General features: G+C 43.6%; 1 protein-coding gene and 1 long non-coding RNA gene across 2 annotated transcripts; one reads left to right on the top strand and one right to left on the bottom strand.

The window, feature by feature from the left end:
* Positions 1-24,391: 24,391 nt before the first annotated feature.
* LOC109319713 lies at positions 24,392-29,477 on the top strand. The gene is made up of 2 exons (XR_002103602.1): positions 24,392-27,875; positions 29,148-29,477. It is a non-coding gene; the product is annotated as an uncharacterized LOC109319713 (long non-coding RNA).
* Positions 29,478-39,672: 10,195 nt separating this feature from the next.
* ATF3 (activating transcription factor 3) lies at positions 39,673-48,565 on the bottom strand. Its single transcript, XM_019549450.1, has 3 exons — positions 47,417-48,565; positions 46,168-46,275; positions 39,673-42,262 (listed from the first exon to the last, which is right to left on the bottom strand). The coding sequence occupies exons 1-3, from the start codon at positions 47,654-47,656 to the stop codon at positions 42,065-42,067; spliced, it is 546 nt and encodes a 181-aa protein (XP_019404995.1). The 5' UTR covers positions 47,657-48,565; the 3' UTR covers positions 39,673-42,064.
* Positions 48,566-51,960: the final 3,395 nt, after the last annotated feature.

The raw sequence follows: 51,960 nt of genomic DNA, 5'->3' as shown, positions 1-51,960 counted from the left end.
AGGACAATGGAGGTCTCCAGTTATCTTGGACATCCTTGCCACTGGGTTTAGGGCTCCCTCCTGTCAAGCTCATGTGGTTGTTGTTTGCGCACTGGCTTCCCCACATTAAAAGATGTCATGCAAAGGTCTCTACCAGGGATGTTAACATCTCCCACAAACTAAGTCCTGCGGTGACAGATGAGTGGTGGTGGCGACAGGAACAGTGATTTCTGGGAGTCCCTAGTCACAAATGTCCACATAGATGGCAGTCTTGTGATGGTTGTTTTGCACTTACTGAGACAGATGTACAATTCAACAGCTGTGGCTGTGACTGAGCAGTCCTCTTTAGGCTCCCCTCTGGTCACCCTGAATGGAGAAGGGGCTAGAGCAGGTGCCCTAAATATAGGCTGTCTCAACCCACCCTGGCTAGATTGCTGCATCCAGTGGGATCACTCTACTTGTGGCCAAAACCAATAAAATAAAGTCATGAAGTTCATAGAATGTCCACACTCTCATGGACTCCCTGAACAGTGAGCATCCTGAAAGAAGGACTGCCATAGTTGCTAGAGAACGTGCAAGATATAACATTATATTGCTGCCCTAAGTGAGACCTGTCGGGCAGATGAAGGCCAGCTAAAAGAAGAGTTTTGTCCAAGACACAACAGACTTTCTACAAAAACTTAAAAACATAGACCACCTTCCCAGCAACACCCTCCTAGCCACCATGGATTTTACCAGCTTCTATACCAACATCCCACACCAGGTTGGCATCCAAACCTGCCTTACATACCTACAAGAGCAAGTTGACAACTCAGAATACAGACCTAAAGATATTACTAATCTCATACACTTCATCCTCACACACAACAACTTCACTTTCAAGAACCAAGACTTCCTCCAGACCATGGGCACAGCTATGGGCACCAAAATGGCCCCACAGTATGCCAACCTTTTTATGAGCCACCTGGAAAAATAATTCCTCAAGGACTGTACCATCAAACCCTTGCTATACTTAAGATATATTGATGACATCATCTTTTGGACTGAAAACCTGCAATCTCTGATCTAGAATACAGAGCACAATATACAAGAACCCACTGACCAACATACATATCCACACAGAACCAGCAATCACCCTAAACACATCAAGAAAGCTGTAATATACAGCCAATCCCTCCAATACCACTGAATTTGCACTGAGGAAAACACCCATAATTGTCACCTCACAAATCTCAAAAATAGCTTTCACTCAACAAAGCACTCTGGACACTCTTCCAGAGCGATAGATCACACTTTTGAAAGAGCCACCCAGATACCATGTGAAGAATTGCTGCAGTACAGAAGGAAACCCCCAATTAATCGCACATCACTGGTTATGATGTATTGCTCCTCCCTGGAACCTATATGGAAAATCCTCAAACAGTTGCAACCCATACTAGAAGATCCTATTTTGAAACAGATCTTCTAGAATTACCCATCCTAGCCTTCAAATAAGCACTGAACCTCACCAACCTCATCACCAGAAATAAACTTCCTAGGGCTCAAAACACACCAAATGGATCCAGACCGTCCCATGACAAGAAATTTAAAACCTACCAACGTAGGCTGGGGGGACAACTTACACAAAGCCAAAGTCATCAGTTAAAGAAGTTGATATGGGAATTCTCAGATGTATTCAGTGAAAACTTAGGTAAGGCACGGGAGTGGAACATAAGATAATAACTCCTGAGAGAAGCATAGTAAGGGAAAAGTGGAGGCAGAGCCCCTTTCATAAGTGTCAGCCCATTAAGGAGGAGTTGCAAAGAATGTTGCAACAAAGAGTTATTATTGCCTCATGGAACCTGTGGCAGAGCTAGCTAGCAAAAGTACCAAAGGCTGATGGAACCATCCAGCTGTGTACAGACTTTAGAAAACTCAATTTAATAACTCTTTTTAATGCTGCCCCTGTGCTCCAAGTAGAGGATTTGTTAGAGCATATAGGAAAGGGCAAATTCATCTCCACATTAGACTTAGCTAAAGGATATTGGCAAGTACCCCTAAGAGCTGAATATCAAGTGAAGGCAGCTGTTGAGACCCCTTGGGGGCTGTACTTATTTAAGAGCAAGCCATTTGGGTTGAATGGAGTGGCATCCACATTTCAAAGACAGATGGACTGGATGTTAGCTCGGGGCTGCCAGCATCAGTAAAATCTTCTTCTGCCCTGTGTCACGGTGAACATTCTCCCATCAGGGAAAGTGTGTACACAACTCTGTAATGAATAAGAACCGGAATATTTACCAACAAAGTTGTGGCAGGAGAGTTTTTGTATCAACAGGAAAGGGTTAAGGATGATATAAGACCCTTTACTCATTATAGCAAAAGAAAAGACGTCATCTCAGAAAGGGCACAAGCCCAATAGGACCTACCGTGGACAGCAACTCTTACCAAAGCTGTCCAGTCTGAGAAATTGGCAGAACACTATTAATGGGCTGCTTTCTGACAGCATTCAATTAACAACTAAAGTGTTGTTCTCTGGGGTTGTCATTTCATGGCTTAGTGTAGGGCAGATAGATTTCCTTTTTAATATTCCCTTTTTGCGTGGGTAACAACAGCAGTTGTATATATTCGTGTCTCTGATATGAAAGGAGATCTTCTTAGATTACAAACCAAGGACTGTAGTTATCCTTTCAACCCTGGAATTGCATGTGTGTGTCACTTGAGTACTAATTCATATATTGTTTTTCTCGAATTTCTGGAACACCCAATGAGAGTGATAAGAGTCCCACACACCCAGAAAGGACAAATATCGTATTCAATATCTGACATGAAGAACAGAAGCAGGAATTTATCTCAGTGATTCCCAAACATGATGCTGCACTCTGGGGTTCCTCAAGATCCTTTAAGGGGTGTCCCAGGGTTCCATGCAATGTTAGCACTGTTTGATGTGCAAATATGATTCATAAAATAAACCCAAAGATTTCAGATAGGAATCCATGGAATTAATAACATTCTGACCTGTTGTGGTCTTTCAGAACTCTTTGTAACAGAAAAACTGTTCTAATATTTTTTCCACAGTCAAAAAAAAAGTGAAAACTTAAATGTGAGCATTTTCTGAGAGGTCTCTCAAGTCTAACAATGTTGAGAACCACTGAGATATCTTGAATTATTATCTGTCTTGCATGGATGAATGAACTCTCACAATCAACTTCAGCCTCAAGCAGATTGTAAAACTAGGAAAGCAAAGAAGAAAAGAGGCAAAGAATGGAAATCTAATTATTTTCCTATGTGATTTTACAATGACAGTGAAGACAAACTAGTAAAGTGGTTAGAGGCAAATTATGATCTGAAGGCAAAATAATGCTGCCTGCTGAACACAGTGGAATTGCAATGATGTAGCTGACAGCCACATTACACGCATTCACACAGTAAGGAGGGAATCAGTGTAGGTTCTGAAAAATTATAAGATTTATGGCCAGAACGTGAACCCTTGAAAAAGGCCAGCAAACTCTTAGACTAGTTGTCTCATTGCCTTTAAACTAAAATCTCATAGAAACTGGTATGGATTCTTTTTTTACACTCTGGTCCTTTTAATAGCATTCAGATAATGGAATGTAAGGGGGTTTAAAGTGGATTTAAATTATATTTAATTACATTTGCAACCATTGTGTAAGTATTACATTTTACAGAATTATTGATGTAAAGTAGGTGTCCATCAAAGTGAGGAAGGAGTCCACAGCCTCGGTAACTATATAAAAAAACAAAACAAAACAAAACAAAACAAAAAACAGTAAAAAAAAATACTTGTGACCTGGTGCAAAAATAAGCAACTCCAGCCTGCCATTAAGGAAGCAGAAGTGTCTTAATCTATGATTAGGCACATGGAATACGTGCACAGAATTTAACACTAGCTTTTCATTTTCCCTTTTCTTCCCCTGCTTACTAGATTTTTCCCCTTAACTTTCTATTTCACTCTTTCAACATTTGTATGTATTTTATTTCTTGCTGAAATTGTGTCATTACAAGCTTTTTGTTTTAAATTTGAGATAAATGCTGGAGTGAAATCCTGGTGTGTGTGTTGTCCCCCACCCCCCAATCAATGAGAATTTTGCAATTGGCCAAGTTTTCAACTCTACTGCCAACATCACATCATGGGAAAAAAAGTGGTACAGCTCAACTGCCATGAACTCCTGCTGACTCTCAGCTCTAGCTGTATCAGAAACTTAACACCATGTTAAAAATTCAGGGGATTGGGTGTATTGTTAGTACACAAGACTATCTGCATGACTTTTAAGCATATTAATAGCAATCACCTAGGTCTTCTGAGTGAAAACTTTACAGATTGCTTCCTTTTCACTTTGATTAATTTGTTGACATGCAACAGTTGTTTGCATAAACCAGTGCACTAGACAACCTTGACATTTGATCTCTGGGTACATAGATGAGTTTACTTTATAACACAGATCAGTAATAACAGAACAGTTGATGGTAATAGCTGTTTGTTGAAAAGTTGCAACCATTCATTTCCTAAAAATTACACTTTCAAACAGATTAAGAAGATAACATGATCTCTCAGAATGATGCATTTTATATATCTAATTTCTTTGGAACTCTGCTGATTTAGATTCAGTGTCCTGCAAACACTTCAACTGACTGCATTTCTGGCTAAGGTAGCTCCTAGAAAATTCAGTCTCATTTTAATGTGAGACCCCCATGCATTCTGAGGCTGGACTGTATCATCTTTCAGGAGTTCAAATGAGGTACAACTGGATTTTTATCCATATGAAGTTGCTAGTTCTTGTTTCTGTCTTAAAGCAAGGCTGTCTAACTGGTAGCCTGCAAGCCACATGTGACTTCTGAAGGGTTAAATTGTGGCCCTTGGGCTCCTGGACAGCAGCTGTTCCCCACATTGCTCTGGCTGCAACAGCAACTGGAGGCTCTGGGATCCCCTTTTGTCCTCCAGCTTTCAATGCCTGCCTCTGCTTCAGGAGATGAGGCAGTAGAGCACTAGCACAGATAGGAGAGCAGAGTGTGAAGCTGGGGCCACGTGGGTACACAGTGTAGCAGTGGGAGGACATGCAATGCAGCAGGGGTGGGGAACATGGGCGCAAGGTGCAGCAGTGTCAGAAACCTCTCTCGACTGCCCTGGTGACGCCCAGAGGCGAACACCGTGATAGTCCTCCATCAGGCCACTGTTTGGGACCAAAGGTGGAGCATTAGGAAAGGAGCACCTCCTCTCCCTCTGGCCCCTGATTGGCTGGGACTCCCAGATGGGGATTGATTCCTCTGTCCTATTTAAGACTTGTACAGGAAGCAAGAAGTTGCTTGAACAACAAGGTTGTTGCTGTCTCCAGACCCCTCTGCTGGTCTCTGCACTCCTATCTCCAACCCCTGGCTTGATATACTGTTACCAGGTAGCCCAGACTCTGGGCTATTGCCTTGGCCTTGCACGTTGCTTTTCCTCATTCAGACTTCAGGTATTGACCCAGCTTGCCTCCTCATCTCTGCCTTTGATTGTCAATTCAGCTCTGTCTTTGACTCTAATCTCCTGGCTTTGGCCTAGCCATTACCCTGATCTCTGATCCCAGCCTTGTGCTAATCACTAAGCAGATACCCGTGCCTTGAGTCATGATGAGTACAGAGGGGAACAGAGCAGGAGGAGAGCCTACATGAGCACACAGTGCAGTGGTGGTGCCAGACAAGTGTTGCAGAGCTGGTATGCTAGTTGGAGCTAGTGTATAGGGCCAGTCCACGGGGCTGGTCCATAGGTATGATCTAGCACACAGGGCCACCTCATCTGGCCCATAGAGCTCCCCACGGGGCAGGAAATTTTGCAGTAGGACTAGCAACAGCAGCATTAATAGCCATAGCTCTGGCATTTCAATCAATGCTGCCACCCTACACAACCTCCTCCCCACACCCCACTGCCACGTTTCCACAGCTCCACAGGCCAGATGATGGGCTCTGTGGGCCAGAACTTGGTCACCCCTGTATTAATATATTAATCACAGATTCTTAGTAGCTTTGCACACTAGCCACAAAAAACACTGAAAATTGTTATGAGTAGTAATTCTTACATTGTTGCTATAGGTTTCTCTTCAAATATTTATGGTACTACTGTTACACTGTTCCAAATGAAAATGTCAAATCATTGTAGTAACATACTGAGGTAAGTTTTACAATGCCTTGTATTGTTTCCCCTATTTTACACATGGGAAACAGTGGGAAACAGAGGCAAAGAATTTAAGCAGCTGGCCAAGGACAGTGTATGTCAGAACCCAGATCCTGCCCTCTAGCTTTATGGTGCAACTTCAAAGATTACCTTTCTCCTTCTGCTTTTTGAGATGAACAATACCTTAAACATTTCCACATTAGCTGCCTGTTCATACATGTGCTGCCTTGAAGTGTCAGGTTTAGTGATAATGGCAGTGATAGTGATGATGTAGTTTTAACTGACTGAGTAAATCTTGTGTGCTCTGATACAGTAATGCAAATGTCAGTGCTTCTGCATGATGAGGTTTTTGGGTTTTCCTTTGAAGTTAGACTGTGATTTCTTGGGGTATCAAAATAGGGTAGTATCCTTTTAAATCAGTGGTTTTCAACATGATTATTTCTAAGTGGTCCATTAAAGATGACTATGATCAAGTAAAAGTATGTGAATAGCCACAAGTACAATTAAAAGTGGTCTGCACCTCCATTCAAAATTTCCAAAGGACCACACCTCCACATTCAACAATTTTTAGGGGTCTGCAAATAAAAAAGGTTGAAAACCACTGCCCTCTAGTGCCATTCTGTATGTTTTATGTTTCAGAGGTTACTTGAAATCAGCCTGAGCAGCTGTTCCTGTATAATAGGGGTTTGCAAGTTTTCTTATATTTAGTAATATGGTTATGTGGAACCCAGAATGTGCCCTTGTGGTTTCTTGAAATTGTTTTTGTTCTTTGAAGAGCAGGATAATATGCAATAGGAGATAAGGAACATATTATACAGCATCAGATGGCTTCTTGTTCTAGAGGAAGACCATTGTAAAAAACACTTAACATTTTGCCCTGAACTTTACTGACTTTTCCTCTGCTGAGTACACTGTATCTTTCCATTCTTCCTTTGCCTTAGGTAAGTGCTTTAAATCTAAATAGTCTGGTAAATACTTACATTCTGGAGACCTGCCTTTCAAATTATTAGCCAAGATTTTGGTACAACAACAACAACAAAAAGACCATCCCAAGGAATCCTTCCAAAATGTACACTGCACACTCTCCCTGGTAAGACATGACTTTGGGACTTTAATCAATAGCTGCTAATTATTTACTGATCAGACAAGATCCACCCAAATTAGAGTTTATGCACTTCAACCTGAGGTCTCCATGCCTTGATGCAAAGAGCTCCCTTACATACATTAATGGAAGTAAACGAGACGTGTTGGATATAGATTGGGGCAGGCAATTATTTTGGGCAGAGGGCCACTTACTGAGTTTCAGCAAGCCATCGAGGGCCTCACGACAGGCAGCCCAGGACAGATAAATATTAATTTTCTAAATTTTTTAGGGGCCCCACGGGCCAGATAGAATGGCCTGCTGGGCCGCATTTTGCCCACCCCTGCTATAGATGGTGAAAGGCACTTATAGCAATAAAATAATCAAAGCTGTCAAATTAAGGTACACAAAGAAAATCACTCTTCCAACACACAGGGTAACTTATGCAATATTACACCCAGCAAATTCCTCAGGTTTCCACTGTAAGAGGAAATTTTGTAGGGTTAAAATCTCAAAGGCTAAATTATTTAAGAGTGGAAAACCCAGATTTTTAAAGTTATTTTGGCATTGCTTTGTTCTGCATTGCAAGGCCCAAATGATTTAGGCAGCAAAATCCCAGTTTCAAAAGTGACAGGTACCTAGGAGCCTAAGTCTCATTGATAATCAATGGGAAAGCATGAGTAAATTAAACTGTTACAATACCAGAAAATTACAGGTGAGGGTGATCTTATAGCACAGGTTAACTTAATACTAAAAAAACCCCAAGGAGTAAATCTTTTTTTCTTTCTTCCCCCTCCCCAGCATAAAAGCAATTTGGAGGTCTATCTCCCATTTCTGTTGTTTTAATCTTTTAAAATTAGCTAGTACTTTAAAATTATTCAGTTGTAACTTTTTGGTACTATAAAGTGATTTTGCTAATTGTTTGGGTTGATCAAGAACTGCTCACCCACAGGTCAAGATATGCAATATCCTATATTTAGCTCATAAGACTATGCATTGCTCATTACCCTTACAACTGAACAGACTCAATGTTCAAACAAGTCCATCTATAACCACTATGGGTGTTTATACGTATGTTTTGGGAGTGTGTGTCGGGGGTGGGGAGGGTGCCACTCTAATTAGAGAGCCACTCTAATTAAAGCATCTGGAGTGTCACATGCAACAGTGTCCTCACACTCAAAAAATGGCAGTGGGGGCACTTTAACTAAAGCTCATAATTATCACACTCCAGCAGACTCAATTAATTACAACGCGTCGGAGTAGCCTTGCTGCGTGTGTACGGGCACCCTATAATCCTTCATCCTACTTTTACAGTTCCTGGCAACATCCTTCTTTTATTATTGAAAGCCATGAGAAAGTCCCAGGTAATATGTTTTATTAGTCATGAGATACAATCAATAAAGCATCATTAGGGGCTATCCATCCAGTTAATACACATAAAAAAATCATTTTCAAGATTTTGGCTTGCTGGGAAAAAGGGGAATCCCTGCTTTCAAATCTTGTAAAGCTGCAGATGATTCTAAAATAGGAAGTTACACTGAAAGCTAAATTCTGTTCTGACACTCTTTGCATGCATATTAAAATCAAAGGGATTGCATGTAGCGTGTGTCAGGGCAGAATTTGATCAGAGAAAATGCTGAAGCAAATTCAGTACCCAGTTACACTCAAAACCAACTGAAGTCACTGGATTGCTTATCTAATAAATAATTAAATAATTGTGACTAAAGGCAGAAATTAACCCTAAGGTCTAGGCTCAGTACAAGGCTTGTCTAAATCAGTATTTAGGTGGAAATGAGATAACTAAATCCAAAACTCTAATTCCAAAAAAAGCCTTACTTTGTTGTCACCTAATCCTGGAGATATCTAAACTCACTTGACACCTCCCTGGGTATGTCTACACATGCACCATGGTTTGGTTACACTGTGCAGTAACCAAAAAATACTGTGCAGTATTGGTGACTGTTTAGACACGTGCACCCGTACTGCAGAGTAACTATGGTGACTTACGCTTACTTGGGAGTAAATTTGCTATTTGCATGATACTGCCTTACTGCACAGTAATCCTATTTGTGTGCACTGACTTGTGAGTAACTTTACTCCCAAGTCAGAACATACACACTCTCCCTGTGCTGTAATGCCTACACATGTAGACGCTTGTCTAAAAACTGCTAACTGCGCAGTAAATGCACATGTAGACACACCCCATGTGTAACTCCAGAGCAGGGGTCAGTAACCTGTGGTCTGCAAACTAGATCTAGCACATAAGGGATTGTATCTGGCCCATGGAACTGGGATGTCAGTGGCAATTCACTAGCAGACAGATTCAGTGGCATACTCCAGCAAAGGAAGTTAATCAGTGGCATTTGGAGGGGGGCACAGAATGCACAGCGCAGAATAGCACAAGGCAGGATGTGGTGATGGAAGGAATTGGCATTGGCTGAGTTGTAGGCAGGAGCTCACGTTAGACAAGGGGTGGGCAATTATTAGGGCCAGAGAGCCACTTAGGGAGTTTTGGTGAGCCGTTGTAGGTTGGCTCAGCAGCCTGCCCGCCACCCCTGCTGTGCCTCCCTGCCATGCTGGATCACCACCTTCCTCTCCCTCCCTCACTGCAACAGCTCACCAAAACTCCCTAAGTGGCTCTGCCCTGCATTCAGCCAGGCAGATGGGATGGGGCCACGGGCAGGTGGGGAGCAGCATCTGGGAGTGGAATGGGCAGGCAAGGACAAGGACAGTGCTGGAGCCAAGGCAGGATCAGTGGGTGGTGACAGTGTGAGGCTGGGGCCCAGGGCCTGAGGCAGAGCAGCGATCTGCTCCCTGCTTGCCCCTGTGACAGACACTGATTCTGCAGGCAGGGGCATGCAGGGAGCAGATTATGGCTCTGCCTCAGGCCCATGCCCTGTGCTGTCATTGTCCAGTGATCCTGCGATCTTCATGGAGACTGGCCTGGGACTCACGCCAGCCGGGCATGCTTGGCTGGGAAGAGGGAATGGGGCTGCAGGCAGGTGAAGAGTGGCATCTGGGAGTGGAATGGCTGAACAGAGCTAGGGTGGAGACTGAGTCCAGGATCGTGGGGCTGTGACAACACGAGGCCAGGGCCTGGGCCTGGGGTAGAGCCATGATCTGCATACCCCTGCCTGTAGAACTAGCACCCATCACAGGGACATGCAGACAGTGGATTGTGGCTCTGTCCTGTGACCCAGCCCTGCACTGTCACCATCCCATGATCCTGATCCCAGCTCTGGCTCCACTAACCCTTCCCACTTTCATACACTGCTCACTGCCCACCCACAGCTCTATCCTATCCACCTGGCTGCACATGAATGACTGGTACCTCCCACAACTGGGGAAGCACCATGATGGCAAGCGGGGACCTCTTGCAACCGCCGCCCATGCTGTTGGCAGTAGCAAGTGGGGACCTCCCGCAGCTGCTGCTGGTAGTGTTGGTGGTGGGGCAGAGGTGGTGAGTGGCGGGTGGCAAGTGGGGACCACCTGCAGCTGCACTGGCAGCAAGGCAGGGTGGTGACCACCCACAGAAGCTAGCAGTGGCCAATCTCAGAGCGGGGCACGTGCCGCTCTTGTGCTTGCCCTACACGTTGCCTACATGGCCATGTGTCCTGCCTGCATGGGTCCCAGGCCAGTCTGCATGGAGATCCCACCTGTAGTAGTAAGGGTTAACTCCCTTACTAAAGACCGATGTCATCCACAGGAAGGGCTCAGTTGACCATTTTGGGTCAGGGGTTAGTTGTTACAATAAAGGTTGAATTAAGCCACAGAGTCTTCCTGGTTCATCCTAAGATCCAGAATAACACATGGTGTCAGCAGTGGCAAATCCTGCCACCAACAGGAAATCGAACAGGTAATTCCCAACTGATGGATCTGACTCTAGCAGCAGCTGAAACAGCGCAAAGCAGAGCCGGATGCCTCTACTTGCAGCAGAGCCCAGTACAGTGCTGAGGCTGGCTACAGAGACCATGCAGGCACTCAAAGCTGTACCACCAGAACAGTTTGATTTCCAATCCCCTGGAAGGTGGCCTTGATGGATCAGGCATTTTAGTCGCTTCAGGGAAGCGTTGGGCCTGGACAGACAGTCGGAAGCTTACCAAGTGAGTACTCTTATCTACTCTTTGGGAGATTAAGCGGATTAAATTCTGCTGGCACTACTTCTTACAGATGCAGAAAAAAAACAATATGCTGCAGCAATAGAAGCATTAACTGATTATTCTATGGGCAAAAGAAATGTGATTTATGAACAAGCTGGATTCACCGTCCATAAACAGGCCTTCAGAACCCGTGGACAGATTCATCACATCTTTGTATACAATGGCCGAATCCTGCCAATATGGAAAACATGTGGAGCTAATTAGGGGCTGCTTAGTTGTGGGGCTTCATGATACAGAGCTCTCACAAAGATTACAGTTCGACCCTGATTTAATGCTCCAAAGGCTATCACACATGTTCGCCACTCAGAGCTAGTTAAACAGCAACAAAGAAAAATCAAGAGCGATTCTCAGTCCTGTCAGGCATTAGATAATATGTATGCAATGCATACCGTAAAGAAACTACAAACAAATACAAATAGAACTGACAGGCACAACGGACACAGGGAGTGGTCCCACCAGCACCCACAGTGGCAAACAAGTGGGAAAGGAGGCCAATGCCACGGGGGTGGACAAACTCCAGGACATAGTCATGCTCAGTGTCCTGCTACAGAATAGATACGTCAGTGATGTAAAAAGAAAGGTCACCATGCTTCAGTTTGTTGCTTCACCACTGGAGTCTGTAAAGTCACAGAACAGGATGCAGAGGATTGCACAGTACTTTTAGATGGAGTTACAGCGTCTTCATCAGATCCAGGAGTCTGGATGACAGAAATTGAGTTCAATGGATAGTCAATGCCATTTAAAATAGATACAGGAGCAGCAGTCTCAGCTATCCCTGATTACTATAGCTCACACAGGGATGAGGTTCTCCTTACCCCTACTAAACAGCTATGGGGACCAGGTAACACTACCCTCAAAGTACTGGGATCTTTTAATGCAAATTGTCACAGATATTGGATGGTCTAGAAGGGTGTTCTTTGCCATGATGATGATTTTTGGCACAATATGATGCAAGAGTAGATGCACACTCAGAAAACGCTAAGAAGCTGGAGTTACACTTAATGAAAAGTGTACCTTTGGTACTTTGCAGCTGATATTTGTGGGACATTGGATTACACCACACAAAATCCAGCCAGATCCATCAAAGGTTGCAGCCATCAAGATGTTCCCGAATTATGCAGACTTTTAGGCATGGGCACTTATTTGTGCCTTTCTGTGCCAAATTTGGGAACAATAACAAAGCCTTTAAGAGACCTCTTAAGTGACAAGAACATATGACTCAGGGGACTGCTATAGCAGTTGGCCTTCAATGAGATCAGTTCATCCCTGATACTGGCTCAATATAATCCAACATGAGAAAAACTCATACTGCAGGAGGCACTTCATTATATGGGCTTGGAGGAGTGTTACAACAATGTCAGAAAGCGGTCCCCTGGGCCCCTATTGCTCTTGTGTCAAGAGTGCTTGCTCCACCTGAAACTCAATATGTACAAATAGAAAAGAAGCATTAGCAGTTACATGGACATGTGAGCAATTCAGAAATTTCCTTGTGGGCCTGACTTTTACTTTACAAACTGATCTCAAGCTACTTGTGTTTCTGTTAGGAGACAAACCTCTTGATAAACTTATACAAAGAATCCAGAGATTTTGCCTCAGAATGCTGAAATTCACCAACAGCATAGTACGTATCCCAGGAAAAGAGTTACAAACAACTCTTTCTAGGGCACCATTACAGGCTCCACTGTCTCCAGAAGAACTCCACCCAGAGCAAGATAGTGCTGTTTACATGTCTATTATTGCAGATGGGATACCCCTATCTGCTTCACTACGAATAAGAATTCAGGAAGTTCAAGAAGGTGATTCCTCTTGCCAAAATATAAAGAAATACTGCTTGGAAGGATGGCCTCAAGTAAAATTCAAGGACTGTGAACTAGCATAGTACCAACAAGAGAGACTCAGTTTTCATGTTGTCAGATCTTTAATCACGTTCTGCAACACAGTACCAATACCTTCAGCACTACACCAGGAAATCCTAGAAAAGATTCAGGAAGCTCACCAGGGCATTACAAAATGTCAAGCCTGGGCTTGCCAGATAGTTTGGTGGCCCTGCATCTGTGATGATATACAGAACTAGATGGCTAGTTGCAAGGTTGCATGGACACCGACCAGTCCATGTCTCACAACTGTTTTACCAGATCATGCCTCACAACTGATTTACTAGATCATTCATTGGAGATGTTGAGAGCTGATTTATTCACCTGGAAGGGTTCTGTTTACCTCATGGCTATCAATTGTTACTTCCATTACTTGGAGATGGTACGATTACAGAGCACCACAGCAGAGAGAGTTATAATACCATTGAAGAGTATATTTGCACAGCATGGCATACCTTCAGTTTTAAGAGCTGATAATGGCCCACAATTTTCTGGAGTCGTGTTTAAGCAGTTTGCAGTCCAGTATGACTTTCAGCATGTCACCAGCAGTCCACATTTCCCCCATAGTAATGGAGAAGCAAAACATGCTGTGTAGACTGTGAAGAATTTTCTCCAGATTGGACATCTGTATAAGGTGCCCTTGATCTATCATTCAACACCACTGGAGCATGGGTGGAGTCCAGCTGAGTTGCTTATGAGTTGTCAACTCTGTACAACCCTCCCAAGTATGGTCAATGACTTGGTTCCAAAACTTGTTGATCCTCAGGAATTTTGTGAGAAAGACTAACAGATAAAGGACTGTCAGAGACAGAACTATGACACCAGGCATGCTTCAAGACATGTACCTGCTCTTCCCCCTAGCAGGAAGTTTGGATTCCAGATCCAGGGGTCCAAGGCACTGTCCAAGCTAGGGCGTATACCCCTCGTTCATACTGGGTGGAGACACCTAGTGGTCTTCTCCATAGGAATTGAGAACATCTCTGCCAAATTCCACCTGTTTACCACACTAGGTCTGGATGTGCCTCAGTTCCACCAAAGAGATTAGACATGTGAATTAGTTGGGGTTAGACAAATAGACTTATCAATGTTTCTGCTTTGTTTAGGTTTCTTTTGTAACTGTGTATCAAGTTTTCCCTTGAGAAAGGGGGATGTAGTAGTAAGGGTTAACTCCCTTACTAAAGAGTGATGTCATCCAGAGGCAGGGGTCAGCTGATCATTCTGGGTCACAGGTTAGCTGTCACAATAAAGATTTAATGAAGACAAAGAGTCTTCCTGCTTCTTCCTAAGATCCAAAATAACACACCACCCACCTATTCCATCCAGTGCCCTCAGCAGTGGGTGTGGGGTAGATGGGCCAGGATGCCCAGCCAGCGGGGCTGGGTTCAGTGATGGCGACTAGCAGCGGCAGCTGGAAGGAACTGCTACCACTGGGGCTGCCAGGAAGCAAGTCTGGCCATTGCACCGCCCTAACTCTGCTGCACACCCAGGGGAAGCAGGACCAACTGCATGTGCCATGGCTCAGGCTGCCCTTTGCTCCTGGGTAGGGTGGGACTGAGGGACCTGCTGCGAGCTGGACGAAATCACTTAGGGGGCCAGATCTAGCCCACAGCCTGCATTTTGCTCACCCCTGCTTTAAACTGATTGCCATTAATTCAGCCCACTATTGCTCAAAGGTTGCCAACCCCTGCTGTAGTGTTCTTAGGGTGCTTAGCATTCAACTTCTACACATGCACAGAACAGCCCTGATGTGGGCAGCATTCATCTTCCACCTCAGCCTGTCTGGGATTAAAAACCACAGCTCTTCTTTGCCTGAGTCTCTTGTGGGGCTTGATCCAGTAGTCATTCTTTGGGCTTACTCAGCACATACTCTCAAAAGGCAGTTGTGGCCTTTTGCTTTAGAACACAACTGAAAGATGAAGTAATGGTAAGGCTCTTGGTCCCAGCTGTGGGGGCCACTCATAGCTGAGACCAAGAGAGCCCCGCAACTGACAGGGACCTCAGTCCCGGCTGCGTGAGGTGCAATAGCCCTGGTACTTGCAGGGTCTCTTGGTCCCTGCTGCCAGTATGGAGCCAAACCAAGAGCCCTGTGTGGCCTGGGGCTTTCACGCACCCCCGGCTAGGCCTGTGCGAGTGGGCAGAGACCTGATCTGGCTTCAGATCTGGCCACTTTGGATGGCCGCAATCCGATCTGGAGCTCAGGACCAGGTTTCCGCCTCGATCTGGCTTCGGAGCCACCTCAGAGATCTGGCTATAGGGTATAATGGGGAATCAATGACATATCTATAACTTTGTTGGTTTTTGTCCGATTTGGATGAAACTTGCAGGAATGGTAGCCTCTGCTAAGAGCATGAAACCTGCCAAGTTTCAAGAAGATTGGTGCAGGGGTTTGGGGGGAACTGTACCCCAAATTCTTGAAAGCCAAACTCATGTCAGCTGTGTGTTACAACGCAAGGGGGTGAAAACTGCAGGGCTGGTAGCTCTTACTGAGGCCACAGAGCCTGTCACGTTTCAAGGAGATCGGTGCTGGGGTTTGGGGGGAACTGCCCCTCAAGCTGTGGACAAGCAAAACTTGTGCCATGGGTGACACTGCGTGTGCTAAGGCACAGTGGGGTGACAGCTGCAGGGGTGGTGGCCCCTGCTGTGACACCTGCCAGCTGCCGAGATTGGTGCACGGGGAGTCTGGGGCCCTGGGCCCCTAGCTGCTGACAGGCAAAACTGGTGCCAAGACTGTGTCTGTCCTGGGGCCCTTGATTGTCTGTATTGAGTCTTTTCTCTCCTTAGCCTGGTTGTGTAGGTGCTAATTGCTGCTCGTTAAGTCCTTATGTAGTAGCTAGGGCCTGTGTATTGCACTGGTCCCTGAGGTAATCATGATTGATTGATTGGTAACACAGCAGCTTGGCAGCCAGGCCTGCAGCAGTGTCTCCCCTCCACCCCGACAGACACAGTCAGTCCCACAAGCACCCATGGCACCAGTTTTGCTTGTCCACAGCTTGAGGGCAGTTCCCTCCAAACCCCGCCACCCATCTTCTTGAAACTTGGCAGGCTTTGTGGTCTCAGCATAGGATACCACTCCTGCAGTTTTTACCCCGCTACGTTGTAATGCCTAGACATGACATGAGTTTTGCTTTCAAGAATTTGGGGTACTGTTCCTCCCAAGCCCCTGCACTGATCTTGAAACTTGGCAGGCTTCATTCCCTCTGCAGTCTACCACCCCTGAAAATTTAATCTAAATTGGATAAAAAAACCAACAAAGTTATAGGTATTTTATTGTTTGCCCATTATACCCTATGGCCGGATCTCGGAGGCGGCTCTGAAGCGCTATGGGAGGCCTAACAAGGCCGGCGCTTTGACCCGGATGTGCTGCTTCCCACCCCAAAGGGTCCGAAGCTTCTCCAGGTCCGACGCCTCACACAGCCGTACTGCTGGCCCCCTCCAGACTTGGGAAGCACAGCAGCTGCAGTCCCCTGGGGCTCAGGGTTTTCACAGTGCACAAGGTGTATCCTTGTAACTGGGAGCCTTGTCAGGTGATGGGGATTCTGGTCACAGTGGAGACCTTGCAAATTAAAGCTCGATAGCAACCAACTATAAAGTTAGTACATGTTTTCAGGGTTTGACTTTATAGCTGGTTGTAGCTTTTTATCATGTGATGGCTGCTTTGCACGTGTAACTGGTCTTAAGGTAATCACGCAATTAGGTAATTGTGCAATACTGTAATACGTAGAGGGGGCCATAGGTTCAATGCCTGCATCAGCCTAATGGGATTTAAAACCTTGTCTTTTACATGCCTGTAGCATGACCCAGCTGCCAGCCCATAGGCTTTTTAAGGGGAAGAAGGGAATATGCTGTACTCCTCCTGCTCAAGTGGTGCCACCGCACAGCAAAGAATTCAAGCTGAAGGGGACTAAGAAGAGAAAGAGCAAGAGGAGGGGTGAAGGATGCCACATTCACAACAGCATACAGGCCTGGATCATGAAAAGACAGCTTTATGTGCCAAGAATCAACACAGGAGTTTCTTCACTCCTTTCTTTCACTAATGTTTCTCTTGACTCCGCTGAACTTCACAACTGTCACTACCAACTGCTATGCAACCTTCAAGTCCAGACATCCCACCCACCAGGTCCTCGTCTCCCGTCCAGCTGCCACCAAGCCTTCAAGCCTCCAGTGTCCCCTCATCACACTTTTGTCTAGTGAACACTAGTGAGTGTTCTTTAAGCATCAGGGGAAATAGAAAGACTATTAACTATATTCCCACCCCACTTCTTCATTTTCCCATTTTATCTCTTGCATTTATTCTCCCTGGCTCTTGCTTTTTCACGCCGGCCATAAATGAGAAAAGAGAGGAACTATGACTAGGTCTACAGGGATATCTTCTATCCTGAGAGACTATGTGGGTAATAAAAATTGAGGTAGTTTATGTATACATTTTTAGGGACCACTGTAATTCAGGTTTGGGCAGGGGGGAAAGCAGGTTCCCTGCAGGCTTGCCAGAGCTAATTTCAGGTGTTTATCAGGGTGGGTTCTTCCATGCCTCTGATTGGCTGAGGGAGCTCACCATGGGGCTGATTACCATTGAACAGCAGCACAGAGGCAGTTCTTCAGCTGTTTTAAGAAAGTAAAGCTCACCACTTATTAAACAACAACTTTAAGTAAAGGTCTCTACTTAGAATTCTTAATGAAACTGTAATAAATACACTTTATTCAACAACAGCTTTTAGGGAGCACTAACTTTTATGAAACACTGACCCTCAGGCAAAGTCCACTGCTGCAAAATCCATGTTAACGATTTAAAGTGACCATGGCACAGCCCTTGACATTTCCTGGCAACATAGCCTGTCTTTGTAGAGTGAACACTTGGCCATAGATGGAGATGATGCGCTCCGCATCCACTGAATTCTTGGGGACTGTGATGCACTGTTTTGCCCCAGTGTCTAGCTCTGGGAACTGCACCCTGCCAGAGTCCCAGAATACGTTTACATTCATGGGCGGTTGGCATTCTTTGACACTGCTTATGTAAGCGGGTTATTCGTGCTCATGCTTTTTCCTCCACCCAGGAATGGACTGAGCAGCTGAGCACCAAAGCTCAGCAGACCCACCTGGTTTGGGTCAAAAATTTGCACTGTCCTAAGGAATGAAACAGCCAGTTGCCTGAACCTTGGTGGATTGGAGGGATCGTAATCTGTAATATCAATGCATCTTGGCACATACTGCCTGAAACACTTCCTTTCTCTGCTGGCTTTCTCATTACATTTGGAAAGCTTATGCAATGATGCCCTGGCTTCAACTCAGCTTAGTAAGTCCATCACTTTGTTGTGAGCCTAGTGGATGGAAGGCTGCTGGCCCTCAAGCCAGGTAAGAAGCTCCATGAATTTTGTGGCATTTTCTGCCACAAAGGTTACGTGTTCTTTAATGTCTCCCTTCTCCAGGAGATCTCTTAGCAGAAGAATGCACTGTGTGCCTGGTGTGATGTCCAGCTCTTCTGCCACAAACTGTCAGTAGTACTGGATGTGTTCAGCATGGTACTGGATGACACTGAACTATGATTACAGTGGGTAAGTATAGGCAGCAGAACAGTAGCATGTGGTTCCTCACACTGGTTGGCAATGTGTTCCCTGTATGGGCACTTATGGCCCGTATTTGAAGGCCTTCTTCAGGCAAGACACCAGGCTATTCACATCATGGAACTGCATGTGCCAGATGTCACTCAACAATGATAGGATGTGTGCAGTACAGAGCTGGGCATCACTCCTTGGAGCACATTGATGAAAGCCTTGCACATGTACCTGGTGTCAAGAATGACTCATGCCTCCTGAGGATGGGGGGGCACGGTGGTGTCGGTGGTGTCAGTGGCAGGGGTGTGGCAGCGGTGAGTGGGGACTGCCTGTAGGCAGCCATGTAGGCAGCCATGCTGATGTCAGCAGTGAGAGCGAGCTGAGTGGGGACCACCAGCAGGTAGCCACACTGATGGCGGTAAGGGCGGGCCGAGCAGGGACCGCCTGCAAGTGCCCGCGGTGGTGTCAGCAGCTGGGGAGGTGGAGGTGGTGAGTGGCAACTGCACACAGACACTGGCGGCAGCAGCCAATCTCAGCAGGGGCACATGCCCCCCTGTGCCTTCCCTACACGTCGCCTATGCCTGGTGTTATCAGAAAGGAAGGCTGAGATCTTTCTGAAGCCTAAGCTGTAGGTAAAATGGTTTTCCACCTGTGCAACTGTTGAAAAACTGACAGCCCTGAGGAGGACTGGCTCCGTCTAAAAAACAGGCAGGTCACCGCCTGTCTAATTCCAACCTACAAATAAAATATGCACCATGTAATTGTCTTGACTGTCTGTGGCTTCTCTGTAGTGGGGGCACCTTATGCCCCACACCTGGATATGGGGGCAGGCATCCAACATGACTATGCCTGCAGCCCCTAGGGCAGGGGGTACTTACCTGCTCCACTCTGAGCAGAACTTTTAAACTCCCTGCCAAAGCAGGGTATCAAACAACCTGATTGGCTGACACCTGGCAGGTACTCAGCCTGTACTAGGCTGCCTTGGAAACATATGGGGCTTCCACAGTGTTTCCAGGTCTCTGCTGCCTTTCTCCTCCATGCCTCAGGTAAGTTTATTTTTTAAACTTTTTTCCCTCTCCCCCACATTTTCAGGCCATTTCTGGCCAAATCACAGCCTTTTAGGACTCCAGAAGAAATGCTAAAATGTCAGGCTTTCTCCTGAAATCCCCAAACCTGAAATTACAGTGATCCCTATACATTTTATAAGAGCAGTACAGTGTATTTGTTTGAGATCACATAATGATTAATTTATGACTACAATGAAAGTGTCCCTTTGCATTTATTACTGTCAACAGTCATTTGTCATATTTAATATTTTATCTTTGAAGATTAAAATATGTGTCAGCGTACATATAAGAGCTCTCTATATATGAAGACAGGCATAGATGCTGAGTATGTGGGGGCCCGAGGGCTTTGGCCCCCCTCAAGAAAAGGGTAGGGTGACCACCTGTCCCTAACTGAATTTCCCAAAATGGGAAATCAAGTCCCAGTCCTTGGCTGCATTTGTCCCAGATTCACAGTATCTGTGCAGAGATCTGGGTTTTCTGTCCACCACAGAAAAATGAGGGAAACAGCAGGTTTCCCCCCGCAGGATGGCAGAGTTCCAGAGGGCTGCCAGGAGCGAGACACAGGGAGCACCACAAGCATCCATGTGTATGTACACAAATGCATGTGGCCAGGAATACTGTCCCAACAGTGGTGCAGAGCAGCTCCCACAGCTGTCTGTAGGTAAGTCAGTGGGGAGAGGCAGATTGAGGCCCCTACAGGGAGGGAGGGAATGGGGCAGGAGCTGGGCCTGCCCAGCTAGGGTGGTGCTTGGGGCCTGGGGCTGGGATGGGGAGTGGGACAAATCCACAGGTGGCTCATCAAGGAGGTGGGGGGGGCAGCTCCCTGCTGCTGTATGCACACCCCAGGAGGGGGGCAAAGGATGGGGCACATGCCCCCCAGATTTGGGCATAGGGCAGGGGTGACCTGCCCTTTTGTGCATAGGGCAGGGGCTGGCTGCTGTGGGCTCAGGGCTCCCCAACCTGCTGCCCCCTCCCCTGGAAGCCCTACACCAGCATGGCAAGGCACCCCCTGCCTGCTCAACAGCAGCACCAGTGGCATAGTTGTGCCCCCTGCTGCTGCTGGGAGGCCAGGGGATGCCTTGCCATGGTGGCATGGCCAACATGGGCTCCCAGGGAGAGGGCAGCAGGGCAGGGAGCCCTGAGCCCTTAGAGGGACCCTGCACTCCCCCCCCTACCAAGGTTCTGCTTGGCTCTGCTGCAGCTGTGCCACCAGAGGGGGAGGGAGCATCATCTTAGCCTCCCCCTCCCTGCAGCAAAAATAAAAGTTGGTCCCTATGGAGACAGGGGAGAATTTAACAAATAATTATCTGACTTCCCTTTCAGTGTTTAGAACTGGTTTTGTAAAGATCTATCAGGCAGGTCAAAACCATTGACACAAATGTCTTCTCTATGTTTTGGGAAACATTTCTTTACCAGTCCACTGAAGTCCTAAAAATAAGACTTCAAGGAGCTCTCCACAGAGCAAGGTGTCCTGAGTTACAGTGTCATCTAGTGGCAGCTGTTATGTGGCATACTTGATCTTGACAAGAAAGTGAAAGTGTTTCAATTCAAGTCTAGGGTTTCAGAATTACAATAAAGGAATCTGATTTTTATTGAAACACCTTTCTCTGATGAACTAGTGAAAGGCACACACACACAATACACACATACACAAAGGCCCCAGACCTTCAAGCTGACCTGTCTGGATGTTATATCAGCAGAAAGTCTCAATGAAAGCAAAGGGGGTTACAATTTACAAGTTGCCTATGGAAATCAGTTGCAGGAAATCACCTAAAATTACTAAGTTTTTATTGTCAGAAAAAATAGAAAACAATTTACTTCCTTTAGCTTCTAACTTTCGGAAACACTTTGAGTTACATAAATTCAATTCTGCTTATATTGCCAAAATTACTCAGGATAACCCACATGAATATTGTTATGGCACAGTAATAATTATGATGTGAATTCAGACAGTCTGTATGGTTCATGTGACTGACTGTTAAGTGCTGGTTTATAGGTAACTGGTCAAATTCTTTTCTGATTATATCTCATATAATACTTCACCCTACAGACAAAGGGTACATGCAGATGTTACACTCAGCTTGACCTAACTAGGGTTAGGTATATATAAGTGCTGAACTATACATATACTCAGGGAGGTTAGATCAAGCAAAAAAATTTAAAAATGGCCAGGTCAATCTAAATTAGTTCACTTGAGGAGGGGCACTAAGTTAGACTGATCATGGGATAGCCTGATTTACTGAATGTGTGTAACACATTCAGAGCGCGGCCCCAGTGCTGGGAAAATCCAGCTGTTTACCCCAGCCCCAGGGCTACACTTTTCCCATTCTGACTGGGCTATTTTTAGCCCCCTGATTCCCCCAAACCCAGACAGACACCCACCCCCCCGCCTCCCCGAGACCCAGCAACCTCTCCCAATCCCTCTCACCTCTCCCTCCATCCTGACTTGCTTAGAACACATTCCCAGTGCAGCTCCCAGCACCAGCAAACGTGTGCACAAACGGTATCTAATCTACGATCATGTAGCTTAAAGTAATCATCGATCAGGTCTTGGGAATGTCTGCACATACCCAAAAGCACAAGAATCACATATGAATTATGCAAGGATAATTTATTTAGAGTTTAATACAATTAATATGTGAGCATCTTGCTTGGTTAAGGACATTTTTGCATATACCATGCATAATCCCGGCATCTTTGTATCATACCAGTTATATGTTATGTTAACCGGAATACATTAGTTGTAAATCAGTGATGAAATTGTTTCAAGGAACTGTACCACTGTTTGAGGGGGTGGATTGTACTAGGTATTAAGTTTAACGAAACATCCTACTTTTGGTTGGTTTGGAGAAGAAATGAGGCTGCTGTGAGCAAATTACACTAAAGAGTTTCTGTTTCAGTTCTGTTCTGTTCTGTTCTTCTGCCGACCAGACAGCGTCTCATTACAGCTTTTGAGTTGTTCAAAAATTCTGATTGAAGAGCTGCTTAGTAAGAAATATGGGGTTGAAATACCACATTTCATAGAAGGAGGCAGCGAACGGAAACTCTGCCTTTGAGCCATTTTCTATTCTGTTTGTTATTCAGAATATAACAAGTGACAAACTACCCCTACAGCTTTACATGATTCCTCAAATGCTACTCTTAGGTTTTATTGGAATTAATAGGTTGTGTTACCAATAAAATTATAAATGCAAACTTTGAGTTATGAGGGGTACTGGTTACCTTAGTGCGCATGCACACACACACACACACACACACACACACCCCCCCCTGCACTCACTCATTCAAACAAACACTAGTCATTTAAACCCAAGTAGTATACTGTATAGTAGCTGCTGTAGTGATTGTGAGAGCATTGGTGTCAGTCTATCTACCTATCCAAGGCCCTGTGGATCTGCTGTCAATGGCCAGTTTCCTCCAGGGCAATGTCTTCTCCAGAAGGGGGTCGCCTGCTTGTCCTTCTGTCTTGGTAGGTCAGGTGCTGGATGAGAGGGCACCACTGAGGGTCACACTTCATTGCCTTCTCCCCCTCTCTTGCAGACTTGTGTGATCCCCCAGCATCATCTTGGCTGCCCAGTCTGGAGGTAGTTGTTCCACATGGGTCATGAGTAGTGCATGCCAGCTGTTAGTTACAGGCTCATAGAATAGAATTTTGTAATGGTAAATTCCTCTGGCTAGGCTATTGTCAATTAACAGCCAGGGGTTCTCGCTCTGTCATTTAATTACCCACTGATCATCATACATACTCCTGTTCACTCAAGGGACCAGCCCAATACAGCAGATTTTATCACTTAACAATTACAATTTCAGTGCAGTTTTTAATAATGGTCTAGGGTGTAACTTCATTCTACAGGGAGTACATTCCTTAAGGGTTTAAAAATATAAAATTCAAAATGCCATGGTAAAGATGAGACAGATGAAATATAAAAATGCACTGTGAGAAATATATAAAAATGCAATGTAAGGTAGCAAGGATCCAAGGCTACTGGGGACATTAAGTGAGTTAGGTTAGCACCAAGATATATTTACAGTCTTTGAAGTGGATATTTTAGTTCTTTTGTTTCCTTTAGTGGCACTGAGCTTAATTGATATGTAGATGTAGTTTGTAGGTTTCTCCTACTGAAAGCCACTTCAGCTTCCTGGCTTGTTCTGAGCCTTGCCACAGCCATGCAATGAGTGTGCTAGGTCTCTGCCTATGCTTAGAAGGAAAAAAAAATGCACAAAATGGATGGGGGAGGGGTGTGCAGGCAATATGGGGCTTCTCTTATATCAATGTCCAGAAGGGAAATGTACAAAGGGGGCTTTCTGCTACAAACAAACCAGGGATCAGATGAAGGCACTCCACTTCAGAGTGCCTTAGGGAATCTGTTTTCCCTAGGATTAATTTGTGGTGTGATTGGGGCTGTCTGCAGGAAGATTGGGGAGGGAGCATGGGGAGTGAGTTGCTGACTGAGCTTTTCCCAGCCTGAGCTGGACTGGAGCCCCACTTTCTGCATAGCCCTCCCCTCCAACCCTCTACCCTTCAGCTCAGGCTGGGCAAACCCCAGCTGGCAGCTTGCTCTCCCTCCCGGCAAACAGCCCCAGAGCTAGCAGGGGCAGGGCTGGGAGAGAGGGGTGGCTACTCAGCTCCAGGCAAGTTCCTCAGGCTTCTGCAGGCAGGCTCAATCCCCTCCAAAGGCCTGTTGGGTTGGGCAGGGGGGATGTGCTATAATTTATGGCACTTTATGTAAAGTGCCATGAGTTAAAGCAGGCATCTGCACATCTGTCAGAGATCTTAATTTTTCCCAGATGCTTTGCCAATACTTCATCAAATGCCCACTGATTTCTGTGGTTTCTCAATGTTTTCATCCTGACATAAGGCAACTGTCCTGACAAGAAAGTGGCCTGTAGTTTCCACAAAGCCAGTCAGAGTTGCTTCTGAATCAGGCCAAAGGGTTACATGAGAGAGATTCAAGAAAGTCTCTCCTTCTACAGTATGAGTCTGCTGCCCACTGCTTTATTAGAAGTGAGGGTAAACCAGGGAAGTCCCCTTTTCTGAACTGGAAATGTTAAGTCATTTCCCACCCCAGTCCCAAAGAATGTTATCTGCGCCCTCATTTTCATAATGTCACCTTTGTAATCATATTTTCTGTGGTTTGTGTTATGATTTGCTGATTATAGCATTCTATTTATTCTGTCCTTAAACTTGAAAATTGCAGTGTAGTATTTCTTCTTTTCCCAATAGTTTTACTTATGAGTAATTAACACACCCTTTGCAATGTTTCTCCCTTCCAGCTAAGGGATTTAAGAACTAAGCACTGCTCTCACCACCAGATCTTCATCTCAGCTCTTATAAAAAAAGTAGTACTGAAGTCCTCTTGAACAAGTTATTCATAATGATCTGGTTTTGTTTATAGCCAGAAACAATAAACGGTTGTGTCATTTATCAAACAGAAGGAGATTTGTAACATTGGTGGCAAAAAGAAACTGGTTACCTCAAGTATAAAAAAAAGGGCTAATTCTGTTCTGATTCCCTGATGTACTGTTCTGTTTGACTCCACATTTCTCTCTCGCTAGTTGTCTCTTCATTTACTTTCTACAGTAGTATTTACAGGAGACTATATCTAGTACATTTTAATGAGAAGATTGTACCAGCCTCTTAGAGATCAACTGAACCTTGGAATCCCCAGATTAAAACCCCTGTCAGAGCTGTTTGAAAGTCTGAGGAGCATTACTTTGTCTTGATTTGTTTTCTTAGTAGAGAGGTCAGAGTGATAGGAATGGAAGGGTATTACTATGTTTCCAAGACCAAAGAATCTCAAGCTTTCTAATGCTAGCAAGGCACTCCATCATAATGATTTGTTTGTTTGGTAGGTAGGGAAATAATTATTTAGCAGCTGGAGCTGGTTGAAAAAGAAAAACTAATTATGTAAAAAAAAGAATTAAATTGTTTCCAGTGAAAATGCATGGAATAGATTAATACGTTTTTAATCAATTTTTTTTTTAAATATTATGAAAACCAAATGTTAATTGAATTGCAAATCCACATTTTTCAGTTACTGAAACGCCATGGAACGCTCCCATTTTTCTGCAGGCCGATTTCAGGGGTGGACAGCACAGCCTGGGCCTTTTACTCTCCTAAAAAAAAAAACCCATACCTACAAGAGACAAACCTAGTCACCAGAGGACACAAGGCCTGCTTTGTAAGATGAGGCCTTTAACATTTCTTCCACCATTTGCCTCTCTTTCCTATTAAAGTTCTTAGCTCTTCAAAGTAGAGCTTTCTTTCTACAATAATTACTATCATAAATTATTATAAAAGTGACAAGGGTAAGAATTTGAATGCAAAACAGACCAATATACCATGGTTTAACCTGTGGTGTGAGTTACTTATAGCATGCAAACTGTTCCTAAAATGGGTGTATGTGATAAAAACAGTATCTTCAGGCAATTTGGCGCTCAGTCAATATGCAAAACTGTAACACGCTACTGAAGAAAAAAATTGGAAAATGCAGAAATCAGCTAGCAGGAAACAGTAAGAAAAGCATGTGTTTAAGGGGATTTGCTTATAGCTCTCCTATTAGTTACTCCTGCTTTCAGTTATCCAGCGCTTATGGGCTCCAGTAATAATGTTTTTGTTACACCATGACACTCTAGTTGTGTGGCCCATATACTGCTGGTGCCCAGCACACGGACTGCAAAGAGAGGTGATACAGACCGGGAGGCTGAGATGGTTATCACTTGAGATGAATTATGGGGTTGTGTGGAGCCCAGCTTGCAGCTCCTTGCCATGCTGCGTTGGCTCTGGCTTCTCAAAGTCCAGCAGCAAACGAGGCAGGTGAGTTTGGTGACAGAGGCAGGAAAAAGCAGGAGTGCAGCGGCATGTGTGGGGCAGCTCAGCAGAATGGGAGCCCTCAACCTGACAGGACCCTGTGTGTCTGCTTCTGAGCAGCTGGTGGGAAAAGGAGCAAGCTGGAGCTAGGAAGAGAGGAACTGGGTGGGCAGAGAGGTGCTGGGGAGAAAGTGGGTGAGAGCAGCCCAAGACTGAAAGGGGAGAGGCTGGGGCAGGGAGCGAGGTCCCTGAGCAACAGACACTCTGTCCTCCTGCCCCAATCTATACACTGCCAAGTGTCCCGGTTGTTTTAATTAAGAAAGTGTGGGGAAGAGCAGCCCTTTCTCCTCCTTTCCCAGCACCCTGCTGAAATGGAGCTATACAACACACCTACTTTAGGGGCTTTATGTTTCACTTCCCAAGTACGACCAAGCCAAAGGGAGGGTGGGACTACACTGTGGGGTAGCTCACTGCCTGCAGCCCCTCGCTTAATACTACATCTGCTGCCCTGCCTGCCATATCTCTGTTTTGTCCCTGCTGCTTGACATATACTGTTGCATTCATTTTGTGCCCCATAGACAGGCAAATGTGGCCTGGTTAATCCACCCTGTACAACTACTGTAAGCAATTTATAACCATCAGAAGGATGCTTATCTTCCTTACACCATGAAATTCAGCAGCAGACCCACTGAAGTGAACCCTATACCTCAATCTAACACCAGGGTCAGTGCCAACACACTACTTACACCAGCACTTAATCACACTTGAGTTCAGGTCAGCAAATGTTCTTACCCCAGTTCTGAACTTGGCACACTGTGGCCATTGTTGCCCCAGGGTCTGAAAGGGATCGGAGGCTATCCTTGGAAACTGAATTCTGTTTAATTCTCTAGCACACAGCAGGCATCACACACTCCCTGGCCAGTCTCAAATCTGTATTTAATATTTTCATTTGAAATCTGATTGCACTCACTACCAGAGTTATTTTAAGCAATTAACATTATTCTGAATAGTTCATACAAATTTAACAGCTGTATCTCTTAAAAATGTTTATTATCTAATATTTCACGTCTGGCAATAATTCTGTGTTAATTGCTCGGAACATTCTGTCCTCTGGGGTTTAAAAATCTAAACATGACACTTAATGTTTTCAGTTTACACTATTGATCGTCCAACTAACCTGACATCACTGGGAGCATGAGATGGTTGGTGAGTGCCCATTTTACTCCACAAACGTGGATTTATTACCATGACTCAGAGAAACAGAATTACCTTTTCATAAAGTTGGGGTAATCTATCATTCCATATAAGATGCTGCTATGGTAACCTGTCTGGTGTTACTAGGGTGACCTAATAACATTAATTGGGTCCTTTTATACAGAAATAATTTTAAAGGAGCCTAGGCATTACACTTGCTTTCTACTCTCCTAATAACACATGTACTCATGTATCCAAAATTAGAAATACTTTCTAATTTTCTTGTTCTTACTGCTTAGGGCTAGATCAACAAAGGAACTTAGCTCTAGCTGCCATTTTGGGCACCATTGAGATACTCAAAACTCCTATACAATTGCTGCCTAATACTGAACGTGCCTAAGGCCACGTAGACTTACCTGTAAACTTACCTGTAAACTTACCATGCAGCAGTACTGGCTTCATACATGCCTCATGGCTCAAAGCACATTCGCTTGTGGACAGGAAGCAGTGGATGGGAAGCCACATCCTTAAGGCACCAAAAGTAGGCTAACACCTCTGCTGGGAGGCAGAGCCAGACTGGCCCATTAGCACCCAAAGAATGTGGCTATTTCCAGTCTAGAAGCTAGCATGGTAAAGTCACAGGATGTGTGTGAGAGCGGAACTGCAGGGCACAGTAAGCTTGTAGTCTAGAAATGGTAACACGGCCTTTGTTTCCGTAAGTAGGCTAGTACAAATCTACTCAAGTCAGTTCAGACCTCACAAAAAAACTACCCAGGGACAAAACTTTTCATGTGTGCGTGCATTATTTTCAAAGGTGCCAAGCACCTGCAGTTCTCACTGAATCCATTGGGATTCACATGTGTCAGAAAGTCAAGTTACTTTTACTTAAGTGCATAGGTCTACAATTTAGGGAAGCAATTAAATATATACCCATCTGTAATTATATGCTCAAATCCCATCTAAGCTAATTAAATTTAAGCATATGCTTAAAATTAAGCAGTCAAGTGCTTTTGTGAACAGGGATGAACCTAAATATAGCCTTAAGAGAATTGGGATCTTAGTAAGGATTGAAGTGGCTAATTATAGGCACGCAGCTTTGAACATTTTTGGCTAAGATAACACCATAAAACACGCAGCTGAACTTGGTTTACAACCAATGAAATCCACCTTAAAATCATTGCCCTCTTATACCACTTAAGCAGCAGCAATAAGTAAAACTAGCAGTATTGGGTAGAGGACAATGTCCTTTTCTGTGAAACATTTGCAGTACTTTCTTACACACAGAAAGGCAGTACATTACAGTGTCTTCTTACCTGGCTACTCCTGGAAGCAAGAACGTGAGGAGATGTCAAGAATATAAGAGATAACTCAATATCTTCCCAGCATTCATCTTATTATGTATATGCCTGTGGAAGAAAATAATTAGAGGCTTCAGCTGAGCTCTATATATAGCAGAATATGTTTTTTATCACAAAGCCAACATATGTGAGCCTTTGAAGTGAATAGGGTAGTGATGTCAGAGACCAAATAGGTCTGGTTTTCTTATGAGAGTTCAGCTATTATGCTGGATTCTAGTTTCTATAATCCAACAGCAATTAAATTATCATTTCTGAATTAGCAGTGTTTTATTTTATTCATTTTATTAATTTGTTACTAAAGAACCTCCTCCACTGTCCTGGGTGCAGTTGGGCCCTTCACAAACAATTCATACTACAAGACTATTTAAAGTATCTTAAAGCCTTTAAACACCAGATGAAATTCTTGCAAAGGCAGTTCAACAGTGGCACTGCATTTTGAGGGAGACTCAAAATGTGGCCCCTGACAAGATGAGGGAGTGTATGAACTGTGCCATGATGTAGTGGCATTTGCTGTTGCTCTTGCTGTTTTGTGTTCAATGTGTTATGCAGCAGCACCCTGCAGAGGAGAAAGTGTAGAAAGCACAGCAGAAGATATTCACTCTCTCCGCCCACTAGAGTCCCTTGCCATCTTCTATCATCAAGCAAATCTCTCATGAACACTGCATTACTGTGCACATGTTTTTGCAGCTCATGGGCAGCCTAAGACAAGATGGTGTTTGCATCTTTCCTTTTCAATTGTTCCCTGCTCCCTTCCACAGGTTTATTTGTCCAGTTCTATTTATCATTTCATTGTCATATTTGTCAAGTGGATTCAAATTTTTGTGCTCATTTCTTTATAAGCCCCATTAATTCCCAGACATGCACCAGGCTGTTGGCACTAGCTGCTGTAGATGTGTCACTGCAACCAGTGCAAAAGATACTGGAGCACCTCTGAGTCTCAGAGGAACCTGGTGCTAGTGACTAAGCAAGGAAGCAAGGATGACATATGTTTCTGGGAATGAGGAGTTTATTTGGTGCCCAAGTTTTGCCCTGAAAGAGGTGTTCAGAACTGAGTGATGGTGACTGTTTCAGTACTCCTTTAGATCTGGTGTGATAGGTAGCTACCAATTTAACCCTTGTCTGTGGTGGTGGCTGCTGCTACTATGGGAAACTCATGGGGAATGTGGGGGAGTGGCTGCAGTGCAAAGAGAAAGAAAGAGGGAAGGAGGAACTGAGGAGGAGGAACTGGTTGTTTGCAAGGGAATCAAAAGTTTATTTGCTGGAAATATGTACATCCTCAATTTAGTTTGTTGTTAGTTGAGGGGGAGGGGAGGAGCTGGTTAATGCGCTTCTCTTGCTCTTTCAATCCCCCTTCAGTGGTGCCTGTCACAGTGATGTATTTTGTCCGAAGCAGGTTTGATATGTCTCCTCTGGAGCACTTTAACACAGCTCCTTTCTCAGCTGGAGGGGAAGCTACCTGAGAATCACACAAGGTTCCTATCTCTTACAGGATCTGACAGCACTAACCACCGAGTACTTGCTTCCCCTGGGGCTTCCAGTGTACTTTTTTGTAACAGTGTGTTTACTTGCAATATTTCTCAACCATGTGATGTTTTGGTGCCGTATGGAGTTTCAGATGAGGTGTGGTCACTGGCAAGTAAAAGGAAAATAACTGGAACTCAAGCAGTTTGGAAACCTTTACATTTCTTTTTAATATGTAGTTGTGTTTTTTTACATTTGTTAATATGTGTGTCAATGAACACCTCCAGTTTATATGTGATTCCATATGTCATGATAGCAGACTATATCTTTTAAGGAGCCCTTTCCTCATTCACTGAACCTCTTTATAGATACATTACTTTAATATAATGATATTTACAGATGACACCAAGCTGGGGGAGTAGTAAATAAGCTAGAGGGTAGGGCTGGATTCAGAAAAACCTAGATCAATTGGAGGATTGTACTAAAAGAAATCTCAAGAGGTTCAACAAGGACAAGTGCAAAGTCCTGCACTTAGGACAGAACAATCCTATGCACCAGGACAGGTTGGGGCCTGACTGGATAAGCAGCAACTCTGCAGAAAAGGACCTGGGGGTTACAGTGGACAATAAGCTAAAGACAAGCTAGCAGTGTGCCATTCTTGTGCAGGAAGGCTAATAGCATAGCGGGCTGCATTGGTAAGAGTGTTGCCAGCAGACCAAGGAAAGTGATTATTCCCCTCTGTTTGGCACCAGTGAGGCCACATCTGAAGTACTGCATCCAGTTTTGGGCCCCCCACTACACAAAGGATGTGGACAAATTAGAGAGGGTCAAGCAGAAGGCAACAAAAATGGTGAAGGGGCTGGGGGACATGACTTCTGAGGAGAGGCTTAGGGAGCTGGGCATATTTAGTATGGAGAAGAGAAGACTCTGGGGGGATTTAATAACAGCCTTCAACTACTTGAAGGCTGGTTACAAAGACAATAGCGCTAGATCAGGGATGGGTAATTATTTGAGGCAGAGGGCTTCTTAGGGAGTTTTGGTGAGCTGTCATGGACCAGATCAGCATCTCCCATCCAGAACAACTCACCACAACACCACAACTCTCTAAGTGGCTCTGCCCCAGGGCCTGGCCCCATGCTTTCGCCGCTTGGCAATCCCAGGGTCTCCATGGAGGCTGGTCTGGGATCCACATAGACAGGGTGTGCTCATCCAGGCAGATGGGATGGAGCTGCAGGCAGGCAGGGAGTGGCATCTAGGAGCAGGATGGCTGAGTGGGGATGAAGCCAGATCTGGGAGCAGGATCACAGGGCGGTGAGAGCGCAGGGCTTGGGGCAGAGGTGCAATCTGCTCCTGGCGTGCCCCTGCCTTCAAAATTGGCAACCATCATGAGGAATTGTGGCTCTGCCCCAGGCCCCAGCCCCATGCTCTCACCATCCCCTGATCCTGACCCCAATCCCAGCCCTAGCCCAACCTACCTATCCTGCTCCCAGATGCTGCTCTTTGCCTGCCCGTGGCCCCATTCCATCTGCCCGGACACGCACCTTACCCACACAAGTCCCAGGCCAGTCTCCATGAAGACCCTGCCTGTCCACTCCATTCAGTACCCGAGTGGGTGTGGGATGGATGGGCTTAGGTGCTCAAGCAGTGGGGCCAGGTCCAGCAGTGGCAGAGACTGGCATCAGCAGCTGGAAGGAGCCGCTGCTGCAGGGGCTGCCAGGAAATAAGTCTGGCTGCTGCACTATGCCAGCTGTACTGCACACCCCGGGGGTGGCAGGACCAGCTGCACGTGCCGCTGCCTGAACTGCCTTTCACACCTGGGCCAGGCAGGATTGAAGGATCCTCTGTGGTCTGGACAAAATCCCTTGGTGGGTTGGATCCAGTCCATGGGCCATATTTTTCATGCTTGTCTGGGATTGATATAGTTGATGTTGGCCCTGCTTTGAGCAGGGGGTTGGAACAGATGACCTCCTGAGGTCCCCTCCAACTCTCATATTCTATGACTCTATCATATGCCATCAGTTCAAAAGACTACAAGAAAAAGTATATGTGCAGACAAGGCATAAAATATATTTTGTTATTGAGAAACAAGTGATTGTGTCACTACAAGTACATCTTTATAGCAGAAGGCAGGACCATGCAAAGATCCCCAAGCTAACTGTGTATGTGCTACTTCCAGAACTGGAAGCAATACAGCCACATTAATGAGATAACCAGTTGGGTTAATTGGAGCTAATTAGTCCAGCTGCAGAGCCATGCTAATGGGACTGCTTCTGGTTCCAGAGCTAGTGTATGGTTAGGTACTTTGGGTAACTGCACAGTGCTGCGCTGTGTAGACCAGTGATTCTCAACCAGGTGCTGCAGGACTCTGCATGCTGTGAGATCCTTTTAAGGCTGTTACAGGATACCACACAGTATTAGCACTGTCAGGTAGGTAAATACAGATGCATGATTAACAAGACAAACAAAGAGATTTCAATAGGAATCCATAATATCAAAAACATTCTGACCTGTTATAATCTTTCTTAGTTGTTTGTAACAGAAGAATTGCTGTATTACTTTTCCACATTAAAAAAATGAGTGAAAAGTAAGAGTTAGCATTTTTCATTGGGTGCCTTGAGTCTAAAAAGGTTGACAGCCATTGGTGTAGGTCAGGGTTGGGCAAAATACGACCTGTGTACCAGATCTGGCTCACAAGATGATTTCATCTGGCCCAGGGGTAAGTGCCCACCAATTAATTTTATGTGTGGGGGGCAAGTATAGCCCGTGGCTGTCTTTGCTGCACTCGCATCCTGCCAGGGCATGGGAGAGCCCTGGCCCTGGCCCTGGCCCTGGCCCTGGCTCTGGCCCCAGCCAGCACACAGCTTCAGGGCAGGGCTGCTGCCAGGGGAACTGCTTAGCTCCCCCAGCTCCTCCTCATGTTCCTGTTGCAGCGCCCCAGGCAACAGGTAGGGCAGCCTTGGGGGGTGGGGAGAAACTGCAGGTGGGCAGGGGCATGGAGCCCAGGGCCCACGCGTAGCAAGGCAGCAGGAGTGGAGAGCCTGGGTTGGCCCAATTCTATCACATGGGGCTCCCCATGGCTCACGTGCAGCTCCTGTGACTCATGCACCACCGAGGGAAGCCCTGCACACTTGAGCCAGCAGATTTTGCTGCTCCCTGCCACCATATAAAGCTCCTGGGACTCCACCAGAAGTAGCAGAGAGCCCCACACGATGGAGCCAGGCTGGCTCGTCTCTGCTCCCTGCTTCCCAGTGGAGTCCTGGGAGCTGCATGTGGTGGCAGGGAGTCAGTCCAGGCTGTTGGCTTCATCACACGGGCTCCTCTGCCATGGCACATGGCTCTGGCTGGGTCCTGGGAGCTGCATGTGAGATGCAGGGAGCCCCACACAATGGAGGTGGGGTGGCCTGGCCCCGCTCTTTGCCATCATGTACAGCTCCCAGAAGTGGCTGGAGCTATGTGCTGCCAGGGGGCTCCACCTGTGTAGGCCATGAGCGCCTCAAGGTCCTGCCACTTGCTGCTGTTGCCCCTGGTGGCAGGGGTTGTGCACCATGGTGGCATGTGGGGGGGGCATACCCCCCTATACCCACACCCTCCCTCACACCCCTCTCCCTCACCCCCACATATACACCTGCGCCCCGCATGCCTTCCCCACACACATCCTCACCCCTCTATACCTACCCCCACACACATACACATACACACCCCACCACACACACACCCACTCCTCCACATATGCCCCACATACACACCACACACACTATACAAGAGTATGACTTTATTCTGAACTATTATTCAATCACCTCCTTATACACTGTGCAAACACTTATAAATCAGTAGATGTTTGATTTTTAGCATATGATTTTTTTTCTGGTTCAAAGATGAACACCTGCCCCTGCAAAGGAGTACTTCTGCGGGCAAGGGGAGGGACTTATGGTGGCAAAGGTCAGGCAGGATTTCCAGTCTCAAGATGGTGACCAGGGCATGGGGCTACCTTTACAGCCCTTGACAGCTCACCAAAACTCATTAAGCAGCCCTCCAGCTAAAATAATTGCCCACCCTCATATGCAGATACTGGTATGCAGGCTGAGGTATATATCTCAGTCCTTGGCAGGGCATTGTGCTCTTTAAACACTCCCTACAGGATCTTCTTTGCCATATACACAAGAAGACATGCTTAAGCTTCTACTTGAAACCTTAACATTAGTATTCCCTGGTCTTTGAATGCTTAATTACACAAACTAAGCACTGTTTTAACTTTCTTTGGAATAATAACTATTATAACTGATGGGATTTTGCAACTGTCTTCATATAAGCAGGCCCTGGAACATTATTTTCATTCAAGTACTGATTTCTAAAGAGAAATGAAGTGGAGAATCACTACACAAAGGGACAGGAGGCTCAAGAACAGAACATAATGCCGCCATGGGAATCAGCATAAAAATACCTACAAAGATGAATTTACAAAGAGTTTTGCTCACTGACTTTAGCTTAGTTCAGAGAGCAGTGAGATGTTTGCATGTTACCTTGAAAGCAAGTACAGTTTTATAAACACTCACCTTTTTTTGCTCTCACCATTAATTTGAAGCTTCTTTTCACTAAGCCTAGTCTTTAGAGCCTTTCTGACACCACAGATAATTGATGACTTTAGCAGCAGCATCCTTAGTTGTTACAGCAGGAATAGAATATGATCAACCTTATGCATTCTAAGATCATGAGTCAGGGCCAAACATACCCATAAGATTTGCTTACAAATTCATGCAGTTTAAAAACACATAATATATTTTGAGTTGCTTTTATTTTTGACTGGTTTCTGAACTTTTGCCATATCATGACTTTTGCCATAATATGACGACAGGCTGAGAGCCATGGGGCTGTTTAGCCTGGAAAAGCGCAGGCTCAGGGGTGATCTGATGGCCACCTATAAGATTATCAGGGGTGACCACCAGGATCTGGGGGAACGTTTGTTCACCAGAGTGCCCCAAGGGATGACAAGGTCGAATGGTTATAAACTACTGCATGACTGTTTCAGGCTGAACATAAGGAAGAATTTCTTTACTGTCCGAGCCCCCAAGGTCTGGAAAAGCCTGCCATTGGAGGTGGTTCATGCACCCACATTGAACACTTTCAAGAGTAAATTGGATGCTTATCTTGCTGGGATCCTATGACCCCAGCTGACTTCCTGCCCTTTGGGCAGGGGACTGGACTCGATGATCTTCCGAGGTCCCTTCCAGCCCTAATGTCTACGTCTATGAAATCAATCTGGTAACATTTTCAAGTTTTTCTCCATGGGGACTGAGATTCTCATCTATTCACATGCCTCCAGGAGACAGAATTTTAAGAACGTTTGATTAACTTGTAAAAGTTGGCAACAGCGATCCTGGACTCCTCAGTTCTTGTTCTAACTCTATTTCTAGCCATTTGTTCAACCCTGCACTACTGATTTACTGTCACTCCACTTCTGTACGCAAAGTTAAAGTAGACTTAAATGAGATAGGGAGCTGTTACTGTACCAGACAAGGAAGAATCAGGGCAATGGGAGAGCACAGCTTACTCAAGTGAGGGAGAGAAGGTGCCCCTTGTTTTAGCAAGTGAGTCATGGGTGCAGTGCCTTCCGTACAGGAGTAACTTTACATGTGTTATAATATCTCTGAATTTAAAGATATGAAGAAGAATGGTCTGTATTTGGAATATAGTCCCTTCTACTGTGCTGGCATTGGCGAATGCCAGCTGCAGGATCTAGCAACATGCTGGATAAAATAATGTTTTTGCATGACATTAAATTTACTATGACTAATTCTGTTAGCCTACTCACAGGGGCAGGGCAGTTAAGGCATCTCACTGTGGCTCTGTAGGGTACAGTTTAGCTTGCTGGGGAGCCAAAGCAGCCTGCTGTAATGTTAGCCATATCACTCCCATATGCCATTAGCAGCAGAACCTGGTTGCCGTATTAGCCCAATGGGCCATAGGCTTAACAACTGTCTTCAAATGAAAACATCCTATAATATTAGCTATGCTCAGATGTGCCAGGTTCTTTCAAGTCTATTTGTATACAGTTGCTATAATCTGAAATGTAGGAAAAGACATTGTAGGATCCCAACTTTACCTCTCATTTTACTTCCATATCATATTTGTGTACCTGATACGTCTGAAGATTTTTCTAACTGACACCTCTACGTATTGGACTTGGAAACTACAAATCAATGTTTTTTTCTGGCCTATGTATCATTCTCAGCAGTAATAATAAAGATTCTGCAGTCAGAAACAATGCAGCATCAAGAATACTGTCCAAACTCATTCCCTCTTAGCAGCACCGTCTTTATGTGTCTAACGAGACTGAAAAATAGTCAATGATTATTCCTGTCATCAGAGCAGACCCATACTTTGGACAAACTGGTAAGTTGCCCAGGGCAGCATTTCTAGAGCCAACTAATTAGTAGCTGCTTCTCATTGGTCAATGCAATTAGCTCTGTGAATATAATAGAGAAAGGGCAGCAAAACAGCTAGGGCTGGTCCAACATCTCTCTTAAGTCAGCAGATCTTATTCCAAATGCTCACTGAAGAAATGATCTTTTAAATGATACGTTCCTATTTTCAAATTTGTCACTTTTCTCATCTTGACTTGTATTTTAAAGAATGGTGTCCAACATTATAAGTCAAATATGTGACTATACTGTTTCTATAAATCAGTGAGGTATGCTAAGTATTCCTAATACATCACAACTTACTATTATTATTAATTTTTATATTATGTACCAGAGTCCCCAGTTGTGGATACTGTACAAACCTGGGAACATGGGAATTGCCAAATTGGACCAGACCCAAATCTGGTATCCTGCCAACAAGTGGCCTGCACCAGTTGCTTTCAAGGATGTTGTTAAAAAAAAAAAAAGTAACTGTGGGATACTTCTATCCCAGGAGGTCTCTTCCCAATCCCTAAAAGGTAGCAATTGTTTTGAGAACCGAAACATGAGATTTATATAATTTTCAAACTCTTAATTTAACCTCGCAACTGGATGTTTTATTATCTATATAATTATCTAGTCCTTCTTTGCATCTTGCCATAGTTCTTGGTTGTGGAAAAAGCCAGTGGAAATGAGTTCCACAGCCTGTTAACTGTGTGAAAAGGTTCTTTCTTAAGTTTTGAATTTGCCATCTTTCATTTGCATTAAACATCCCCAGACATGCAGGGTCAGAAGGTATTTAAACAACCTGTGTTACGTAAAAACAGTCAGACCAATATTTCTTCTAGCCCAGTATTGTTTCCACAGCCACAGCACTAGATGCTTTTGAAGGAGAGCATATGAACAAGATGTATCTGAAGGGTTCTCCTGTCATACCTTCCCAGTCATCCGCTGTCACTGGTGTAAGCATGTAAGAGGATACATCCCTGACTGTTCTGTTTAATAGTTATTCATCGATTAAAATTCACTTCAGTGGAATTATAGTGATTTATATCAGGCAAGGAACTGAAACACAGCAAGAACAGATCCTAGAACTTACATTCCAGTGCCTCACTCTTGCAGTAATGTCTGTATTAGGAATGTAATAGCTGGTTTATGTATGCACAGTTATATGGGTTCAATTCATACATTTCAGACCATGTGTAAAAACACTAGAATCAGAAATCTTTAGTCTTTTGGTCACATTTAAAAAAACAAACACATGACTGTGTTGAAGACAAACAGCTGACTAACAAAAGATTAAGCAAAGCAGAGCTAAAGCATGATTGCAGATGAGAGCATAGATAGGAGACAATGTATGATAAATGCAGATGGACAGACTGGCTAGTGTCATGCTTTAAAAGTTGTTATGATAAGGAACTTACATATATAAAGAAAAAGAAAGTATTACAAATGCTAGGCCCCAAATTCTACCTAGATTCTATGAGGGAATTCCTAGAGGGAATTCAAGGTGAAATTTTAAACACTTAGTCAACTAGGTTTTGGATTTATGTGTTTATTGGTTTGTGGTTTACAAGTTGGGCTCCTGGTCTAACCTTCTACAGTTTCTGCTACATTAAGGGCTATGATCATTTGCAACATACCAAGGCCAAAATTTTATGACAGTACCTGTGAGAAGCAAAACACTTCTACAATATTTGGGGACTTTGGTGTATTAATGTAGATGATCGGTTCTGCAGAAACATGTTGGCCATTTTTCTTAACATTCTCATCTCCTCCAAAGAAATTATTTTTAAAACCTTGCTTTTCATGGCACCTTCTATCTGATCACTCTAAAGCAATAGAAATATTAAGTCTAATAGCATCCCAACAAAATGGTTGTCTCAGCTTGTCAGATAGGTAAAACTTAAATTTGAACAACTGAAATGACTCATCCAAGATCACATAGCAAGTAAGTTGCAAGGCTGGAAACGAAAGTCAGGAGTCCTGCCTTCCAGTATTGTTCTAGGAAAAGAAACAGTTTCTAAACTTTGAATGAACCTCACAATGAATTAAGTCACACATGAACAAATGGATATTAATTATTTTTTATTAAAGTATCAAAACAAACTCAAAAATAGAAAACAAATTGTTTTAATGCATTTTTATAGGTTCTCCTGAATAAACTAGACATTTACTTAACCCATATAATGCATTGTTCCTGTCTAGACTTTAGACATTACTTTCCTGGGCATATTCAAAGTACCATAACTTCCAAATTATGCCATACACGCACGCATGAACACACACATACACACACACACACACACACACACAGAGGGAAGCAGCTATGATTGAACAGATAGAAATAAAGTCAGATTAACTCCCAACAAAAGTAGTGGTACCATATTAATATTTGGCATGCTAGTAAATAACATTTACATTTAACTCAAGCAGCAAAAGCATGACGCCTGCGTCACCAGTAATATGGTTAAAAGCAACCATACAAAATTCCTAAAGAAGAGACATGAGTTTTGTAATAGTGATTAACAATAAGTGGAACCAGTTTTTGTGCTAACACCTTATAACAGTAGAGGCAACAAACTTTTTACGTTGGTTGAAATTTGATACACAAGAGACAAAGACAAGGAGTATGGTATCTCGACGGTGCCTAAATCTAATAAATCCATATTACAGAATTCAAATACCAATGAAAAGTTATTTTACAAGGTAATTGTAACACATTTCAGGAATTTCCTGTGTCAGACAGACAGCGGGCCAAATTAATCCCTCATATAACTCCATTTAAGACAGTGGAGTTGCAGCAGGAACAGGAGGTAAGCAACCTTCATTTAAGTCAGTGGAAGTGCCTCACAACTGTACCCAGGATTAATCTGGCCCAGTGTGTTGTATTTGTATACATTCACTTTTCAGGTACATGAAGTACATAGTTGATACATGATAGAGGACATTACAATATATCCAGATCTTAGGAAAGTGTATTAAGAAGTTCTGTTGCAGAATATAAAAGTAAGATAAGATCAGGTATGATATCCGATATACTCATCTGGGACTTGCAAAGTAAGAAGCTGATGGTTGAGGTATCTATTGGTTTAGCCTTTAGATTATTTTAGATTAAAAATGCAATTTCAACACTGCACAACTGGTGTAAAATATTATGTACTGTAAACTCCATTCTTCTGGTCTGCTCTGTTTAAAGTGGGACATTATGCTGTTAGACACCACTGATAGAAGTCTGGAATTTTGGAAAGTATAATTGCTATTATCTGATGCTGCAAAATAGTCATTGCCTCATGTGAGACAAGGATTAGGCATTTATATATATATTTTTAGAAGTGATGTCCCAAACAGAACCATTGAATTTAGGAATATATAATATTAGACACCAACAAGTGAAAATAAACAAAAAACAGCACAGCACTTGTGTTTTCAGTTTTGTCTGGTTTGCAATATTTATTAGCTCAACTTATTAGGATATTAGTGATAAATAAGGATAATATTTTCTTTTACAGAAAACTGTAAGGATAATAGAATTAAACAGTCTGAGGATTTCACAGAAACATCAGAATTTAAACACTCATAGCTCTAGTTCTTTCGTCCAGCAGCTCTATTAGTAGTTCAAAACATCTAAGTTTAGATTTTAATAAAAAGTAAAAATAATTACCCACTACAGCAAAGTCTTAGTCCATTTTGGGGTTCCAAGCAGCATTCTGATTGACTGCAGTCCCCACCAAAATATAAAAGAAAAGCTAGATGTTTTTCTTATGAATCATATGACAATAGGAAGTAATCTTGACAGAGTGTTGGATTAGAGTCTCTCAAAACCTTAGTCATGTGCAGAAGAGCTACTCTTGGAACGAGTCCCACTGAAATGTATGAGTAAGAATTACTAACAAGTGAAAGTTTGCAGGATCAAATCCTAGGTAATCTAAGTCTTTTCCACTTCCATTTGCTATTATTCACAAACTTTGGATTCAGTCCTGCAGTCCTTATTTCAGACAAAACTCACTGAATCCTTTCCCAGCTAATTCCCTCTTCACACTTCAACTAACTCTCCACACACAGGTGAATTTCAAACAGAATGAATAACATTTCAGGGAAATTAAAGCATAGACCCAGGAACTCATTTTCAAGGAAGTTCAGATTTGGCAAGTCTACTTTTACTGTGTAAATTTGATCCCTATAACTGCTTTGAAATACTGTGTATATTGGATATTGTGCATTAAGTGCTCACAGGGCAAAGTGCCTGCCTGTATTTCACGGCACAACTGCAATCGCTGAAGAACCATGTGTGAGCTCCAGTTCAGTAAATGCAAACTTTCTTTTTTAGCTACATGGACATTTTGCAAGATACTGATGCTTGTCACACCTACTAAACTTCTCAGAATCAAAGTCTGAGATGAGTCATACAAAAACCCACACAAGTGTTGTAAAGAAAAAAAATACAATGCTTAATTTGAAACTAAAGGCTTTTCTGCATTAGGTTAAAATGCATTATTTACCAACACATTCTTCCAGAACGCATCGTTCTGAAAACTTGAAAGCTCTGAAAATACTCTGTCTGCTTTTCCTACTAGCAACAAGGAAAGGTAGTGTCCATCCAGCACTGCTGTCTGGATGAAGTGCATCGTTGGAAGTCATAGTGTTCTAGCACAGAGATCATAAGTGCAGGTACTGTATACAAGCAGAAACGTAAAACTTCTGCGGTTGTTGTTGGTAGCTTCTAGGAACAGCACATGTGACGTACTAAAACCTAGAGTTGAGGCAGAGGACTCTGACTTGAGCATGAACAAGTCTTTTGAGGGGAAGGATCACAGCTGAGCCAACACAATCCTTCCTGCTTAACAAAGCAACCCTCCTGCCTATTGGTTTTTGACTAATAGAATCCTGCAGATACACCTTAAGTCAGATCCTCCGTGGATTCTGGATTTGTGGTGTGGAGATGTACTTATGAGGACTCTTCATTTTGCCTCATCATTGTCACTTAGCCCTGTAATGTTCCTTCTTTGATCTGTTGAATAAAGAGGTTCCTTTCGTCCTCAGGTGTTCTCCCATTTTGCGCTCGGACTATGCAAGTAGGCCTATGGAGATTGAGCATGTATATCAAATGCTGCTTCTCATTCTTTAGTTCTTCAATCTGGGCTTTTAGTTCTGCGTTGATAGTTTCCAGTTTTTCTGATTCCTAGCCACAGAGCAGAGACATAGCTATTAGACTGAGAGTAGCAGCCCTTTATTGGTAGCAAGGCATGATGGCTATTTTAGACAGAAACTACATGTTTCTAATAGTGCACAACTGTAAAGCTATACATCACAAGTTAGTCTAGAGAATAGATTAAAAATGTGGTCTTTGCCCTTGAAAGAAAAATAGTCACAAATGTCAACTTCTGCCTAGTGTACATGCAGAATAAGTCCATTGGCTTTGGTAGAGTTGCTTTAGATATGTATTGGTTGAAGTGATCAGAATTTGACCTATATTATTTGTGCCCTTGTATGAGCTCACTAGAATGTTACATCACCTATCAGGGTGCAAAACATACATCAGGTGCTGTTCATAAACCCACATGTCATTTGGAAATGCCACCTGTAACCAGTGTTCCACTAAAACACTGCAACAGTCTGCTACAAAAATAAGTTAAAAAGGGACTGTCTATGATGCTAGGTTTATAAATTGACCTACCCTGACCTTTGTCCTACGAGGTAAGTTTTACCAAAAGGATTCCAGTCGTGCAGTTTCTAAACTTAATGTGAGTGCAGCAGAACTCTGTGTGTGTGTGAGGGGGGCAGGGGGGTTAAAATATAACCAACTACCCGTTTTTTACTTTATCCTATTATGCAAGAGCTCTTCTAATTTAATAACACTGTGGGAGAGGAGTGGGCAAGAGTATACGATTTACATGGGTAACCTTCATATCAAGCTTACTGCACTGGCCCACTGACAGGGCTCAACTCCCAGCTCAAACAATTACCCTTAGGAATAAGATTTTATTTTTACAAAATCATTAAGTCATAGCCATTTTTTTAACTCCACACATATAAACACACAAATTCACCTACCTCACTAAAGTGTAATCTTTGAGGTGAATCTTACAGTAAAAAAAAAAAAGCTGTCAAGCTTAGTTTTAATCTTAGGCCTAAAAGATTTAACCAAGTGTGTCCTCACTAGGAAAAGGTATGTTCTTATTTCAAAGTAGCTAACATCTGAGAGGCAAGGATTTCTTGGGGTGAGTTATTACCCTAAGAAATCCTTGCCTCTCACATAATATCTAGACCATCACAGGTACAACATCACTCTTATACTACCCTACCATTTGATAAAATCCTACTGATGACATGGTAGTTTATAATTTTCACTTACTTTGGCTCAACATAAAGACTATAAGAAAGGCTAAGGGTTGTCTTGACCTATAAAATACCAAAATGTGTTTAAAACTGCAAATTAACTTGTCTTCCCTAAAATTTTCCTGCCTGTTAGTTATTATACCCTAGCTAACACAATGTAAAAATACACCATTTTTCCTAGTGCCAGAAAGGCTTTAAAATATGGTGTTTGAATCTGACATGATATTGTAGCAGGGTTTAGGAAGCTAGGTTACAGAACAGTACTTACAGGATTTTTGAGACTCTGGATGCCTACAATAAAAGTTAACAGAACTATTTGTCATAGATTTCTTTGCGAAAAGGGATCTACTGACCGCTACCAAAAAAGTAGGTCATAATGAACTTATTCAGGGCAACCCAATAGCCTAGAGAAAGTGCAAAATCTGAGTCCTTGCCTGGTTTCCTTTTTCCAGGCTAACAGAAACTTACAGTGCTATGAGGCAGTACAATATTTCTGGCATCTTTTCCTGGCAAACACTTCTGGACAACAAAAGAGGTAATGTCAGGAAGGGTTTAAGAAGAAGCCCATCCTCTTAGCACTCCTTTGTAAGGTTGGTCATATGGGGTCTTTGAGAGACTCCTTAGTGTCTTAAATATCTTAAATATTAAAAGCTATTAATCCCAAACTTGGTAACAGAGAGAGACATAAAACTTCAAGAGGTACTATATGCCCATTCTTGTCCTTTGTGAAACTGAAGGACTCCATGGCATCATCTGTTTTCCAGTGCTGTCATCTTAGAGGACTAATAAACTATAGTAGGAACACCTAGGCTTGCTATTTGTAAACATGATTTAACTGAAAGGATTAAGACTTTTAATCAAATACCAAATGAGATATATCTCTAATTTTAACCTACTATATTAGTCATTGTAACTAGACATCCATTTCACAGAGAGATCAACCTGGGTCATAAAGAAGTTATAACTGGTTAAGATCTGTAACGGACGTCATGGACATGAAAAATTATTTTAAATTCTTCCAGTGTTTTGTTTACATTCGTAAATTAATACCCACACAAAAACACTTCTGTTTTTTAGAGCAGCAGCAATTGTTATTGATTCTATAGTGCTTTTTCAGATATTTTCAGTTTTAACTAAGCTTGAGATACATATGTGAGTACGTGCGCATATTAAGGGTGCACAGACAGATTTGCGGGGCTGATACTGATAGCTGATTTTTAAGGAGGTGTATTGGCTGATACTGATACGATTTCCAATACAGCTACATGCAGCTGGTAAATCTGTGATGGTGGAAGGGGATGGGGGAGGGAATGGGTTGGGGGGGACAGATGAAGGCCCCCGTGGTGAGGGGAAGTGGGGCTGGAGCAGGTGCTGCCCAGCCGGGGCAGGGTATGAGACGAAGCCATGGCTTATCCAGGAGGCACAGGGAGGGGAGAGTGGCTCCCACTGCAGTGCACACCCCAGGAAGGCATGTGAGCGCACCCCAGGAGCCCAGACTCCCCGTGTACCTCCTGGACAAGTTGCAGCTCTGGCCCGCACCCCACCCACCTGGGCAGTACCTGCCCCTGCCCCAGCCCCAGCCCCACTCCCTCCCTCACTGCAGGGGGTGTTCATCTGCCCCCCAGACCCTTTCCCTCCCCCCATCTCCTTCCACCACACTGGACTTACCAGATGGAGGCAACTCTCCAAGCTGCTGGGCTGTGCTCCTCACTGCCTGAGTGCTGTGCTATGGCTGTGCACACGCACAGGCATTTATCAGCCAAATTAGTGGCTGCATCAGACTGACTTCTGATAGTCAATTGTCTTTATATCAGTGATATATCATATATCAGTGATATATATATCATATATCAGTCATATATCAATCTGATATCAGACCGATGTACCGGTGTGTGTGTGTGTGTGTGTGTGTGTGTGTGTGTGTGTTGATTTATTTATATTGCCATCCATCAAAGAATTTCAAAGGGCTTTGCAGACAGTTGCATTCTTCTACCTTGCTTATTTGCTCAGCAGTGGTGGTGTAGAGAGGAAAAGATAGGCTTATTGCACCTACTTGAAATGGGTAACCAGAACACCCAGAATCCCCTGGATGAACCCCAGATTGGCTCAAATAGCTGATGTGCAGTTTTGCACTTAAACCTGGAGACTTAGCAGAACAACCAAACAGCAGACAGGGAAAAAGTCAGGACAAGAAGTCCCAGTAAAAGGAAAACAACAAGAAACCAACCTTGGGGAATTAAGAGCAACAGGTTTGTGGTGTCTAAGCTGAAGACTGTAATTGTAAATATTGCTAAGAAAGATAGAACTGCTCAGAAAAATAAAATAGGGTAGCAACAGTGCCTAGCAACTGCCTAGCAACGATGACATCGCACCAAGTCATAAAAGAAACAGCAAAGGACAATGAAGTTGTCTCTCTGCTGGACTACATCCCAAGAAACATCGGGTGATCAATGCAGACATGGAACCTGGGAGCCTTACCTCAGCATGGCCACCTGCTTGAGAATTCTCATGAAACCCACCCAAGATTGTTGCAGCGTGGTGAGATTCACAATTATGCATGTAGCATTGCTGCTTAGCATTGTGTGTGTGTAGCCAATAAAGCTTTGCTTGATCTTCAATTGGACAGGTGGGCCATGGTGCAATCTGTATAACTTCCCTGGCCCACTCCCACCTCTGAGGGGTATTAAGTTCTAGTCCAACAGTGGCAGGATGAAAACAGGGTAAGAATAGTCAAAGTCAGCAACTTACTTTCTGCAAACATTCTGTTTTTTCCTTCTTTTTATTTCGGCATTTTGCAGCTGCAATTTTGTTCCTTTCCCTTCTCCTCTTTTTCCTTTCATCTTCTTCAGGTGCAAACTAGGAAAATTCAGGAGAGGTGCACATATTTAGAGTGATGCAGCAAACACAGCATCGTTTTGATAACTGCTCTAAAGCAAAATAGCCCTGTTTTATAGACTGTTAGCTACAATATGTGTGTTACCAACAGTGTCAGCCAGCCTGCGGACATGATTCTTATTTCATTTACAACAGTGTGAGACTAGAGAAACTCCACTAAGTTTGTCAACAAAAAGCACGGTATAATTGAGATCAGAGTGAGGTAGCAGACAGGTGTATCCTGAAAACTAACTTAAAGGTATGAAAGTCAACATTTTGTCCTAATGACTAACCATTCAGTTATTTTAAAACTGTAGAAACTTTGCCTGAGTAATAAAAATGTGCAGGATCAGACTCTTAATCTGATGGTTTAGTAGCAGGCACTACTTTTTTTGCAAAAATCTAGATCTGTGCCTGATCCCATCACCTTTATGGATAGAATAGCTGGTGATGTGAAGCAGCCATTTTACATGAAGATTGTACTGAGGGGATCTCACAAAGTTTACTGATCTTTGAGGGTTTGTTCTGTTGTCTTTTATTCCAGTGTAAGTTCAAAGTAATGCTGGCCCTCTGGTCCAAATTCTTAGCTCAGTTACTTGGGTGCCATAAACTTCTGTGACTCCCAACAGCTTTGGTAGAGGTACTTCTGGTTTACCCCAGTATGCATGAGTTCACAAGAAGGCCATGTGAGCCCAGGTATTGCATAATAAGTCCTCTTAGAAGACAGTGCTATCAAATGGCATAACATTCTTCTTCTTTTAGTTCACAGCTAGGTTTACAAACAATTAATGGTTTACAACCAATTCAGGTTTTCTTCACTGAGATAGCCCTCAATGTAAAATCAAGCAAGACACAGACCAGCTTCTGCTCTAAACAGAACAGAATGCTCGCTTCCACAAATAAGGAGCCATTACTTGTGTCCAGCTAAATATGAACTAGCCATAAATGATGTGAAAAGTATCAGCATCTAAAGAAAACAGAGACTAGAGAACTGAACATATTGACAGATTTAGTTCTTAGAGTCTGTTGGTATTGGAGATGCTATCTTTCTTGATTTTCAGTGCATTTTGTAGTGAAATGATATTAGAATGTTAATCAAACTGAAATAATTAAAGAAAGGTACCTCTGTTTTCAGAACAGATGTTTCAACCATTCTTTCTGAAACTGTCACTGTGTCCAACGTAGAAGACATCCTGTGGTATTGGCGCTTATTTTGAATGGCAAATCTCAATTCTTCTTTCACCAGGGGGGTTAGATTTGTGAAATCTTCAAACCCCAGTGATAACGAAGGGGACAAGCAAGGAACAATTGCAGAGGCGCTGACTTCAGATGCAGATACCTGGCCTGGGTGTTGGAGCATCATTTTGCTGAAAGATAAAAAATAAATACATAAATTATATTGAATAGCCTTCAATAACCTTTACATGCCAAAACTGTTCACTAGACCAAAGCTGGATCTTTTAACCTGTCAACCAATCCCCGTTTTATTTTAACAGAGGTTGGAACTACATTCTTCTACTATGTATGTACTTGTGGATATATACATATAAACATACACATTAACATAAACATGTATACTCTTATAGATATATTTATAGAGCTAGTACACAACAAGGTACAAGAATTGACATTGTAGTTTATGATGGTTACAAAAGAATGGTGCTTGCCATATTATATGGGCCATTCTGCATTCTGTTATTATTACCCAAGCAGTTCAAGATCAGGTGAACTGGTCTTCATTTGTATGGATGTTTTAATTTTCTTTTGGATTTTACCTTTTTGATGCAAGTCTATTTTTAGGAATTTTCTGAAAAAGGATAATTGTAAGATCAGTGCATTATGAAAACTGTAGGATGAGAATAGGCAAAGGAAGCCTGGAATTAAAAATGGCAAATTAGGAAGTTTATGTACAGTTTAGAAAGAGAGCCAGACACCAAATAAATGGGTTCCCTTATCCAAAGAGTTATACTACTATAGCTGAGTTTGTAAAGAATGGACCAGAACCTGTTCTCATTTACAGCTATGTAAATCCACAGTAACTCCATTGGAAACTTAAATTTAAAGTGCATTACACTTAGATTACAAGTGGATACAAAATTGTTATGATCAGGTTAGTGCATGTGCTTAATGATCCAGTTATAAAATCCTGCAAAGCAAGTAGCACAAAACACCAAGAGCTGTATTGTCTTGGGGCTATCTAGCCATAAACATAGAAGGACAGAAATTACATGCAACCCAGTTTAAGTGATCAGAAACTGGTTCAAATATGTAACACAACAGAAGTTCAGTGAACAAAAAGCCGAAACCAATTTAAGATAAACGTGGATGAATATAGTATCAGATTTAACTGATTTAGGTTAAATTGGTTTATTGAACTTCTGTCCCAGATCCCCTCAGATTCAAGTTAACTCTCAGACCCCCAGCATCCCAAGATGCTTTACACCACCCTTGCAAAGCCCTCCATCTCACAGGGTAAGCAAGCTAACCGTGGCCCAAGCTGTCTGCTCCAGCCAAGCAGGGAGGTATTCTCTAGCACACACCCTCCACCCACCACCCTGCAGCTTCTGGCCTGAGCCACTGCAGGCATAAGTCTGCACTAGACTAACCTGCAAAGATTGAATCAATTCAGCCTCAGGCTTTTTGACTGTCTATTCTTATCCAAGGGAAGAAAGAATGGGAAGCATGAAGTTACTTTTTTTCTTCTTCTTTTACATAATCTGAAAAGGTCCTCACACATGCTTAACAACAAGGAGTTCTAAATGGTTAAACATTTTGGCCAGATGTTCTGCTAGTATAAATCAGTGTCACTGCAAGCATTTCAGTGGAACTATGCCAACTGACACCAATGGTGGTGGATCCATACTTTATTTTCTAAGTGAGATAAGATATGGATTATTTTGCCCTATTGGTTTTACTACTTTCCTCCCCATGTGTAGGCATCTTGATATCTTATAAGCATGTGGTTACAGTATTGTGTTACTTGCTCTTGAGAAGCATGGTAATCATAATAACAAAATCAACTGCAAGTATCTCTGTGGCAGGTAAGTAGATGTGTACACACACACACACACACACACACACACACACACACACACACGACGGCTCTGTGTAGTCAACCTAGATTTATGCAATTGCCTGTGGGCAAAATTATATCTTAGCAGTTTTGGGTGGTAGTAAAGATAATGTGCCTTAACAGACAGACAGATCCTACACTTTGTTAGACAGAAATTTACTCTGGATTCACATGAGTGTAAGGGAGAGCAGAATCTGATCCAAGCTAAGTATTTTTTAAAGAAAGAATAAAAAACCTGAGGTTAGTGAATTATTAGTGTGAATTCACTTGTCCTAGTCATAAAACCCAAGGTTTGAAGAACTTCCAAGTAATTCCTGACTTTCAGACTCAACAAAACAGAATTACTTAATAGTTCCCAAATTATACAGGTGAAGTCCAACCCCCACTGAGGTCAAATGTAGAAGTTGTCACTGATTTCAATGGCTCTGTGATTTCAACATCAGTTAATAAAGAAAGGAAGATTCTCTGGAATAAACTGTTGTCCCACGAGACCTGGAAAATTTGTGTACTTTTGTTCAGAAAGCCCCTGTGCATGAGTCACATTTGAAATACAGAAATCCTTGAATTCTGTATCTGAGAACTAGAGGACACTTCTCTCCAACAAGTTAGAAATATCCCCATGCTTTTCAGCCAAAAGAACCCAGTGTTATTTACCATTTTGCAATTTGCCAACGTTTTTATGTAGGTTCTTTCATTTTCCATTATCATCTACATGGATAATTCTAATTCACTCAGATCAGGCATCTGAGTTAACAATAATGCCATCTCTCTGCCTACCAAGGAATTATATGCACTGATGAATTTTCAGCATGTGTGGTTTGCCTATTTTTATGTGGGTGAACTTTTAATTAAAATAGGCTTCAGCACCCAAAGAAAATCAAGAATATTCACAGCTTTAATGGAAAAAGTCATGAAAACTTTGTTCATACAATATTTTCATTAGTAACTGGTGGAACATTTTTATCAAATGTACTACCACCATCAGAAAAACCTGCTGAAAAATGTTTCTCCATCCCTAATTGCTCAGTGTCTAGATTTAAGAGCATGATGGGAGAGTGTTAGCTGGGATTCCCTAACTATAAAAGCTGCTTTTCCCCTAGTGTGAAACAGTCTGCTGACCTTCCAGACATGCTGAAAGGCATGTCTGTTTACTCAGGCTGTAGGAAAGGGAGGAGCCTGAAGGGACTGAAGTTTATGTGCAGAATTTTGAGTTGAGTTTTGTTAGGTGGTACTAGTTTCAGCTATTTTTCTGTATCCCCCTTTGTAAGCTCTTTTGTGGCATGGAGCATTGTTTTATTCTATATTTCTATAGTGCCTAGAACAGTGGGGTCTTAGTCCATGACTGGGACTCCTAGATGCTAACAAAATAAAAATAAAGTTAAATTAAAAACAATATGAACAGTATTTAAAGTTCTACCTATGTGCCTTGTGGTGCTGTATAATTGATACAATGGTAGTAATCCAGATGTTTTCCTCCATAGATAAATATTTCTGTTTCTAGGGGCATTAAAATAATAAGAGTACAATTTAAAAATAAAACACACTCCCCCTGCCTTATTTGGCTTTCTCATTCCAATTTCTTGTCCATGTTATTTTAGACATCAAGTCATTTGGGGCAGGGGCCTGGCTTAGTCTATGTTTTTAACACACCTAATACTATTTAGGGTCCACTGAGGGCAAAAATAATTAACCCAAGATTATAACCACATTCCAAACTTCCTGAGACTATTGAAGTTACCAGGAGCAGAAAGTGCTGTGCAGCACTGGGGCACATAAACCCAGTTCATGCCTGGTATAAGTGGATCCTGTTCTCCATCTGATGATCTAGCACAGTGGTGTTCAACCTTTTGGTTCTGCAAGCCAGCTGGGTTGGAGCCACCCTGCACACCAGGATCTGGCCCCACGCAGCCCCCATGCACACTGGGATCAGGTTCTGGAGTCCTGTGCCAACCTCCTGTGCCAGGATCAGGCCCTGCACTGCCCTATCTGGAAGCAGGATCATGACCAAGGGGACTCCCCACCCTGGGCTAGCTGATACAGCCCAGGGGCTGGGGACAGATCTGGCAGCAGACTGGAGCTGGAGCACCCCTGCTGTTGCAAGAAAAGTCCTATTTCCTGATAACGGTCCATTCCACAATCCCTTCCTGTAGCTGCGCAGCCAGATGAAGCTAGTCACTGAAGTTTAATTTGTGAAAAAGCCACTGCTCCCCCCGCCACCCCCGCTACCACTTCACTTTGTCAAATGAATGACTCCTTCCCCTAGCCGCGACCCGGGCTATCCCACAGGCGGACGGCCCCGCTACACGCCCCGACACATCCCGCCCACCTCAGGCACTGCTGCGCGCGGGACGGGATTAGATGCGCTCTTGAAGTTGAAGGCGAACACCGCGAAGGCTTCTGGACACCTCCACTCGGCTACACAGCTCAGCACGGCTCCCAGGAGTGGGGGGCACTTCGGCCGCACCTACCTCTCGGCCTGCCGGGGCGGCGACCCCCGTCCCCCTGCGGGGACCTTCAGCGGCCTCAGAGCCTCCCGCCCACCTTGTCACAGCCTGGCTCCGTCCCCTCTCACTCACGGGACGCGCCGCGGGCCC

Source organism: Crocodylus porosus, unplaced genomic scaffold, assembly GCF_001723895.1.
Source record: "Crocodylus porosus isolate Cpor-Errol unplaced genomic scaffold, CroPor_comp1, whole genome shotgun sequence".
Lineage (NCBI taxonomy): Eukaryota > Metazoa > Chordata > Crocodylia > Crocodylidae > Crocodylus > Crocodylus porosus.
This window is presented reverse-complemented; position numbering and strand designations above follow the sequence as displayed.

Coding starts and splice junctions, on each gene's coding strand:
- ATF3 (XM_019549450.1), bottom strand. CDS start 47,656: ATGATGCTCCAACACCCAGGCCAGGTATCTGCATCTGAAGTCAGCGCC. Junction 46,276..47,416: donor CATCTGTTCTGAAAACAGAG/GTACCTTTCTTT, acceptor GAATTTTCCTAG/TTTGCACCTGAAGAAGATGA. Junction 42,263..46,167: donor AAACAGAATGTTTGCAGAAA/GTAAGTTGCTGA, acceptor CTCTGTGGCTAG/GAATCAGAAAAACTGGAAAC.